At 41.5% G+C, this 71,237-nt stretch overlaps 2 protein-coding genes and 1 pseudogene across 2 annotated transcripts; 1 reads left to right on the forward strand and 2 right to left on the reverse strand.

The window, feature by feature from the left end:
• Window positions 1-1,658: 1,658 nt before the first annotated feature.
• On the reverse strand, window positions 1,659-5,333 carry LOC130707181 (uncharacterized). The gene is made up of 4 exons (XM_057540394.1): window positions 5,259-5,333; window positions 4,576-4,948; window positions 4,322-4,447; window positions 1,659-1,816 (listed from the first exon to the last, which is right to left on the reverse strand). The coding sequence occupies exons 1-4, from the start codon at window positions 5,331-5,333 to the stop codon at window positions 1,659-1,661; spliced, it is 732 nt and encodes a 243-aa protein (XP_057396377.1).
• On the forward strand, window positions 5,075-47,705 carry HSPA4 (heat shock protein family A (Hsp70) member 4). Its single transcript, XM_007188573.3, has 19 exons — window positions 5,075-5,438; window positions 16,148-16,205; window positions 18,075-18,215; window positions 20,078-20,200; window positions 25,231-25,330; window positions 25,989-26,122; window positions 28,804-29,048; window positions 33,027-33,103; window positions 34,593-34,744; window positions 35,240-35,346; window positions 35,765-35,898; window positions 37,125-37,306; window positions 38,345-38,434; window positions 40,417-40,569; window positions 41,455-41,580; window positions 42,372-42,479; window positions 43,960-44,079; window positions 45,157-45,318; window positions 45,510-47,705. Exons 1-19 carry the CDS (start codon window positions 5,332-5,334, stop codon window positions 45,711-45,713), a joined length of 2,523 nt encoding a protein of 840 aa, XP_007188635.1. The 5' UTR covers window positions 5,075-5,331; the 3' UTR covers window positions 45,714-47,705.
• Window positions 24,230-24,907, reverse strand: LOC114238646 (transmembrane protein 203-like; annotated as a pseudogene).
• Window positions 47,706-71,237: the final 23,532 nt, after the last annotated feature.

Raw genomic sequence — 71,237 nt, forward strand, 5'->3', positions numbered from 1 at the left:
ATGTCCACAAGAAAATAAATGGTCCTCCTGTGGTTGTGAAGCCATGCCTGGGCAGAATGCCACATGAAATTGTTCATAGTAACACTGTTCATAGTAACACTGATTCTTTATCAAATTACACATATTCATACTCCAGATTCCTCTTTAATCAGGAAACCTGAAAAGTGAATTATTATCGGAGGCCACAGGGCCTTTTAAAATCATTGCCCTTGAGTCTTAGAGCAAGAAGCAAAGAGCATTCTGACCTGAGACAAAGAAGCTGTATTTAGCTGAAGGGAAACCAGCACAGGATACACTGAGTCCTGATGAATTTGACACTTTAAACAAAAGATGGTACAAGAGTTTTGTAATTTGCAGACATGAGATGGCAGGATAGCTCCCTGGGGGGTCCCTCTGTACTCAGGAACAGGACAAGCCAGGGCAAAATCGGGCTGAGCAGGTGAGAGTCTGAGCAAGTGAGAGTCACGTTTCTGGTCTCAGCAGACCAGACCAAGAGGCTGGACTTTGGGGGTGGAGTTGGAATGTCAGCTGCTAGAGGTGGAAGAAGGCTGAGTCTGGGGCTGGTTGAGGAGAGGGTGGAGCTTATAGGTAAGGAGGCTATGAATCAGGTCAGGAAAATTATCAGTGATCAAGAGACCTAGATGAAGGGGTTAAAATTTCCTGATGGTATCAGTCTGTGTGGCCTGGAGAAATCTTTGCAAAGTTCACCCAGCATTTTAAGATTATAAAGAGGGAAAGGTTTGGGATACTGATGATACTGCAGGATTAATACACTGTATTAAGTGTAATCAGCCCGAATAAAGGCAAAAGAGTGAGGCTTTGGGAAAGGACCTCAGAATGAGATCATAGTGCTACTATGTAAGCAGACGGTATAATAGTGTGAGGAAGGACACTAGGATTTCAGCGAATTTGGAGTTAGGAGTGAACTGTAATGGTAGTTTCTATATCAGAAGAGTGTTAAGATTAGAAAAATGCTTGAGGGAAAAAAACAGGAGACTAAATTGTGCCCTACTACTTCTTATATTTATGCTTGTTGTACTTATAATTAAACAACGTTTAAACAGGTTTTCTTTAGACTTCTCAGAGTCTTTAAAATGACATTATTAACCTATTCATACCTCATAGAACACAGTTTGGGAAAGGCTGGTTTAACCTAATAAAAAAGGCACAACCAAATTCAACCGTCATATATACATAACAAAAACACTGAAAGTAAGGAAAGTATTCCAAAAGGTCTACAGTGAATGAGTAGTTGAATTAATTTCTCTTATTCTTTTGTTTCCCATATTTACTCTAATGAGGCTTTACAAGGAACATGAGCTTAAAGCAAGCAGTGGTGTAATTGTAGGAGGCCACTTTGAAATCGGAGTTTTAAAAGTTATACAACCTTGGACAAGCTCTTTAACCTCATTCAGGTCTGTTTTTTCATCTTCAAAATTGGAAAATAACACCCACCTAATGGGTTTGCTGTGAGGATTAAATGGATAATGATATCCAAATCACTCAGCACAATGTCTGGCACATACTGTAGGAGCTAGAGATGAAGTTATTACCATTATTATTGAGTTGTTAGAGTTTTAGAGTTTAAGAAAGGAGCGCTGGTTCAGCTAAGGGCATTGGTCCACTCACTGTGATATCAGGGAAGCCAGAAAACACCATTATCTGAGTTTGTAGCTTACTTGTGAAGCAAATGATTCCAGAACCTGCTCCAGAATATAGGACAGGATTCCACTGGACACCTGGCAGGGAAGATTATGAATTCCCAACTGACTGAGAAACTTTTGTCTCTTGGTAGGCAGGCTATGAACACTGTATACTGAAAACAAACAAACAGAAACTTTGCTAATTGCTTACAACTAAATTTAATCATTGTATCAGAGAAAGGCATCTAACAACTTCCTTCTAAAATACTCAAGATGCTCTGCTAAATGAAAAGAACTTGTGCTACACCCATGGTGCCTTTAACATTAAATATTCTGGCAACTTTACTGCTTCACAATCGATTCTTGGAAACTTGTTCCTTTAGATTCTTTGGAATTCTTAAATAACCTTTTCTGACTTCATTTATTTAAATATCCCAGAATAGCCTCTTGAGCTATAAGTTTGATGATCAAGGACACTATTTTTAGCAGGATGAGTGCTCTCTGTGACTGATGTTATACTTTATTTTGAGAAGGACAAATTGTTCAAAAGATTGATAGAACCAATGGTATTTTAAACTGAAAGCAGTGCCAAGGCAAATAAGGCAGGTAGGTATGAAGTTGGAACACAAAAAGATAGGGATGTTTTTTGCCAGTTTAGCTAAAGGCTGGGGAGGCCTCCCACAAGATGGAAGGCAGAGACAGAGTCCACAACCCAGGCATAGTGATCTTTTAGGTAGTTTAGGCACTTCAGCATAGGTCAGGCTTGTTGCCCAAAAACTGGGTTCCCCTCTTGGTGGGTGTTGAGCCAAAAGACACAACCAAGCCAAAGATCGGGAGAAGGAAGGATTTATTACTTGCAGTTAGAAAGGAGAACACCGGGGATCTTTCCCAAAGCAGTGTCTCCCTGAACAGCAAAACTGGGGAAGTTTTAAGCCAAGAGTATGTGCATATCCATGAAAGGCCTTGTGTGGTATATGCATATTCATGAAGGGGCTTGAGCTGAGGAGATCTTAACATTGAACTGGGACAAAGCTTTAGGTGATTAAAGCCACAAGGGTCAGGAAAGATCAACATCATTCCATCCTCCATCTGGGTGGGGGCCTTAGCTCCTGTAGAACTTGAAGATGTGTATCATATTATGTACATACCTTGAGGAGGAACTAAGACTCTGTTTTATTGCTGAACTACTGTTTTTTGACTGCTTTTCCTTTGTTCCTGCATTCCCTCACTTCCCTTACGATCATTAATTACTGAGACCTGTTCAACGGCAAGCATTGTGGCCAGGCTTAGATCAAAAAATGGCTTCGGCCAAATATGGCTTCTCTTATGTCAAGAAAGCCATGCCTGGTTCTCTTTCTCCGTGGACCCCCTACCCTATCTGTTTACAGACTGGCTTGTTTGCTCAGTGCTTAATAACCCAGAGTAGACAGATGGAGACAGGACTCTGTCATAGGTAAAGCCAGTAACATCTTTGGTGTTATTAACATCCTCCTAGGTGGGAGAAAAATAGGAGATAGAGGAAGGAAGGTCAAGTACAATTTTTCTTTACTTTTAAAATTGTGGTAAAATATACATAAGGAAACTTACCATTTTAACCATTTTAAAGTGTACAAATCAGTGGCATTATGTACATTCACATTGTTGTGCAACCATCACCACTATCTCTGTACCCATTAAACAGTAACTCTCCAATCCCTCCTACCAGCCAGCCCCTAGTGACCACTATTCTATTTTCTGTTTCTATGAATTTGCCTATTCTAGGGGCCTTGTGTAAATGGAATTAGTCAATATTTGTTTTTTTGTGTCTAGCTTCTTTGACTTAGCATGATGTTTTCAAGGTTCATCCATGTTGCATTGTGTTAGAATTTTGTTCCTTTTTAGGCTGCATAATATCCCATCATAGGTATATACCACATCTTAAAAACACATTCATGCATCAGTGGACATTTGGGTTGTTTCCACCTTTTGGCTATTGTGAATAATGCTGTGAATATGGGTGTACAAGCATCTGTTTGTCCTTGTTCTCTTTTTCAAAGGCTTTTTCTTCCTGCCTCCACACCTCCTATTACAGCCTCAGGGAGCACTCAGTACTTGTTTTTGAAGACAAAAACAGGTTTGATTTAGCCAAAATGTGAGAACCGTGTGGTGATTAGCAAGTTTAAAGGCACCCAACGTGGGCTTTGGGCATTGCTCCTGGAGACTGAGGTGCCTTCTTAGGCAGTAGGTGTGAAATAAAATTCGTATTTTATGGCAAGACTAGAAAAATTTAAACAAAAAATTTTCTCTGCCCTTTCCCCTCCGCTTCCCCATTATGTGTGGACCAAACTTGCCACCACGTACTGGGACCCCATTTACCTGTCTAGCTACTCTTGTACTGGATTCAGGTTTTGTGAGGTTGAAGCTTATACAATGCTGAAGTATTTACAAAGTAAATACTTAGAATAAGACATCACGTCAAATTACTGGAGACATGGAGATTCAGATTCCCTGTCTTCTGAGGTATCTTTAAGCGATTTATCAGAAATGCTCATTACAAAGAGTTGCTTCCCGATTGACAGCTGGCTTCCCCTCCACAACTGGAAGCCACCGTAACTCTCAGCAACCCCTTGCTCTCCCAGGTGCCCATGCAAGTGAGGGGTCCTGATGATTCGCTAGCTTCATTTCATCCTGCCACTTACCGGCTGGTCTGAACGTACCGAGGAGCATGTCATCTACCTCAGTGTCTCTTGCATCCAGCTCAAGACATGTGCTTAGAATGGGTTGGGGCTTGAAAGGCTTTAGTGCCGTAGGCTCCTCAGTCTGACCTAAGGACAGGAGTGGTTTAGAAATCGGTGCGACGAGGCTGAACGAAAAAAACAAGGCGGTGGGCTTGAGGGTGGAATCCTCCCCTCCGCCGCAGAGGGCGCTGTCTTTGACTTTGACAGAGACCTACCTAAGACTGCTGAAGGCCGCGTTCCAACGGCGGCCTTCTCTACCCACCAACCTACCCCAAGGAGAGGAGATGAGAGACGCCTCTGGACTTTGAAGATTAGTTTGCGCTCCCATTTCCCAACACAAGGTGTGGCGTAGGAGGTGCCACAACCGGATCTTCCTTTGAGATAAAGAAAAAAGCGGAAGTAGGACAAAAGCGCTTCCTCAGTATTTTGCATTAAACCGGCTCTCCTACTTTCTTCTGGAAGGGGAGGTGCTCCACTGCTCTTTGCCGCCGCACTTAGCGCGGCAGCGGGGTCCCTGTGCACGCTCAATGGCCAACTCCGCCTCCCAACTGTCTTTCGGCGGCCCTGCCCCTTCCCAGGTTCTTGGGCCTGGGAGTGACGTACACTTGTACGTAACTGGGGGGGGCGAGGCCTCGGGAAGAAAAGCAGCTGAGCCGGGGTCTCGCGAGAACATTCCCCCTCAGTTCTCGCGCTGCTTCTTTACTCTCGTCGCGACGAGACCTTTCGAGATCTTCTCCGCCCCCGCTACCGGCACCCAGGCTGCGGCCGCTGAGCCGGAGCCGGCCTGAGTAGTGTCCTCCGCTGTGGCCCTCCTTCCAAGAACCTAGGCGCTTGCGTGGCCCTCCGCACGTCTCCCACTAGCCCCGGTTCCCTGGCCCACGCGGCCCGCTTTACGCACGCCAGCCCCGCCGGGGTCCGTGTCTTGTCTTGCCGGCCGGACCCGGGCTCGAGCCTGAGCTGTAGCCGGCGCCATGTCGGTGGTGGGCATAGATCTGGGGTTCCAGAGCTGCTACGTCGCTGTAGCCCGCGCCGGCGGCATCGAAACGATCGCTAATGAATACAGCGACCGCTGCACGCCGTGAGTGTGGGCCAGGGAAGCCGCGTGCACTGCGGGTGGGGGGGTGGGGTGGGGAGGTAGCGCTTGCTCCGGTCTGTGACCCTCGCGGCTTGGGGAACGCGGGCCGGGCAGTCACCTCCGTTCCGAGCCGAAACTCCGGTGGGTAGTGGACCCCCACTGCGTTTTAGGTCACTAGGGGCCGCGACCTCCCGTGTGGGTCTGCGCAGGGGCGAGGCCTTTTTTGTGTGGCCCGCCGGCCGAGCGAGGGCTCCGAGTGGGTACTTGGACCAGCGGAGGCTGTGGGTAGGAGCTGGAGCGAAGGCAGGCCCGGGATGTGGGATGGACCGAGATTCTCTTTTAGAGGGCACATAATAGGCCCAGGGCGTACTGACGTCTCTTCAGCCCAGCACAGAGTTGGGAGCTTTGCACACAGCAGGAGCTTAATAAAAGTTTAATTGAACCTGTCTGGCGTCTGCCGGCAGGCGGTAAGACAGTGCAGAGGCCGGAGTCCCACGTGAGTGGGGGGTGGGGTGGCGCCCGGAAGAGAGGGAGTCGGAGCACCGGAGATCTCCAGATAGGGTTGGCACGGAAAGATATAGAAAAGGATTTAATAAAATCGATGCCTTTTGGATACCTTTGCATTCACTTTGGTTTTTCACGTCGCTTCAGTATATTGAACTGAATGTTGGGTCATTCTCTGCTGTCATTCTTTGCGCACCTATCCCTAACAGCGTTCCGCTTTCACGGTAATACATTCCAACCAGGGTGTTGGCTGCAATTGTTAATGAATGACTCAGGGGCTCACTTTGACTTTTAGAACCTATGGTAAGTTATGGAACCAGTATAGACACAGCGCTAAGAAATCATGACTCACCCAGGTCTTTCCTTGTATAGGGTAAGAGTCTTTTGTACATAGAGACACCTTTCAGTCCATTGTCTTCCTCTTGACCAGAATCTTTTTAAGAAGTTTCTGTTATTTGCTAGGATCTCATTGTGTCTCATTAAGGGCCTCTGTTTTAAGGCTCGTTTTTCACCCTACCTTTTGTTACACTTATTCAGCAATTTCTGGCCAACTCGATTGCTCCCTATACCAGACTGATCTTTGCTACCCAGAAGGCTGACAACATTTCCCTTAAACTTATCAAATTTCTATCCCTTATTTTAGACCTAACCCATGTGCTTCCCCCAAAACCCATCCCAGATCCAAAACTACAGTTTGATGTTCCTTTCTCAATTTTATTTATAGTTTTTTTTAAAAAAAATTTATTTATTTATTTATTTATGGCTGTGTTGGGTCTTCGTTTCTGTGCGAGGGCTTTCTCCAGTTGCGGCAAGTGGGGGCCACTCTTCATCGTGGTGCGCGGGCCTCTCACCATCGCGGCCTCTCTTGTTGCGGAGCACAGGCTCCAGACGCGCAGGCTCAGCAATTGTGGCTCACGGGCCTAGTTGCTCTGCGGCATGTGGGATCTTCCCAGACCAGGGCTCGAACCCGTGTCCCCTGCATTGGCAGGCAGATCCTCAACCACTGCGCCACCAGGGAAGCCCCTATTTATAGTTTTTAACTAATGAGATATAATTCACATACCATACAATTAACCCTTTTAAAGTGTACAGTTTGTTTTCAGTGTAGACACAAAATTGTGCAACCATCAACACAATTTTAAAACATTTTCATCATCCCACAAGAGAAACCCTGTACTCATTAGCAGTCACAGCCCAGTCCCCAACCCTCCCATCTTCATAGCTTTTAACAGTGGGTCTAAATTGTATTTCCAGGGAAGTGTATTGTACAATGAAGTTTTTAAATATTTAAGCATTAATTTTCTATTTGTTATTGTTTTCCTCTCTGGATGCTAGTTTGCTTCATCTGTAGAGATAGTTTTCCTCAAATTAAGAGGGCTAGAGCACTGAGTTAGGCATGTAACTTTTTGGTCTTTTCCCAGCTAGAATTGAACATACTTTAGCTCCAAAAGTAAGAGAATTCCAGATATTGGAATGAAGTGTTCCTGTCCTTTCTTTTAGACTCTTATGCCCCCTTTTCTCCTTTAGACAAATAGTAACTACAACAGTTTTACAATGAATCTCATTATTTGGAACTGAAAGAGTTGTTTCAGAAAAGAATTTAATCTTCCCAGATCACAGTTAAATTTGTCCCAAAGACTATTTGATGGGTGACCAGATACACCATGTAATTGTGATAAGAATATCTGTTTAAATACTTAAAAGTAATTTTCCTTACATGTTCCTATATTTCCCGGGAACTTAGAGGGATGCCATACATTCAAGTAGTTTTTGAACTATGATCTCGATTAGCTTAGATTTCTGTGTTGGAGTCTTTGGCTAAGTAGAACATGGGGGGCAGAAAGGTTGATTTTTTTTTTTTTTTTAAAGTAGTGATTATGGAAGAATGGATTTATATCTCAGAGGTACACAGGGAGTGTGACATAGGTTTGTTTTAGTGTGAGAGTGGAATGAGATGCAGGTTCTGGAGGGTTGGGTATGGTGAAAGTAACTCATTTAAAATTGTGGGTGCAACAGCATTTCAATTCCATTTTTGAGGAGCCAGTTGAGTCTTACCTAGAAGAAACCCTTGCTTTCCCACCAAATTTAGGCTTCCTTTTCATTTTAGCAGATAATGAGTGCTTCTAATATACCAGCTGTTGTGCTAAGCACTGAAGGTACTCTGATAAACAAGTAAGATCCTGCCATCATGGACATGGCTAGTGGAGAAAACCAGATGCTAAACAAATATGTAATTGCTGACTGTGGTAAAGGCCCAGATGGGAAAGTACGGAAAACAATGATGGGGACCTAATTTAAATTGGATATGGGGTGGTGATGGAAGGTGCTTCTTAAAGAAGTGTCATTTAAGATGAAACCCAGAGGTTGAGTAGAGTTTTACCATGGAGGTTTGTGGTGGGAGCGAGGAAGAGTTGTTCCAGGCAGAAGGAATAGCAAGTGAGGAAGAACTGAGGTATACTCGACAGACTGAGAGGATTATAGCCACTTGAAAAAATGCTGTGAATTGAATCTGCAGAGGAGTTAGGCAAGGCAGGTTAGATTATAGCAGGGCTTTGTAAATCATGTTAAAGATTTTTATCTAGGTGCTGTGGGAGGTGATCCAATTGATATTTTAAAGATGTGATTGGCTTTTTTGTGGAGAACGGATTTATTTGAGAAGGGCAAGAGAAGAAGCCGGATGATGCTTAGGGGTATATTGCAATCGTTTGGTCCACGTGGGAGTTTATGTTGCTCTCCACCAGTGTGGAAGCATGGGAGAAAAGTGTGGGCGGCTTAGAGATAAACTTTGGAGTTTTAAATTATGAGTGTCGTGTTGATATTTCATGACCATAGGCTTTGGAATAAGATGGAAAGCCTATTTTTATATTTAGTTGGATTATTACTGTAGAAAGAGTACAACCTTAAAGCTTCTTTGGAATAAAAATGTTAACGGACTGCCAAACGTTACAGGAGTTAGTTGGGCCGTGCTGTACAAAATTTATAGGGTAGAGATGAGTTACCTAAGAAGATAATTCTGTGTATGAATAGTTTATGTTATCATTTTCATGGACTTAGTTCCTCATAAAACAGTATATTAGGAATTTGAAGAGATGAAATTGTTTGTTAATAACTGCCCTTGAGAGCAAAAGCTGAAAGTAAGGTGGGTTCTGGCTAACTGGCAGATTAATATCTGATACCTTATTTGTGCAAGAAAAGTGTTCCTCTATGGAGTGAATATCTTTACACGTTGTAGATCTAAGTAGAGTGTCAGGATGACTGGATCTTTTGGGTTCAGTGAATAGGAAAGTTGATTGGTTAACTAAAGCTTCAGACTGCTAACACTTCTCATGTCTAATTGAGGTTATCAAAGTAGTTTCTTAGACTCATTTAAGAACTAAAATACAACTTTGTATATAGAATTGGTAGGTGTAATCTACAGGAACTTTATGTCATCAGGTTCTAAATTGGGTTTCCTAAATTAAAACTTTTTCTGACTTAATAAAATACTTGTTTGCTTTAACAACAACAACAAAAATAAAGTGCTAAGTAAAATTGTTTCCTCTCTAATTATTTGCTGTTTGCTGTCTATCCTTGCATAACTTTTTCTAGACTTCTACAAATATATGTGGGGGCGTGTGTGCCCATATAAACAAATAGGATCATACTGTATTTTGTAACTATTTTCTTTCACTTATATTTTAGACATCCTTCAGAGTCAGTAAATATGAATTTACCTCCTTAAGTACATAATAGTCCATATTATGGCTTTAACATGCTTTCCTCAGATGTTCAGGTTGTTTCTAAATTTTTGCAATTAGAAATAGTCTTCAACAAGTCTTTTATTTTTATGTTTACATGTTAATACTTTTATTTTTGTTGGATAGATTTCAAGATGTGAAATTGGTGAAAGGATATATATGCTTAAAATTTCAGTACCTATTGCCAGAATACTTTACAAAAATTTAAGGGATTAATTTACACCAGGAACGTAAGTGATTTCTCTGTTTCACTGGGGTTTGTGAGGATTATGAGTTAAAATTATATAAAATATTTAACATAGTGCCTGTTACATAGTAAATACTGCCCAATTATTTGCTCATATTGCTATTATTACCTTTTTGTATTTTTTATTAATTCTCTTTATTAATGGACCATATATTGGGACAGTAAAATGAAATCTATGGAAGTTTGCCTTTAGGGTTTATCAAATATGTAGCTTTTAATGTGTAAATCTTATTGACTCAGGAGTTTGTGGTTCTTAAGGAACTGCATATCTTGCTAGTATGAGTTGTTTGATCTGTTCGATATCAACTGTTTTGGGTATTTTCTAGTTCTGGGCTAAGGCAGTGACCATGGGGTACTCTGATTAACCTAATAACCATTTCCATGCCAGTTTTGCCTGCTTCTCTTATTTGATAGTCTAAATACTATTGTAGGTTCTCTGAAAAACTCATTTTCTTATATTGTATAAGAAATTAGAGTCACAGCTGTCTGAATATCCTGAGAGTGGTCCTACACACACTTATAAACATGAAACTGTACCTTTTAAGGATCTGTGCTGGTTGCAGCTGTTTATAACATCCTATCAGAATATGCATAAATGTTTGGTCAGTGGTATCTTTTACCCAGGAAAGAGAACAACGGCTATTCTCTGGTTTAAAAAGATGATTATTTCTAGGACTTAAAGATTAGAACAGAGAAGTCTTGAACTTGATTTAAATTAACTTTGTGTAATGTCAGCCTGTAATTTGGAATGGAGGAAAGGTAATATCAGTCAAGTAGCAAGTGTCTTGAGTACTGCCGTTTTTAGCAGCATTAACTTGGCCTTGTGTAAAGTATAGAGGAAGTGTAAGATAGAGTCCTGCTGTGGAGATGTAATCATTCTAGTTGGAAATATGAATGACGTAAAGCAACAGTAAATAGAATAAGAATAGAGAGTACAATTATGCGCAAGGTTATTAAATATAGACCTTAATTGTACAAGTTCAGAGGACAAGTCACATCTGTGGGGGATGGAGTGATAAGGAAAGGCAAGAGTGGGACTTGAGCAAACAGGATTAGAAAACATGAAGAAAGGATTGGGACAGTCTGCGTGAAGGTATAGAAGTAGGAATAAATCTAGAGGGTTTGGTAGGCAGTACAAAAGTATGTATGGGGACTAACCTGGTGGTCCAGTGGTAAAGAGTCTGCCTTCCAGTGCAGGGGTTGCGGGTTCGATCCCTGGTCATGGAACTAAGATCCCACGTGCAGTGGGGCAACTAAGCCCACGCGCCACAACTACTGAGCTTGGGCGCCTCAACGACAGAGCCTGCGTGCTGCAAACTACAGAGCCCACATGCTCTGGAGCCTGCATGCCACAACTAGAGAGAAACCTGCACACTGCAAGGAGAATGCAGCCAAAAAAAAAAAAAAAAGTATGTATGTGTGGGACTTGGAGTTTGATAGTCCTGATTTTGAATCCTGAACTCTAGTACTAGTTATGTTTCTGGGCACATTAACTTGCCTTTATTCAGTTCTTCATTTACAAAATTGGGTCAGTAATAGTTCTTGTCTCAGAGTATTTGGGAGAATCAAGTGTAGAATGCTTAGCACACTGCCTGGCGTATGAAGGCTCAAAAATGAAAGCTGTGGGACAAGGGAGCTTGACCTGCTTGGATGAAAGAGAGGCTTCCTGCCATAGATAGGGATTGCATGCAGGCTATGTGAAATTTTGGAATTTTCTGGTGAGTGGCAAATAGTATCAATACATATTTCCTTTAAATATCTTGTTCCCTGTCCAAATCCTGACAGAATCATTCAGCCACTGAAGATTTTTTAGAGTGTTTGTTGAGGAGAAACAAACTTAATGGGGGTATTTAGCTTCTCTTTTTAAAAGAATTACTTAATTTAGGGGGGCTTCCCTGGTGGCGCAGTGGTTGAGAATCTGCCTGCCAATGCAGGGGACACGGGTTCGAGCCCTGGTCTGGGAAGATCCCACATGCCGCGGAGCAACTGAGCCCGTGAGCCACAATTACTGAGCCTGCGTGTCTGGAGCCTGTGCTCCGCAACAAGAGAGGCCGCGATAGTGAGAGGCCCGCGCACCACGATGAAGAGTGGCCCCCACTTGCCACAACTAGAGGAAACGCACAGAAACGAAGACCCAACACAGCCATAAATAAATAAATAAATAAATAAATAAAAAGTTACTTTATTTATTAGGATTGCATAACAGTATTTACCTAAATAGTAATGGCCATCTCTGGTGGGAGGGTGTTGGTTGTGGAGTTACTGATAATCCCTATTTTCTTTTTTATACTTTTCTAATTTTCAACGATGAGCTTGCACTGGGAAGCACTGAATAGGTTCTAGCGTTGGTCCTAAAATGACGTAATCTTTTTGGGCCTTTTTCACATTTAAGTATTAGATTTCTTTAAGTAAGGTTTTAGTTTAAAAACCCCTTCAATTTGCGCTGTTTAACATATCTACCCTCATTCAGTTGTCCTTTTGAAAAGGAAATGGTAGGACTTTTTATTCCTCATGATTTTAAAGATGGCTGAGTGGGTTTTAGTGGATAGTTTGAGAAGGTGAAGCACAATTTTCATAGCAAACTAGTTGGTGTATTTTTGGTTTGTTCTGGTTTTTTTTTTTTTTTTTTTTTTTTTTTTGTGGCTGTGCCATGTGTCTTGAGGGATCTCAGTTCCCCAACCACGGATTAGACCCAGGCTATGGCAGTGAAAGCTCAGAATCCTAACCACTAGGCCACCAGGGAACTCCCTAGTTGGTATATTTTTTTGTATGAAACTCAGACCAAGGTTTCATTGGAGGTTTAGTAATAGCTAATGTTATTTATGATGTGCCAGTCTCTGATAAAAGTCCTTTAAAAGTGGATCAACAAATTTAATCCTTATAACAACCATATTAGGTAGGTGTGGTCATTTCCCCCATTTCAGAGATGAACAAATTGAATTTCAGAGCAGTTAATTAACAGGTCACACAGCTAGAAAGGTAGAGAAGGGATTCAGACAGACCCATACTGTCTAATTCTAGAGGCTGAGCTCTTTTTACTGTACATGTGTTCAACTCAATCAAATTGACCATAAAGTGGAAAAGCTAAGGATTCCTTTCTTTAATGTACTAGTTGGCTTGTTATAGAACTTTTTTTAGAATGTAAGAATTATGTAATAATATATTAATGATTTTCTATAATATGATAAGAAAAGTGTGAATTCTGCCCATACTTTGCAAGAGTTATGCCTTGTTTGAGGTGTAATTGCTATATTATGTGGTGAAAATTGATGTTCCATTAGTGACATTTGATTGCTTTGTAAGAGGTTGGGAACTGTTTGTAGTGTGTGCATATGTAGACGAATAAAAGGATGAATAATTTGAACTGAGACAAACTTTTATTTAGCTTTTCAAGATATAAGAACCATTTCCTATCTATTACTTCTAAGGCAGATGTAGATTTTAAGAGTAAGTAAAAATGTTAACTGACTTCAAAGAGAATATTACCTAGAGTAGCTCTGTACAGTAGAACATTGTGTGATGATGGAAATGTTCTACATTCACATTGCCCAAAGTCCAGTAAGTTTTAAGCCAAGTCTAATAAGTTTTAAGAGGTAGAAACAATTTTTACTTGAGAGGGATTGGGAAGGCATCACAAGTGTGTGATATCTCTGGAGAATGAGTGAGATTTAGAAGGACCAGGGCATTTCAGGTGGCAAAAGTGGTAGAGCAAAGCAGGAGGATTGGAAGACTATTTGACTTGTGTTGGGGCACTGTGTGCTTGAGATTGCACCTGGAAAATGGGGGTGGGGTTGGGATTGTGAGAGACCTTAGGTTCTACATTAAGGAATCTGGACCCTATTTGCTGGTAATGTTTTCGTTTGGAAGGTAATTAGAAGCAAGACAGATTCAGAGTTACCAAGGTAGAATAAGAAATTAACCCTTCAACGGACATACAATAAAGTTGGGAACATTAATTTTTTCATTCTTAGAGCTAGTATTGTTTTGAGGAGATGAAGGCTTGAAAACAGGGCTGCAGGAAACAATGGAAGATAAATAATGTTGGCTTTTAGTTATGTTGGGATTGAGGTATTGGTGGGATGCATCTTAGAAATTCAGATCTGGGCTTCCCTGGTGGCGCAGTGGTTGAGAATCCGCCTGCCAATGCAGGGGACACGGGTTCGAGCCCTGGTCTGGGAAGATCCCACATGCCGCGGGGCAACTAGGCCCGTGAGCCACAACTACTGAGCCTGCGCATCTGGAGCCTGTGCTCCGCAACGAGAGAGGCTGCGATAGTGAGAAGCCCGCGCACCGCGATGAAGAGTGGCCCCCGCTCTCTGCAACTAGAGAAAGCCCTCGCACAGAAACGAAGACCCAACACAGCCATAAATAAATAAATAAAATTTAAAAAAAAAAAAAAAAAAAAAGAAATTCAGATCTGGTGGCTTTTAGAAAGATGTAGGTTTGCATGCATAGGCTAGAAGGAGTGGACAGGGTGAATGGAGTAGGTAAGATTACGGTGGGCAATTTTCTAAAGGGCTGTATGGGCTGTAATAGGGGAGACATTTAAGTGGTACTTAGGAAATTTTTTTTTTTTTAAAGTGATAGGTGGTATATTTGCAGAAAGGCTGAGCTTGACACCTGTGCTCTAGAGGGGCTACCCCCCAGCGTGTTCTAGGCCCATAGAGCTTAGGGTTCATAGGAAATCTGATGAAATCCCAGGCTGTGTCATATTGATACAGGGCATAGCTGCCTGTAACTGCTCTGGGAGATTGGCTCACAGGGATTCTTGCACCATTGGTTGGAAAGGGCCACTGAGGCACAGAGAGGCTGAGCATTCTGCCAGTTTGTACAGGGCTGGTAAGTTTATCTAAGTAAAACGGTTCTACTTAATTAATAGGTCATCTAATGTGGTCAGATTTGGACCAAGGCAGTATGGCTGCAGAGCTCTTATTCTTACTCATTCCACTAAGTTCGAAGAATTAGGGGTCCAGGGAGGATAGAGAGAGGGTCATAGCTAGCTAGAGTGTAAAGTATGGAGAAATGATCTATAGTCCTGACTCCCATTGCTTTCAGATTGTATGACTGGGGACAAATTTACTTATTAATACCTTTTTGGACTCAGTTTCCTCTCCTATAAAGTGGGAATAAGATAGGGTGCTTATGAGGATTAAATGAGATAGTGCATATAGGCAATTTATGCAGTCATTATTATTAAGTAGGAGGAAGAGAAGGCTTTACTAACCTGAGGGAGAAATGGACTCTGGGAAGAGCTTTGTCTTTTGGATTTTTTGGGGGTGGCATGGGTGAATTTGATCTTATTTTAGCTTGAGAGAAATCAGCTACTGGAAAGGGAGGTGACAAATATATGCAAGGTTCCAGAGTGAAAAACAGGGGGAAGCATAGAGGCCATGGTAGCAAAAACATCAACTCCAAAATAACTGACTTTTTAAGCTTAAACAGTGTTTTAAAGTGTTTATACCTTTAAGCAAGTTTCAATTTTGCTTTCTAAAATAAGCAGCATATAGATCAAACCAGCAGGCAGTATATGAATTGATTTGGAAGAATGTGTTCAGAAGTGGGAATGAAGTTCCTTGTCAGAAATTGAGTCTTTAAAAAAAAAAAAAGAAGAGAAATTGAGTCCTTGGAAACTAGTTCTAGAAAAATAACTTTTTACGTATTCAGTATTCACAATAGGACAAGAGTTGTTTTCAGGGTTTATAGACCATTCTTTTGGTGAAGTTATGAGCTGTTCTAAACACAAAGAACATTTTATTGATGTATTGATAGGGTATACTATTTTATATTGGAATTTTGAACACCAGACTTGAAGAATTAGAGGATAGTGGAGACTGGTTAGTCCACCTCTCTCCAGTATTTCAGACAGATGGTCATATCAAACTTGTACTTCAACATCTAAGTGACGAACTCCCATTATTCTAAGAAGCAGCGCATTCCATGGACAGTTTACTCAGTAGAAAGGTCAAAATCATAGACTTACTGTGTGCAGTTAAAAATAATAGGGCTTTTCGGCTAAGACTCAAAAATCTTGCCTGCTTTTTTTTTGCTGTGCTGCGAGGCTTGTGGGATCTTAGTTCCCTAAACAGGGATCGAACCTTTCCCCCGCTGCAGTGGGAGCGTGGAGTCTTAACCACTGGACCGCCAGGGAAGTCCTTGCTTGCTTTGGTTTTGGATGTAATAATTACAGTAAGGTTTGATGCTTAAATGTTTGTTTTGTCTTCTAGGGCTTGCATTTCTTTTGGTCCTAAGAATCGTTCAATTGGAGCAGCAGCTAAAAGCCAGGTAGAATTTTGTTTTTCCCTAAAGTGACTTTTTTCTGTGGTTTGTCTATCCTTCCCATTCAGCAAGTATTTCAGTGCCCATTATGTGCCCAACACTGGGAGCCCCTGGGTGTACAATTGAGAGAGATGAACCTGATCCTTCTTATGTACTTGAGTGAGAAACAAGTAGCTTTTTAAAATAGCATGAACATATATAATCTGTTTAATGCAAAGTGCTAGGATGTATTTATCCAGATATTGTTTAAGCAAGGTTTGCTTGTTCCTGGGTATTTTATTTTTTTAATTTTTTCCTGGGTATTTTAAATGCTCGTTAAAGTGTCTTGTTCTGTTTTCATCTTACTCATATTTAAGGTCAGTGTTGATCAAGGTTTTAAAGGAAGGAAAACATACTTGTAGAAGCACACTTATCATTAGTTTACTTTTAAACCAGGAACCTGCCATATTTGCTGGTTCCTCTGTAACCAGAGCAGCAGAACCTGAAGAGTTCTATTTTCCTGAGTGTCTGAGGTTGCTATAAAATTAAGGAGTTGCATGTTAGATGTTTTAATAGTTCAATCTGGAGCAACGTATAGAATGAATAACTGTCTCTTTTTCTGGACCAGGCAGCACCTAAGATTTATAAGCCCGAGAAAATGGTGCTTGGCCAATTTAATTAAATTGGGTGTTTTATAATCTCATTTTCAGAAAGTTCAAGATGTTTTAGGAGACAGTAGATAGCAAGTACAGAGCTGTTTTGAAACGTCTTTCCTTCTAAAATTCCAGTGAATTCTTCCTGTTTTTAAACTTGCTTTCATTATTGAGAATAGTTATTGTACTAAACTGGCTGCCTAGTACTAGGTTGACATAGTTATTGTGATACTGAGTTTCTACTTGGCAGCTTACTGAAACAGGGCCTGACTTTGGAACCCTCATATTGTTTTACAAAAGAACTTCTGTTTGTGCCTTTTGACATTCCTGATGCAGAGGAGCTCTGCTGTTTTTCCTTGGGACTTGTTGCACTTACTTCTGCATTGGGAAGAGGAGCCTATAAGTCTTAAGCAGAAGTTCATTCTTAAATTTTTTGAATGTCCTTTGCCAGCATTTTTTCCCATAAATTATAATACTTTATTCTAGAGAAATTAGAAAATATAAATGTAAAAGTGTAAGGAATTTGGAAGTTAGCATACTACCATTATCCAAAAATCTTAATGTGTTAATATCTTAATGTGTAACCTTTTGTACTCTTTCTAAGCATATAAATGTTTTTCTCCCCACCCCAAGAAAGTGACATCATATCATATAGATACTTGTCTCCAGACTTCTAAAATAATCTTAACCATTGTATGGATATGCCATAATTTATTTACCCATTCCCCTGTCATTTACCCTCTAGGCTCTTTGCAGTTTTCTGCTGTGATAAATAATGCTCTGTCAGTTTATTTGCATTATCTTTGTGGGCTTAGTGTCATCTTTTTTTCCTTTATGGTAAGTTTTCTTCACTAGAATAACTGAATTGATACATACTGCCAGATTGACCCATGGAAAGTTCGAATCACAAACTACGGGTAATTTTTAAAAGATAAAAATTATTTTATGTAAATGTTTGTTAGAAGTTTAAGAACAGAGAATACTTTTATAAGGGTAATGACCTGTCTTCATGAGGAAGTAAGGCAGTCTGGGCTCTGGTCCTAGCCCTGCATGTGACCTGTACAGGTCCCTCACTCCTCACCTCACAAGCTAGCAGGCATCGTTCAGAAAGGTTTAGTGCTGAAGAAAACTAACTCAGAAGGAAAATGATTCTAATTTAACCCTGAGATTGTTGAATTTTTTTTTTCATAATTTAATTGCTATTAGTCTTTCCACTCTTTGACTCTGATACTCTTTTTCTTAGGTAATTTCCAATGCAAAGAACACAGTCCAAGGATTTAAAAGATTCCATGGCCGAGCATTCTCTGATCCATTTGTGGAGGCAGAAAAACCTAAACTTGCATATGATATTGTGCAGTTGCCCACTGGGTTAACAGGTATAAAGGTAAGGTTTTCAAGATAATACCTTAATGACTGAAATACAGTATTTTATGTTATCAGGTCATTGTACATTATACCATTCTACTTTCAAGTTGTAATGAAAATGGTTACAAATGCTTTGGAAAGTCTTTTGCTAGTAAAGACCATTGGCATTTTTTGAATAATCTGGATTTTATTTGGGAGCCATAGGTGGCACTGTTAGTAGGGGTTGGACAGATAGGTGGTAATGATGTGAAGTTAACTGCCATTGCTACTTGTCTTGTTGACTAATGCAGCAGTCTTGCTGGTATGATTTTAGTGAATGACTTCCAGAAGAGCAGGCAAAGAAATCAACGCTTTAAAGTCACTGCCAGATATGTGGTCATACTCTTGACAGTAGGATTGGAAAGGTGTTGTTCTTTTGGGGAAAAGGGAGTTTAGTCTTTGCTATCTCTGCAACATCTAGGAGAGTCTCTTTGTGAAGCATGCAGTGAACTGATCATGCAAAAAAGATTAGAGGCTGAGGGATGGGTACGGTGAACACATCTCTCTCTTGCACTCAGGTGATAAGAGGAATCCAGAAGGGTATTTGAGCTTTTCAGGCAACTGAGTTTAGAGAGAGGAAATGTGGTGTTTGAGACACCCCATTTGGAGAAATAAGGATCATGGGAACAGGTTCAAAATCCAAGAGATGATGAGAATTGTGGGGAAAAGGTAGTTAATTGTGCCGTTGTCGCTGAGAATTCACTTGAATTTGGAAGTGAAGAATTTTGATAACTGAAAAATGATCACTGGGTTTACTTATGGTATTTTCAGCAATAATTTTAGAACAGTTTGAATGGGCCTAATAATGGATAAATATGGAGTGCAGAGGAGGAAAAAAGGAAAGGGAGCTGAGGAAATGGGGGATACTTACAGTCAAGAAAGAAATAGGATGGGTATTGGCAGATTTAGTCAGAAGCGTTACAAGTGTCAAAGGAGAAAGAGACTAGGGAGAAGACCTGGGAACAAGTGGATCCAAGTATGAGCTTGGAGGAATTGATGAAGACTTAAATGAGAGAAGAAGGGGTAGCTTTGAAAGAGGCTCACTGGGAGGGTTATTCTCCCATCTTTATCATGCAATAAAGTGAGACACTGTTAAATTCTAAACCAGAATAAATTATGGTTGGGCTGGGGAGTGAGAAGGTGGTGTTCAAGTTGAGTTGGAGCAGGAACTAAAAGAAGAAAGTGACATTTTCTGGTCTGGGTTGTACTTGGGGAGTATGGGCATGTGGAATAGGACCTTACCTTACTTAGGCAGTCTTTTCAACATTTAAAGTTTGTAACTGTTGTCAAAGTTGCATACCTTTATCCCGGTGTAGGATATCTTGAAGCTTTGTTTGTCGTTTATTCTTTAATTCAACAAGTATTTATTGTGTCAAGTTTGTCCTCCGTGTTGGGGCTATGACAGTGAACAAATCTGACAAAAACCATTGCGTTAGATTGGATCCTAATTGGGACGATGATCATAAAGTCAACACAGTAAACAAAGTAAAATACACACAGTACGTCAGATGGTAAAATAGTTTCCACCACCAGATCCCTTTATGGAGGAACAGTGTGGGTCATAGTGAGCTATACCAATTTGCTTCTGCCCAGGTAATTGTCTTCAAGTTTTGTTGGTGGTCACAACGTACCATTTACATAGTGGTCCTCGTCTCCAGGTATCATGCTTGACAAGCATGTTAAAAAGCTAAAAGTGACCTTCAAGTTATTTTCGCTTCTGAAACTAGCTTTCTTAATTCCTTCCTGAGTTAATGTTCCATTGATGATTTAGAGATTATTCATTTTAGGTTTTTAGGACATGAAGAAATATTAAGTTTAGATCCTTTTGTTTTTTTATTGCAGGTGAAATACATGGAGGAAGAGCGAAATTTTACCACGGAGCAAGTGACTGCCATGCTTTTGTCCAAACTGAAGGAGACAGCAGAAAGTGTTCTTAAGAAGCCTGTCGTGGACTGTGTTGTTTCGGTGAGTTTGATCCCTACACATTATTGGGGTCTTGCATGAAGAAGCAGAAAGAAGAAAGCTGTTAATTGAAAATAAAATTGCTTTTTGTCTTAGGTGGTAATGGTTATTTTAAGACTTTATCAAACTAGTTCTCATGTTCTTGAATATTTTTTTCTGCCCCCTAGTTTTTGCTCATGATTCTGTTATTCTGTCTGTTTAAAGGCTTATCTCTAAGCCCACTTCTTCCTGGATTCTTTCTAGCACCTAGCATAGTGCCTGGCACATGGTAGCCACTTGTTTGTTGAATTAGTTGAATACTCTCAATTAGAAATACTGTTTTTTTCTTGATTTCTATCTCTGTATCTTCGCTGTTTTTGTATCCAGCGCTAAAGGCAAGGCAGCAGTAGACTTCATCTTGTCTTTTCCATTTCCCTCTTTAGACGGAAGCCTGGCTGTTTGTAGCTTTGTGCTTGTAGTATGGTGAAGTCCATAGGGACTGTTGAAATTTGGGTGGTTGTATTGGCCTTTCCAATGAATCTCCTCATTCTGCCGTTGTTATCTGATATTTTAGCTCTTTGGCCTCCTTTGCCTTTTTAAATTTTTATTTATTTTTAAAAAATTTTATTGAAGTATAGTTGATTTACAATGTTGTGTTAATTTCTTCTCTACAGCAAAGTGATTCAGTTACACATATATATGTTCTTTGCCATTATGGTTTGTCACAGGATATTGGATATAGTTCCCTGTGCTGTACAGTAGGACCTTGTTATTTATTGGCATCTTTTGTCTTAATTTTGGTGCATTGGTTGGCAAAGCAAGGACTGTTAGGTGGCTTATTTCACCTCACAGTTTTTTGACTGATGGATTCCTTGGTTCTTGGCCATCTAGTAAAGTAGTACTGACATTTGTCAGGAAGAATTGGCTTATGGCTCATAACCCACATTTTGGGGATGCAAAGAATAAGAATGCTACTTCCCTTAAAGAGCTCAGATTCAGTACAGGCACTGTATTTCTTAGATGGTTTCTGCCTTCCCCCAAATGTCTGTTGGACTTTGAGATTTGTCCCCATTTCCCCCCATCTACTGCCCTAACTTTTTTTTTTTTTTTTGGTTGCCACGGGAATTCATTATTTATTCTTTTTTCACACACACACACTGTATTTTATTTTTACAAGAGATAAATAGACTGACACCAAGCATTGTACATGGATGACCACAACAAAAGCAACAATGATTGCAATTACCAAACATGAAACACACTCATACTATGTCATAATATTGACATTCAGTACAGTAATCCTCCACTGTAACAGCTCCTTTTACTGCCCTAACTTTGATTCTGAATTTTGCTCCATGTAGAAGTAAAATTTATGTAAAATGGCAAGACTGCCTGAGTGGCTTTTCCAGCTTTGGGGATCAAGTTAAAAGGTGATGAATTAAGTTATGTGTTGGGGGTCCTCAAGAGTTTTGGTGATTTGATAGGAGAATTTACAGGACTCAGAATAAAGCCATATTCACGGCTAAGATTTATTATAGTGAAAGGATGCAAAGCAAAATCAGTAAAGTGGAAAAGTACATGGACAATGTCTGGAGGAAAGCAGATACAAGCTTCCAAGAGTCACCTTCCATTGGAGTCAGACCAGAAGTGCTTAATTCCTCCAGCAGCAAGTTGTGACAGCACGTATGAAATGTCATACACCAGCGAAGTTCTGCCTGAGCCTTGGAGTCCAGGATTTCTATTGGAGGTCATTCACATAGGCATGTTATGCCTTGCATGTACCAAAATTCCAGACTTGCAGAAGCAAATTAAGTGTAAAGCATAAACTACATTGTACAAACAGTTTAGGCACAGTGAGCCACTCTTATAATTTAGGGAAATTTTTCTGTTGATTTAGGGAACTATTTATCATTCAAATTCCTAGATGCAGAAAAGGGCCAACCTTGCCATTGGGCCTAAGGATAGTGGTCTCTGGCCTCTGTGTGAACTCTTTTCTGCACAGTCTTCTCTGCACAGTCACTGCTCTAGCTTTTGGTACTATGGTATATCTGATTGCTATATAAATAAGGCCTGGGTGGATTTTGCTTTATTTATAAATTGATTATTGTTAAAATATAAGCTTTATTTTTGGGGGAAGGTAATAGTAGCCCTCATGTTCAAATCAAATCAAATGTGTAAAAGGGTATATGGGAAGCTTTAGCATATCTGTTACCTAGTAAGTAGATTTTCCTTCCTAGAGGTTACCAGTTTTACCACTTTGTTACAGATCTTTCCAGAGGTTTTTATGTACCCAGGCAAATATGTATAGGTCCTTTTTTACTTTCATTTTTCTTTTAGTATATTTTGGACAATTTACCTTATATATGTTCCATAGCAGTAAAGAGGCGCTTCGTTCCTTTTAGTGCAGCAGAGTGTCGCAGTTTATGTGTACCATAATCTGTTTAACTAGTCTCTTTTTGTTGGACATCCAGGTTGCTTCCAGATTTTGTTTTTTTTTTTTAATTGCAAAGAATACTACAATGAGTAAACTTGAACAAGTATCATTTTGCTCTTATGTGATAAGTCTGTAGGTTATAGGCTAAATTCCTAGAAGTGCAATTGCTGGGACAAAGGATATGTGTATTTTAAACTTTAACAGCTGTTGTTTAATTGCCCTTTAGAGAATTTGTGCTGATTTACACTTATATCAGCAATGCATGAGAGGGCTTGTGTGACCACAGCCTCACCAGCACAGCTTATTGGTGTATTAAATAATTCTGATAGCTAAATAATGGTAGCAAAGTGTGTGTGATTTTAATGCTGATATTTTACTCTTTAGGTAAACTAGAACATTTTAAAATTTATGAACCATTTTGTATTTCGCTTTTTGTGAAATGTTCCTATCCTTTCCTCATTTTATTTTGAGTGTATGGTCTTTATTTTGATTTGTAGTTGTTCGAATATTAGAGAGATTAACTCTTTGCTGTTTTATGATGTGAGTTGCAAATATTTTTCCCCATTTGGTCATTAGAATTTTTTAATGAGTCAAATGTATCAACCCCCCTCCCCGCCTTTTTCTTTTCTTTTCTTCCCCAGCAAAACATTCTCTTATTTTTATCTCAGCAGATGTTCTCATTTGGCACCTGACATCAAACCAAAGACCTTAGTTCGGTGGGCTGAGACCATTTGTAAACTTAATATTTGTAAGTCTCAGTGCCTATGAGCATCAGAGCACCTGCCCTCCCTCTGATCCCTTAGGGGTGCCTAAATCTGTCTCAGGTGTGCTAACAGTGCTGGCCACAGGGTGGTGGAAAAGTCGTGGCACTGCCATCTGCTGGGATAGGAACCCAAGCTGCGCCTTGAAAGCAAGTTCTTTTCAGGTCTCCAGATAGGGTCCCAGTTATGCTTATTCAACATACTCTGTCTGCCTGGGCTGGAATGAAGAAAGGACCATTTTCCCCAGTGGCACAGGAGAGGATTCACAAGCTGGTTTACACTTTTTAGAGCTCAAGCATCTAAGGAAGTCTTGTCTTGGGGGCTGGAGCAGTGCGCTCCCAGGTCGGTGCTGCTACCCAGGGGAAACCCCAAGTCCAACTTGGCAGCCTTTGCACAATGGGTACTTTCCCAGGATCCATGAAAATATTCAGAGCTCATCTGAACATTTTACTTAAATGCAGTTTACAACTGTCAGAGGAGTTCAGGACTGTCTGGCCTGGGACTCTTATCAGGATCTCATTTTAGGATTAGTTATTCAAAGCATGAAATAAGGGGGAATACCTTTTTTTTTTTTTTGCCATACCATGTGGCATGTGGAACTTCCCCGACCAGGGATCGAGCCTGTGCCCCATGCAGTGGAAGTGCGGAGTCTTAACCTCTGGACCACCAGGGAAGTCCAAGAGGGAATACATTTTAAGGATCGAGGCTGCTCTTTGTAGCCCTGCTGAGGCAACTATTTCAGACATGATCAATACAGAGAAAAGTGGGTACTCAACAGGGCACAGCTGGCTTTCAGACCCAGACTTCTTCAGTGGTGTGGTTGAAGAGGGACTTCAGCTTGGGCATTCTGTCAATAGCTTATCCTCTGCAAGGCTGGTTGACCCAGCAGGTGCAGATCAAGAGCAGCTTCAGGAGAATGAAGACCAGAGACTTGATCAGGTCAAAGGAGAGCTCATTTTATTTTGAGTGTATGTTCTGGCATAACAACATCTTGAAAATGAACTTGAGGCTAAGAACTCTAAGGACGCAGAAAAGGCTGAGCATGGCCAGCTGCTTCTCTCCGCCCTGGAAGAGATGCACGGAGATGATAGTGGGGAAGTAGGTGCTGAGCCTGTTACCGGCGAAGAAGGGCACAGACACGTTTCACCAGGAGAGGCTGGGAGCCAGGCTGTCCACACGCAGGGTCAGTAGCACAGAGAACACCAACAGGGCCAGCCAGGTGCTAGAAGATCTTGAAGGTAGTGAAGCCCAGCCACTGTTGGCGAGAAGAGCATCACGCAGGATGAGTGAGCCAGGGACAGCCGTACGTCCCACCCACCGGGCTGCGCCTCCAGTCCCCACGGGCCTCACTGATGTCTGCTGTTGTTGCTGCCAGGCGAGCGAGAGGCAGCGAGCAGCCCTGCCCGCTGCAGCCCTTGGCCCAGGTGCGCCACTGATCTCCCGGCCCTGGCTTGGGACCCAGCACTGGCCACCAGTGGACTCCCACCTTGACCTGCCGGTTCTTTTGGGTTTTGTGTTATATTTAGAAAATCCCATCTTTTCTTTGACGGTAAAGATTCCCTTTTATTATGGTACTCATGATTTTTAAAAAACATTTAAATTTTTGATTTGAAATATATTTTGGTATTAGGTGTATAGTAAGGATACAACTTTATTATTTTTTCTGTATGGCTGTCCATTTGTCCCAAGACTACTGAATAGTCCAACTTTCTCCTACTGGTTTGAAATACTTCCTTGATCATATACAGAATAAATTGCTGTAAGTATTTGAGGGCGTTTCTGGATTTTACTGTTGTTTGACAGGTATATTTTAAATGAGGGATCTCCATAATACAGTAAACTTTCAAATTTTTTTATAGGTTCCTTGTTTCTATACTGATGCAGAAAGACGGTCAGTGATGGATGCAACACAGATTGCTGGTCTCAATTGCCTTCGATTAATGAATGAAACTACTGCAGGTAAGAGACTATTAACTGAAATTTTTGACTTGCTCCATCTTGAAGGTTGTGAAATCTTAAAACCCTAGGTTTTCTTGTTCCCTGTTTTGCTTGGAGCACTTACCACCTGTGTGTCATAGTTTTTTTGGATACTCTGTCACATTCTATGAAGAGTTCACCTGAGAAGTGCTTTTTCTGTATCCTCATAGCACTTGCTTTGGTATTTAATTGCATGCTTGTTTGGAAAGGAACGCATTTATTGTGTGTTTGGAGCATTGCTTTGGTTTAAATATTGGGTTTTTCTCCAACTTGTGGATTGGTGGAGTTACAGGGGTGGGGTATAAAGCACATCTCAGGGGGTGGAATATATGGGAATGTTGAGATGGCACAAGGATAGTAGAAACATGGGAAGAAATGTTTGGAGAAGTGGAGGAAGTGGTTTCGGGAGAAATTGCCAAAGTTGTTGGAATTGGAAATTGGAAACGTAAGGAAACCTAAGTGAATGTCGGCATTTAACTCTTTGAAGTTAGTGTTCTTCATGAATAAATCATTCAGAGCTTATAAAGATTTTGAGTCTTTCATGGATCTGTATACAGAGTCTGTTTTTTCCTTCTTAAATGAATTTTAAGTTTAGTACTTAAATGGTAACATTATGTTGAATTTTTTTCTTATTGTGTAGTTGCTCTTGCATATGGAATCTATAAACAAGATCTTCCTGCCTTAGAAGAGAAACCAAGAAATGTAGTTTTTGTAGACATGGGGCATTCTTCTTATCAAGTTTCTGTATGTGCGTTTAATAGAGGAAAACTTAAAGTAAGTATATTTTTTCCAGAAAACTGTGTTACAAGTGTATGGTAATTAGGAATTTATGAGAGACAACTTAAAATAATTGGTTAAAGAATTTTGTTTCACTAGTGGAAACTTGGTATGAACTATCTGAACTAGAAATTAGGTAGGTAGGGGTTGGGTGGAAGTTGTAAGCGCAAAATAATTTATCAAGAGTTGACATGGTATGAAGCAAAGAGCATAGACCTTGAGGAAGAAACTCTTAGAGTCCTGAGCCTATTTTTCTTATCTATAATGTGGGGAAAATAATGTTTGCCTTGCAAGCTTACTAGGAGGAATCTTTAACATGTTCATATATCTTACACTGAGGATGGAGGAAATGATAAACGTATTCTCTTAAGGTTTTGAGTGGTCTGGGAACAGGATGGAGTGACTAGAACTTGGGTGGCCGAAAGAAACCAGACTAGGAGTGATATTCTAGATGTCTGGAGATGTTAGAGCTCTGGAGAAAGCAGTTTTGTACACAGAGAAGTCTAGCAGTGTTAATGGCAGAGATGGACCAGAGGGTGATCATGGTCACAGTTGAAAAAATTTTTTAAAAATATGTATACACATTTCCTGTATTAGTCTCTTTATTAAGGTAAAATTTATATAGAGTGAAAGGTATAGATTTTAGGTGTTCAGTGAGGGTTTTTTTTTAATTTATTTTTTTAATTTGAAGTATAGTTGATTTACAGTGTTGTGTTAGTTTCAGGTATGTAGCATAGTGATTCAGTTATACATATATATTCTTTTTCAGATTCTTTTTTCCCTTACAGGTTTTTACAAAATATTGAGTATAGTTCCCTGTGCTATGCAGTAGGTCCTTGTTGGTTATCTATTTTATTTATAGTAGTGTTAATCCCATCCTCCTAATTTATCCCCCCCGCTTCCCCTTTGGTAAACCGTAAGTTTGTTTTCTATGTCTGTGAGTCACAGTCGAATTTGATGGTATATGCTAGTTCCTCAGTGGGATATAAAATCAGTTCTCTAGCTTGGTGATTTTATCTAGAATTTGCTTAAGAACCAAGGATATTTTGAGTATTTAATTATTTGGGTTCTGTATCAAGGTTCTTAGTGCCAGGTCTAAACTGGTTTTCTGCCTCCAATTTAGGGGTTGGTCGAGTGGACTACCTATCCCAAAATAAGTACTTGTTAGGTTTGGAAGGCATTTTGAGTTTCTCTTTGTTACAATCCTGTTTCTTTGAAAACTGGACTTACCTCTGCTTTATATTCTGATTTGTTTCTATGGTTTATGTTTTTGTTTTTTTTTTTAATGCAAACAAATAAATCTTTGGGATGGTTGGGAAATAAGAGGTTCACGATTTTTACAGATATGAATGATGGACCAAGTGTTTTTCTCACTGTTTTAAGCTTTACTTTTATCCATAATAGGATTATTTCTAAATTCCATTTTGTACTCTCACTTTTTGACTTTAATTTAATTATTTATTTTTAATTTTATTTATTTATTTTTGGCTGCATTGGATCTTTGTTGCTGTGCGCGGGCTTTTCTCTGGTTGTGGTGAGCGGGGGCTACTCTTCGTTGCGGTGCACGGGCTTCTCATTGTGGTGGCTTCTCTTGTTACGGAGCACGGGCTCCAGGTGCGCGGGCTTCAGTAGTTGCGCGGCATGCGGGCTTAGTTGCTCCATGGCATGTGGGAGCAACATTGGCATTGTTGCTCCCCTGCATTGGCAGGTGGATTCTTAACCACTGCGCCACCAGGGAAGCCCTCTCACCTTTTTGGACAGAAGATACTGGCCATAATTTAGCCTTGTCTTTGAGTCGAAGTGATGTGTATTAGTTTCTGCTTCATTATCAGCTGTTACTTGTCAGTTTTCCAATTATAATTAAAGCTTAATTATCAAAATGCTTATTATAAAATCAAATTTTGGAACATTTATGTATAAAGAAAAGACATTCATGATCTTATTACAGTTTGGTGTATTTCATTCTAGTCTTTTATGAAAACAAAATTGGAATTACACAGAACTGTGTCTGTTTTTTTTTCCTCTCCTATGAGTTCACTTATTAAGAAAAACTTCCTGAGGACATTTAACATTCTTTGAAGAGATTGTTTTAAGGGTGTGGTTCATCACATATTTAGCCAGTCTTCTATTATTGGGTCTGATTAGATCTAGTTTGCTTCTAATCTGCCAGAGATTTGGAAAAGGATAACCTAACCTAATTAGTCTTCTATGTTGAATAGAAACAGATAACTGTGAGTTCGGGCTTTAGCATATTTTCTGGTAGTAAATTGCATAGAACTAAATAAGCCTTTGGTATTATTCACAGTTTTGTGGTAGCAATAAGACTAGAACTGTACATGACATGTTAGTCTATTGGGCCTTGAATTATAATTGTTGCTTGGAGTCAGATTGGTGTAGTGGAGAAGGCATAGGTTTTGGAATTGAGGTTGGGTTTTGAATGCTACTTCTGCCACTTAATATCTTTGTGACCTGCATGTTATCTGATCTATCTAGGTCTTTGTATCATCTGTAAATTGGGGATTACAATGTCTCTTTCCATAGTGGTTGTAACCATGATTAAATGACACATGCACATTGCCTTGTTTCAGCCTTTTTATGACAGTTTACCAGTTAAATATATATTGTGATAAAATTTTAAATTGGTTAGTTTTTGAATTAATTATCATCTTTTTTCAAAGGTTCTGGCCACTGCATTTGACACAACACTGGGAGGCAGAAAATTTGATGAGGTGCTAGTAAATCACTTCTGTGAGGAATTTGGGAAGAAATACAAGCTAGACATAAAGTCCAAAATCCGTGCATTATTACGACTGTCTCAGGAGTGTGAGAAACTCAAGAAATTGATGAGTGCAAATGCTTCAGACCTTCCTTTGAGCATCGAATGTTTTATGAATGATGTTGATGTATCTGGAACTATGAATAGGTAATCATATTAATATTTTGATGGTAAACTGAACTGTGATGTTTCTCTACTTATATTAGCCTTAATTAGCTAATTGTTGAAATTGTATGGATGTTATATAACTTCAGTTCTATAGGTAAAAATTAGAGGCCATTCAGGATCTTGCCTTTATTTTATTTAAAAAAAAAATATTTATTTATTTTTATGTTTGGCTGCGCCTCATGGCACGTGGGATCTTAGTTCCCTGACCTGGGTTCGAACCCGCACCCCCTGCATTGGAAGTGCAGAGTCTTAACCACTGGACCGCCAGGGAAGTCCAGATATTGCCTTTGATGTGAAGGCTGGGTTTGGTTAGTCTAATAATGTAGACTATTAGGTTTAGGTTTGTTCTGGTTATTTGAATATTCCAGGAAATTGGCAGTTCCTTTACTTGTGCATGTATTACACGTGAGTTACCAGTTTCCATAAATTCAGGGCAAAGTGCTTTAATGCAAGATTAAACTGAATTTGCTTTAGTCATTGATTCAGAAATTGGTGTTTTTGAGTAGTTCAGTATCACTTGAGGACAACGGGTCTTCTTGCATTAATACTACAAGAATTCTGGGTAACTGACATTTCAGGGCTATCCTCAGAAATACCCAGAATGCTTCTGTTATCTGGTTAGGTTGCTTGGATGTTCTTCAGTATGTGAACTCTACTGGTAGAATTCAGGCAAGACTGATGGCTTGTTTGGAGAAGGGTGGCCTGAGCCATCTTCAGAAAATTGGGATGGAGTCAGAATTGCTTTTAATCTGCCAGAATTAGATTACTGTGCCTAGTAACCAGATTTGTAGTCACCTTTCTCTTCTACTTGAAAGTGATGGTTTTCATTTTTATTAAACAACTTTTTGTGTATCTATGATGTGTTGGGGGAATCATACAGTATGTGTTTGGCTTCTTTTGTGTCTGGCTTCTTTAACTTAATGTTTCCTAGGTTCATGTATTAGTACCTCATTGCTTTTTATGGCAAATAATACTACATTTGTGTGGGTATATCACATTTTATTTTTCCATTCATCAGTTGATGGACATTTGGGTTTCCACCTTTTAGCTATTGTGATGAGTGTTTCTATGAACATTCATGAACAAGTTGTTTGAGTATCTTGTTTTCAGTTCTTTTGGGTATATAGCTAGGAGGGGAATTGCTGGGTCACGTGGTAATCATATGTTTAGCTTTTTGAGGAATCACCAAGCTATTTTCAACGTGTCCAGTGCATCTCTAGTGGCAGTGCACACTTCCCTTCTAAAAGCTCGGAAGGGACTTCCCTGGTGATGCAGTGGTTAAGAATCCACCTGCCAATGCAGGGTACAGGGGTTTGAGCCCTGGTCTGGGAAGATCTCACATGCCGCGGAGCAACTAAGCCCATGCACCACAACTACTGAGCCTGCGCCCTAGAGCCTGTGAGCCACAACTGAGCCCTCATGCCACAGCTACTGAAGGCTGTGCGCCTAGAGCCCATGCTCCGCAACAAGAAAAGCCACTGCAATGAGAAGCCCACTCACTGCAGCGAAAGGGTAGCCTCCGCTCCCTGCAACTAGAGAAAGCCTGTGTGCAACAACGAAGACCCAATGCAGCCAAAGATAAAAAATAAATAATAAATAAATAAATTTATTAAAAAAATAAAAGCTCAGAAATACTTATTTCACATAAAATGAGTAAAATATAGAGTTACCATATGATTCAGCAGTTCCACTCCATACCCAAGAGAAATGAAAGCACATTTACACAAAAATTTACATATGAATGTTCATAGCAGCACTACTTATAATACCCCCAAAATGGAAACAACCCAAATGCCCATCAACTGATAAAATAAACAAAATGTGATATGTCCATACAATGGAATATTATTTGGCAATTAAAAAAAATGTTGTACAGATGCGTACTGTAGCATGGATGAACCTTGAAAAGTTTATGCTAGATGAAAGAAATCAGTTAAAATGGACTATATTTTGTCTAATTCTATTTATATGAAATGTCCAGAATGAGTGGTTGCCTAGGGCTGGAGGGTTGGTGGGGGAGTTGGGAGAATAATGTTAATGGTGATGAAAATACTCTTTTATAGGGTGATGAAAATGTTTTAAAATTGATAGTGGTGATGTTTGCACAATTCTGAATATACTAAAAACCATTGAATTGTACACTTTAAATGTGTCAATTCTATGGTATGTGAATTAAATTTCAATAAAACTTTAAAAAATGGAACAACCTCTACTGCTGCTGCTGACATCTTTCTAGAATGCTCTCTGTGCCTTCGCTTTTCATGTTTTTATTTTGGACATTTTCAAATATGCAGCAAAACTGAAAGAATTTTACAGTGAACATCCTTATCCTGCCACTTAGGGTCTACTGATAATATTAACTGTACTTGTTTTTTCCACATACCTATTGATCTATTGATCTATTCATCTATCCATCCTTCTATCTACCCATCAATTTATTTATTTATTTAGGCAAAGCTAAGAGTTTTAAAAAAATAATCATTCATTCATTCATTCATGCATTCTGCGCCAGGTCTTAGTTGCGGTATGTGGGATCTAGTTTCCCCACCAGGGATTGAACCCGGGCCCCGTGCATTGGGAGCGTGGAGTCTTAACCATTGGACCACCAAACCGTCATTTTAAACTGTTTTGGTTGCTACACATCCTCACCAAATATTGGTATTAGTGATCTTGAATTTTTGCCATTCTGGTGGGTGCATTCTATACCTCCACTATTTTTCTTTTTTTTTTTTTTGAGATGTAATTCATAAAAGTCACGCATTTAAAGTATATAATTCAGTGGGTTTTAATATATTCATGGAATTGTGCAGCCATTACCACAACCCAATTTAAGAATATTTTCATCACCTCATAAAGAAACTCTAAATGAGCTATCATTCTGTGAAGAGACATGGAGGAACCTTAAATGTATATTTCTAAGCAAAAGAAGTCAACCTGAAGAGGCTGTATGATTCCAACTATATGACATTCTAGATCTATGTGACATTCTATATGACAACTATATGACCTTCTAGAAAAGGCAAAACTATGGAGACAGTAAAAAGATCAGTGGTTAGCCAGGGTTCAGTGGAAGGGAGGGATGAATAGGTAGAGTACAGAGGATTTTTAGGGTAGTGAAACTATTCAGTATGATGCTGTAATGGTGAATACTTACACCATCTGTCAAATCATGTAGAACCCTAATTTATACTGTCATGTATCAATATTGGCTCATCAGTTGTTAGAAATGTATCTCACTAATGCAAGATGTTAACAGGGGAACTGGGTGTGGGGGTAAGAGGTGTATGGGAATTCTCTGTACTTTTTGTTTATTTCTCTGTAAACCTAAAACCAGTCTAAAAAAATAAAGTGTATTAATTAAAGAGAAAAAAATATCTGGACCCAGTAGCTGTCTTTCCCCATCTGTTCTTCCTTCCCCAAGCTCTAGGCAGTGGTTAATCTACTTTCTGTCTCTTTGGAGTTGGCAGTTCTGAACATTGCATATAAATGGGGTCAGTCATATATAACGTGTTCTTTGTGATCAGCTTATTTCACCTAGCATAATGTTTTCAAAGTTCATCCATGTTCCAGCATGTATCCGTCACTTTTATTGTTTTTGTTCTTTTTTGCTGAATACACTTGATGGATAATAGGGTTTTTCACATATTTTGCCTGTGAATAATGCTGTTGTGAACATTCATGTGCAAATTTTGTGTGGTCATATGTTTTCAATTGTCTTGGATAGATACCTAGAGTGGAATTGCTGGGTCATACGGGAGCACCATGTATAATAACATGCTGAGCAATTGCCAAACTCTTGCAAAGTGGCTACACCATTTTACATTCCCACCAGGAATGTATGTGAGATCCAGTTTCTCTCCATCCTTGCCAGTACTTATTATCTGTCTTTTTGATTATAGAGATTTATTTTACATAAAAGTGGAATGTGATTTAACCTATTATTGTTCTTTTCCATAGAGGCAAATTTCTGGAGATGTGTGATGATCTCTTAGCTAGAGTCGAGCCACCACTCCGTAGTGTTTTGGAACAGGCCAGTAAGTATTATTGTGACTGTTCATCTTGGGCTCTTTGGAAAATGTTAATTACTTTTTTTTTTCCAGTTTTACAAATTTTCATTGTATGAACTACTTCAGTGCTATATGAAACTTCTTTTTATCAATATCGTCCCCCTGGAGGACCTCCAATAGTGTCTAGGGAAATCTGATAGTTTTCCCAGGAAATGTAATTCAGATTCAAAGATGGATTTAAAGTCTCAGGTATTTCATGGTGGTAAAAATTGTCTTTAGCAGTGTTGCTGTGGTAGTCTTGTAGGTTTTTTTTGTCAGTGAATCTTTTGTTGAAAAATAAGTAAAGGGAGGATATGATAATCACATACTTAATAGGATGCTTTAATTTTATCTTGGGCTAAAAGGTGGAAGTTTGATTTAGGAATGCATTACTAATGTTCTGCAAACCTTTGACAGACCTTTTCCTAGAGTCCACTCTTGTGTTGGTTGCTATTTCATGGTGTTGAGATGTACTCTAATCTTGACACAGGCTCAGCTCTTAAATCAGAATGATTATCACAGAGGGGCATGTTCTTTCCATACTGGGTCAGCCCATTTCTTTAAATAGCCCTTCTCAACAAATTGTCAGTGTTTGTTGCACAAAATGTGACCAGGAAACCAGGTGGGTTTTGTTTTTTTTTAATTTTTATTTTTGGCTGCGTTGGGTCTTTGTTGCTGCGCGTGGGCTTTCTCTAGTTGCGGCGAGTGGGGGCTACTCTTTAGTTGCAGTGAGTGGGCTTCTCATTGTGGTGGCTTCTCTTGTTGCAGAGCATGGGCCCTAGGCATGCAGGCTTTAGTAGTTGTGGCGCACGGGCTTAGTTGCTCTGCGGCATGTGGGATCTTCCCGGACCAGGGATTGAACCCGTGTCGCCTGCATTGGCAGGCGGATTCTTAACCACTGCGCCACCAGGGAAGTCCCAACCAGGTGGTATTAAGAGGTGTTTTATGAGTGACAGCAGAGCCTTGGTGTGTACCTTCTCTCCTTCTGATATGAGGAGATTGTACCTGTGTTATAATCTGGCCTATGCTTATACTCTGGCTGGAGTGCTGGAGTGGCTAGATGTGCATCTGCATACTTTTTTTTTTCACGCCATGTCAGGGATAGTCCAATATTTTGAGGCCCTTTTATTTTCCTTATGGCCAGCTTAATTATTGATGTTTTAACATTTATTTGTGTGAGGCTGTTTCCAAGATTGTAGGACTTGTGCACTGTAGGACATTAGGTATTCCTGACTCTCACCTCTTAAGTCCCAATATTGTCGTGCCACTCTGCCCTCATTATTTTGAGCACACACCTGTGTGTTGTGTGCACGCTCACGTGTTATTGTGGAGGGGATTAGGAGTGGTGGGGTTTTGTTATGCATTTGTGAATTATTTTGTTGTGATAAGACGTTATATTGCTCTTTTTATTTCACTGTAAAATACTAGTTAAAAGATTCTTTTAATATAAACGTCTATTCTAATTGTTTTTAAATAGAGTTAAAGAAAGAAGATATTTATGCAGTGGAGATAGTTGGTGGTGCAACACGAATCCCTGCAGTGAAAGAGAAGATCAGCAAATTTTTTGGTAAAGAACTTAGTACAACACTAAATGCCGATGAAGCTGTTACTAGAGGCTGTGCATTGCAGGTGAGCTTGCTTTCTTTCACAGGTAGCCATTTATATAGGTCATTGTAAATACAGCAGTGGTTTTATGTATCCAGCTAGTCTGAGGTTAGCTCAGTGATCTTAAGGTCTAAGATTCTAAAACTTATGTTTTAAAATTGGTGTCAGAAGTGGTGTTCATAAATGGAATTGTTTGTACTATATAACATGTAATAAGATGAAATAAGTCACTAGAAACATACGTAAGCCTGAAATACCACTAGAATTTGCATATTTGTTGCATGAAGTAGTGTTATACATCAGTTAAATAAAGGTTGAGGTTAATGGAAAAGTAATAAGGAATAGCTAGATTATATGGGTGGTTTGACAAATGATAGACATTTATAAAACCACTTAGTTTAGGTACTATTAAGTTATTAATGTAAATAGATGTCTTCTGAAGTCATTCTTTATAGGTATTGTAATAATTAGTTCGTATGTCTACTTGTCAAATGGAATTTTTAAAAATTATTATTCTAGTGTGCAATCTTATCGCCTGCTTTCAAAGTCAGAGAATTTTCTATCACTGATATAGTACCATATCCAATATCTCTGAGATGGAATTCTCCAGCTGAAGAAGGGTCAAGGTAATAATGTTTTTTAATCATTTTTGTACTTAAGTGTTAAGTCTTAGAAAATACTCTCCATTTCAAGTTATACACCTCTGTAATATTTTGCTGTAGTGCATGAAAAGCAAAGTGATTATTTAGTCATTCATCAGAATAAGTTTGTGTCCTTACTAGCTTCTTTTATTTGATCCTGCTGAAATAATTGGTGCCTTTTATGTGCTGATTGGAGTATATATATATATGTTTAAAACTGACACTAGACACACACACACACACACATATACATATTTTTTTTCTTGGGAACTCTTAAAATCTGCAAACAGTGCCAGTTGAGGAGAGTAACTAGAGCTATACAGTAATTACAAACCTAGAATACATGGGTAAAAAGTGTTAGCAATGTTCTAAATTTGTGTTTTTGTCTTTTTCCTCTGTTCAGTGACTGTGAAGTCTTTTCAAAAAATCATGCTGCTCCTTTCTCTAAAGTACTCACATTTTATAGAAAGGAACCTTTCACTCTTGAGGCCTATTATAGCTCTCCTCAGGATTTACCCTATCCAGATCCTGCTATAGGTAAGTAAAGAGTTGAGAATTAAAAAAAAAAAGAAAAGAAAAATTATGTGTGCTTGGGAGAACTGGAATAGCAAAGCAAGTAGAGTATGCTGAAATTTAGGTATTTTAGATCACATGCACAAAAAAACCACTTTCAGTCGTATTACCAGGTTTAGAACCAGCAGGATGGTCATTATTTAATTGGATCTCCTATTGTGGGCTGTAGTTCTTGTTTTCTTTTTTTTTTTTAATTAAAATTTTTTTTGTTTAATTTTTATTTTTATTGATTGATTGATTGACTGATGCTCTGTGCGGCTTGCGGGAAGTTAGTTCCCTGACCAGGGATCGAACCCACGCCCTCGGCAGTGAAAGCACAGAGGCCTAACCACTGGACCGCCAGGGAATTCCCTGGGCTGTAGTTCTTGGTTAATGCACATTATTGTTATACCTTGTGCATAATGTGGTGCTAGTTACTGAAAGGAGTTGAAGAGGTTCAATTCTGACCCTAACATAGAGTTAGGTGTACACAGAAAATCATTAAGAAATTGTGATAATCAGTATCACAGGTTATGGAACCATGTTGGCTTGAGTCTTCATTGACTCTGAGAAACTTAGAATCTGGATATAATACCAGTCGAGGAGAGAGAAACTAGAGTTAACATGATAATTACAGAACTAGAATACATGGGTAAAGTATTAGGAATGTCCTGAATGGCACTTAGAAGCTTGGAAAGTTAACCTACTCTGTTTTCCTCATTTTTAAAACAGGACTAGGTGTGATAATTCATACTTTACAGAGTTTTATGAATTAAAACACATAAACAAAACCCTGGTATAGTAACTGAATCTAGAAATGACAGTTTCTTGATAAGTGACAAGCAGTATGGAATCACTGGGGTTTTCAGTAGAGGAAAGTGGGACAAATCTATTCTAGGAATTTATCTGGCAGTAGCTTATAAAGATGAATTGGAATAAGGCACTGGAGGGAAGGACATGTTTGAAGAGTTAGGAGGTACTTGAGTCCTTAATTGAGACAAGATAAATAAGAGTTTGACTATATGCGAGAGAGGAAGGAGAAATCTGATGATTTAGTAAGATTCTAAGAGTGCCCACTTTGCTTATTTGAAGTATCATGTTACTGACCTTTCACTGAGAAATGGACATAACCTGGCAGTATGGGCATGTATTTGTGTTTGAATTCATCCTCTTAGGTTATGTGTTCTCTTTTGTCTTTCTAATGTCCTTAGCTCAGTTTTCAGTTCAGAAAGTCACCCCTCAGTCTGATGGCTCCAGTTCAAAAGTGAAAGTCAAGGTTCGAGTAAATGTCCATGGCATTTTCAGTGTGTCCAGTGCATCTCTAGTGGAAGTGCACAAGTTTGAAGAAAATGAGGAACCGATGGAAACAGATCAGAATGCAAAGGAGGAAGAGGTAATCTAGACAATCTTATACCATTTTAGGCCATTCATAATGGCTCAGAGGTGACACTTGTCTAGAAATTCTAGCAAATAGACTGGGTGACAGAGCTGCTGAGAGTAGGTTTGCATGCATACCCCATCATATGTGAACTAACACAAAGTCTTTATACAGAATTTGTATAGAAATGGGACATAGTTGGCTTCCTCCTTCAGACCATGCACCTCTCAATTTGACTTATTCTTGGTTCTTTCTGATTACTGGGGAATGCTGAGTCTCAGTTGATTATTTCCACAAGTAGCATAGAATTCACACTTATTTGTTGGAATCATGCACTGGGTCTTGTACTTATTGTGTATAAAAATCAAGGCTTTATAAAACTATAAATGTTTGGGGTCTCATCCCCACAGATTTTGTTTGACTTGGTCTGGGCTAGAGCCCAGGTGTCAGTTTTAAAAGCCTCCGAGGTCATTATAATGTGCTGCAGGCATTGAAAGCCAGTGTGGTTCAAAGTCTCTACAAACTTCTCCCTTCTTTGTCATTTCTGTCAGCCTTTGTTCTTTTAACACCTTTAACAGAATTTTCAAGGTGTCCACCTCCCCTAATGTACACAGTGGTTGTACTTTTGAGGATGGAAAGGCTGATTTAAAAACTGCTAGAAAAAGTTAAGACTTTTGAGAGAAATGTATTCATGAGGAAGCTAGGAGAAACTCATGCTTTCTTCAGATTTTATTGTGTTAAATATTGCCACGCTGTGTGCTTATAAGTACTGCTATGGTTTTACGATGTAGTTCTATAGCCGCTCTTATTTATATAAGGGCAAGGCAAGAGTTATTTCCGTTGTACAGATGTAGTAACCGAGATCCAGAGAGGAAAACTTTCATGTTCTAAGTGTAACGTATGTGTTATAGCTGGAATTTGAGTCTGGGTTGTCTGATTGTTGGTAATTAGCAGGAATTGCACATCATGTGATTTTGCCAATGTGTCATGAAGGTTGCTTAGTCTTTCACTAGTATTTCCTAGTTTCAGGATTTGATGTGACCTGTTTTTCAGAAGATGCAAGTGGATCAGGAGGAACCACATGTTGAAGAGCAACAGCAGCAGACACCAGCAGAAAATAAGGCAGAGTCTGAAGAAATGGAGGTATGAATTGTGTTTTAGAGTATGATTTGCTGTCTTTTTACATAATGGTTTTGGCTGACATATGTCTTGGAAGGGAATTATATTAGAAATCTTCATTTATCCGAACAGTCTTTAAAGCAAGATTTTGTAGTATGGTTGGAAAGTATCTTTGGCAGAATGGTCTTTGAACTTTAGTCTGGATGGTTTGTGGGAAGAAAGTACTCAGAAGCCCTAGTTTTACTAGGCTAGTGATTGGTTCATGCTGGTTTCTGAATGGCTGTTACTAATAGTCATCCTACCCATAATTTATTCTTTACTAATAAACAATGAAAGATGGTTTTTTCAAATTTTGTCAACTCTCTGAAACTTGTCTTTTTGTTGAAATACACTGTTTTAAATAATAATGTTTTGAAATATATTTTGTAAATAATGTTAATATTTATCCCAAGTATTTAAATGAATATGTAGCATTTTTGGATCCTTTACAACCTGTTCTTTAACTTTCGAGTTTTCATGTTTAAATTTTGTCATCAGCATTGAAAACAGCTTTTCTTTCAAATTATTTATGACATTGCAGTGTATAATTTCACCTTCTAAGGTATTTCTGATTGTGGCATTTAAAAAAGTTTGGCAGAGCCTTTAGGAGGCTTAAGTCTGGTACCCATTTTCATGTCAGTTAACATATTTTATTCCTTTAGCTGTGCAAATAATTGTAAAAAAAAAATGGCAGAGGAAATCATCCTCATAGATGCTTCAGTGTACTGTAGGCCTTTTCCAAGGTGGAAGACCTGTTATAGCCTGGGTTGGGGGCAGCAGTGGGCAAGAGAAGTATGTATTTTTCTGTGTTTGGGAAGGTCGGGGAGGAGAAAGGAGAGAGGTGGACCCGCCTGCCTGCCCGGCCCCCCCCCCCCCCCCCCAATGCCATGGAGCTGTGGCAAGTTTCATGGGGTTTGTTATTTATGTTGCTTCCCTGAGGTGGCTCGGGAACTGACGCCTTTCATAGTATTGTTTCTAAGGGAAATAAAATACAAATGATACATAAATCAGCCCTGATTTAAGATTTGGACAGGAGATGGGGAAATGACTTTGTATTCTAGATTACTTGAAAGTTACAAATAAAAAACAACTGGAATGGATATTTTTCTAATTTGTGGATCAGCAAGAGCTTTCAAAGCATAAAAGCAATGAAAGTAATCACAAAGGAAAAGGTGGATAGATTCAACAATAAAAGCTTGCATAGACAAATAATAGAAGATTAGAAAAAAACTAGAAGAGTCAATCACTTAGGGGGAAAAAATCACAAAGATCCCAAGAGAACGCTGGATGAAATGACTAGGCAATTTGAAGAAATAAGTATGCCTTATAACTGTGTGAAAAAAGGTTATTGACCCAACGAAAATAATAGATCATGATAAATGAATTCCTTTTTTTGGCCAGGGTACAGTGGAATGGATTCTGTTACTCCTTGTGAGAATGTAAATAGGTACAGATACTCTGGAAGTCATATTACTACTGTATTTCTGATCCTTAAAAATTTCATACCCTCTCCCCACTAATTTCCTCTGCATGTTCATATGTTTAGATAAGAGTGGAAGTAAATTAGAGAATATTTAATAGTGATTATATGTTGATAGTGGGATTATGGGAGGTTGTTTTTGTGTGTATATGTATGTAAATAAGTGTATGTGTGTGTACAGATCAGTAGTGTTAAGTATAGTCACATTGTGCTACAGTCTTTTTCATTTTGCCAAACTAAAACTACCTATTAAGCAACAATTCCCCATTCCTCTATCCCTCCTCCCCCCGTCCCCTGGCAACCACCATTACTTTCTATCTCTATGGATTTGACTATTTATAGTCAAAAATATTTATATTTTTAACTTCCCAGATATTGTAAGAACACAAACTAAGTTAATAAAAAAGCAAAGCCAGCCTTTGAAACATGACTCATTTGGAAGTTTAAGAGTCTGTATAAGTGTTCTTAATGATTTCTGTTATTTTAGACTTCTCAAGCTGGATCAAAAGACAAAAAGATGGACCAGCCCCCTCAAGCCAAGAAGGCAAAAGTGAAGACCAGTACTGTGGACCTGCCAATTGAGAATCAGCTGTTATGGCAGATAGACAGAGAGATGCTCAACTTGTACATTGAAAATGAGGTGGTTATTTTAAGTCTTTTAGAACAATAAGCTAAAAAGTTAACGTGACCGTAGTGTTCAAACTCTGTGTCTAGTGACCTTCATGTGTTTTAGGTTGTATGGGGTTTGAGAACAATTTTAGATTTTGGGGTATTGGAGGACAAGTTTAATAGATCCCAAGACATAACATCAAAATTCTTTTATGGTGATATTATGTCTTTATTGTTAAAACTCTGTTATGAGATCTTTGACATTTAGGGGAGGTATCATTCATGTTTGGGTGTGTGAGTTTGGTTGTTCACTAGCGATTGGGATGTTTGAGGCCAGGGTCAGGGAAGTTGATCAGCAGGAGAAATCACATTAGCCTTAATATTTTGTTTATTAGTTCCTTTCCCTGTTGCCAGTCAATATGTAACTGTAGTTATGGTGAGCGATGCAAGGTTTGGGACCCTGGAGCACAGTTATTCAATTAATTATTGTCTGTGAGGTTTCTCATCATATGTACATTGGATCTTAGAATAGTTTTGTTTCATAGACCCTTTAGCATCTATACTATATGAATAATTTGATTTTCCTGGGTATGTAATACAAGCAGAGTATACTCACCTTGTGACATTGAACTAATAGTTTCTTAAAGTTCTCTTGTCTTAAATTCTTTTCCTTATTTTTGCTTTTGAGTTTCAACATCTTGATATTTCTTCTATTGCTCTTTTTTTCTAAGCACACCCACAGAACTCTCACTTGATCTTCATAATGTACTAAGGACTGATGCTTCCAGCTCTCTTTCCGTGGATGATTCACAGAACTAAAAGGATTTGAGGAGGAAGGCTTCTCTACCTTTATATTACTTAATAGTTAAGGGGAAATTGTCTCAGTTTTCTGAATGTCTGACTGTACTGTTCACAGGGTAAGATGATCATGCAGGATAAACTAGAGAAGGAGAGGAATGATGCTAAGAATGCAGTAGAAGAATACGTGTACGAAATGAGAGACAAGCTTAGTGGTGAATATGAGAAGTTTGTGAGTGAAGATGTAAGTATGTGCTGCAGTGTGCCTGCTTAGTGTGCGTCTTCCGGCAGGATCCTTAAATGTAGTTAACAAGGGAAGTTTGTATCTGTAGGTATACAGAAAAATGATTAAAAATGCACTTTTTTGGGGAGAAGTTTTATATCGTTTTATTTTCTATTGATAGAGTGTTTCCCAAAGGTTAGACTTTGTGCATCACTCTTTTTTTGGTGTGTCACTTTTTGATACATTTTTGCATGCTATTTTTTACCTAGTATTTTTCTTTAAATCAGCTTACTTTTCCCTGATGTTTATTTTAACTCACTTCTTAAAAAAAATTCAGTATAATTGACATATAACTTTATATTAGTGTCAGGTGTACAACATAATGATTCGATGTTCGTATACATTGTGAAATGATTACCACAATAAGTCTAGTTAAACATCCATCACTACACGTACTTAAAAAATTTTTTTTCTTGTGACGAGAACTTTTAAGATTTATTCTCTTAGTAACTTTCATATATGCACTACAGTATTATTAACTATGTAACTCACTTAGTTTTAAATGTAGTTTTTAATTCTGAAATTTTCAAACGTATCCATATGTCCCCTACAGCAGAGAAAATAGTGTAATAAACCCCCTTGTACCTATAAAACAAGATAACATTTTGTCAGTCTTGTTTTCCATATCCCCATCTCTCCACTCCCCCGTATTTTAAAGAAAATCCGTATATATCATAGTCTGTGCCTGTTTCTTCATTTGTGAATCAACTGATTTTTGACTGACTAAATTGCAATATTTCCTTCATCTTTAGGACCGTAACAATTTTACCTTAAAACTAGAAGATACTGAAAATTGGTTGTATGAGGACGGAGAAGACCAGCCAAAGCAAGTTTATGTTGATAAATTGGCTGAATTAAAAGTGAGTGACTCTTGAAAGCAGAAATGCTGTAGTTTCCATGGAGAGTATCTCAAAATTGAGAGTAATTCTCATGTTAAGTAATTGAAGGCAGGTTGAAAGTGACTGACGAGCTATACTTTTTATCACTTAGGTTCGCTATCTTTCTGTTAGAACTTTGTAATAGCAAAAGAATTTTTCTGGAAATTGAGTTTAGACCTAAACTGTTTCACTGAGTTGGAGCTTGAGTATGTTCTTGGTGTCAAGAGATTGAAAGACTAGCAAGATGCATCCCTGTCCTAAAGGTATTTGCAATGCAGTTGGAGCAGGGCTGCGTGTATACAGCTTTGATTCTCAATAGAGCAGAAGCCTCTGGTTTTGTATATAAAGAAGCTGATAGTTACACCTTAGAGTTAAAAGCACAAAGAATTATTTAAAGTTGAGGGCTTTTGTTTGGAAAAAGATGCAAACACACAAGAAGAACTTTTTGCATTTCTCTGGATTACTTCGTTTCTTGTCAAACTGGGCCATTGTGACTAACCTCTGAAATGGAATTGCTGAAGGACAGTGCCTGCAGTTTCCTTTCATTCTGGCAAGAATATTAAGAGTCTCCAGTGACATCCTTCCCATTGAGGTTTTTGATTTACTCTTTATTATGGGAGATGTCCAGCACATGAAAGTAGACAGAATAATAGCTTCAACTGTTGTCAACTTATGTCCGGTTTTGTTTCATTTCTGCTCCTTTCCACTCCCAGTTATTTTAAGCAAGTCTCTCAGGTTATATTTAATCCAAAAATATTTCAATGTGTATTTAAAAGAAAATGTAGCCTTAAGCTGTACCATTATCACGGGCATAAAAATTCCTTAATACCACCATATTTTCAGTCCGTTTTCAGGTTCCAGTTGCTTCATAAATTATTTTTTAGTTTGTTTGACTCAGGATCCAAACAGGGTCCATACATTCTGTTGATATGTCTCTTAAATCTGTGTCTGTAGTTCTCCTTCCATCATTTCTCCTCCCTTACTTAGTTGATGAAAAAACTTGATCATTCGTGCTGGAGGATTTATTCCTGGTCTGAATTTTGCTCCTTTTCAACTCTGGTGTTTAATCTTATCTGGTAAATTGATGGTTACAGCTGGAGGCTTTGTCAGATACAGGTTTAAAAAAAATTTTTGTTTTTATTTTTTCAAGTGTACTTCATATATGGTGTTGTATATATATCACTGTCTGGAGGCACCTAATTTTTGGTTGTCTCCCTAATGTATTTTGAGAACTAGGGTTCAAGTGACAAGTTGAAGTGGCTCCACTTGGAACAGTATTGAGGTATATTCTCATGTAGACTGAGGATATATTTCAATTGGCTGGGGGAAAATATTCAACTTCTTATATATAGAACATGGAGATTAAATGTATTTTAATTCATAATCAATCTTAGTAGAAAGATACTACTCTTACAGTTTAAACTCCCCTGTGAAGAATTTGTATATTCTCTCTTCTGTTAAGAATCTAGGTCAGCCTATTAAGATACGATTCCAGGAATCTGAAGAAAGACCAAAATTATTTGACGAACTAGGGAAACAAATCCAACAGTTTATGAAAGTAATCAGCTCTTTCAAAAACAAGGTATCTTTTTTTTTTTTTTTTCTCCTCTTCCCTACTGTTGTTTCGGTAGAGTTAAGTTTTGAGACATTTACGTAGCAGTTCTTTGTCTTCTTTTTAACTGTTGTTTAATGATAGTATTTTCTTTTTGGATGTTAATGTAATGTATAATATTATATATAATCTTACTAAGAACCCTGGGATTTGCTGCTTCTTTTTAATAAGGGGACTATGGAATTGAGCAGTATTATTCAGCTTCCTTTTCTTGTTATGAAATGTTTGATCATTGACTTAACTTGCTCTATTTTGGTGTTAGAACACATTAGGCAAATAATTTAGTTATGCAGATGTAGGACTGTCTCAACAATAAACTACTTTCATTTTTTTTGAGCACTATATGATATATATTCCATAAGTATATTATCTGATTAAATTTTCACAGTACCCTTATGAAGTAGGTGGTAGTATCAGCATTTATAGATAATTTCTAACTTCTTTAATCCTCACCCAAGGTTACTATTGGGGGAGCTGGGATTTGGCCTGAGGTCTGATTCCAAAGTTTGGATTGCTCTCAAACTTTGGTAAATAGTTTGGTTAACTCCACTATTATACTCCAGGTTCTTGATGTATTGTCAGTGTAAGAAACTTTAAGACAGATAAATTGAGCTTTCTAAAAAAATTACTTTTAATTAAAAAATTTTGCTTCTGAAAGGCCTCTTTTAAAAAACTGTACTCATTATTATTTTGGTTCCTAACAAGGATGCCTAAACCTCAGGTCTCATACCTAATGACATGTAATTTTTTTTTTTTTGCATTGTGGAATTATAAGATTTTGTGTAAAGCATGTGCTGTTTATACTGCTGAAGCATTTTAATTACCACCTTGTGTAATTTTGGCCTTTAAATGTATTTCCTCTGTTTTAAAAATTGGGGTTACTTTTCTGAATTTTTCGGGAATTGAATGTCTATGTAGTTTGTGAGGCTAGATGGGCTTCATTTTGGTAAAGATTGTAACTTTTTGAAAGATGGTAAAGAACTAGACAATATATGAGTAGGGACAGTATCATCCTTTGACACTTGTCTGGTTGGCTACTGGTTGCAGGAGGACCAGTATGACCATTTGGATGCTGTTGACTTGGTGAGGGTAGAAAAAAGCACGAATGAGGCCATGGAGTGGATGAATAACAAGCTGAATCTGCAGAACAAGCAGAGTCTGACCGTGGATCCAGTTGTCAAGGCAAAAGAGATTGAAGCTAAAATTAAAGTAATGTATGATTTTAAAGATTTAATAGTCTTTTCTAGTCAGTCTCATTATTTATTATTAAGAGGAGAGAATTTCATTATTGCATCTTTGCTTCTGGCTTGGGGATAGGGTCGGAGAGGGTGGACTTGGATTTTAGTATGCCATGTAAAATTTGTTACAAGAAACCACAGTTTTCTCTCTTATTGTTCTAGGAGCTGACGAGTATCTGTAGCCCTATAATTTCAAAGCCAAAACCCAAAGTGGAACCTCCAAAAGAGGAGCAAAAAAATGCAGAGCAGAATGGACCAGTGGATGGACAAGGAGACAGCCCAGGCCCTCAGGCTGCTGAGCAGGGTACAGACACAGCTCTGCCTTCGGATTCAGACAAGAAGCTTCCTGAAATGGACATTGATTGATTCCAACAATTGTTTATATTAAAACAGACTATTATAAAGCTTTAAGTTGTCAACTTTGTTCTAAATATCAACTAGAGCAATTAAATACTGGAGATTTCTTAGTTTTTAGGGGATTTGGGGGGGGGATATAGGTAATGTATGGAGCATTTTGACTTCGAAATAGTTAGATACAGAAATGAAGTGCATTGTATCTTTTTCATAACGGTACTATTTAGAAGCCCAGTTAGTCTTACTGAGCTTATGCTTCACTCCTTTTATGTTTAATCATGCTTATACAAAGAGAAGTTTGTTTTAGAAAGTTGAGCTATAGCACAAGCTATACCTAGCTATCAAGCAGACTTTTTGTTATGACATATATGGCAGGAACTCTAATTGTGCTTCACACATCTGCTGTGGAGATTGCCACAAAGGCTCCCTGCTTGGTGTGGGGATGGGGGAGGGGTCTCCCTCTGTTTCTGAGGACTAGAGAGCATGGCATGGATTAACAGAGAACAACAAAGGTATGCTCTGAGCTTCTTCACGTGTCAGTCAGCTCCGCTGGGACTCCCACCCTGTCTTCCTATCTTCCCATCTTCCCCCAGTTAAAGGAGCTCCTATTACAAATGCTGTGTGTTGCTCCTGGGAAAATAGATCCTTTCACGTGGAGCAAGTTGTTAACTGAGGATTTTAGACCTGGAGGCTCTTCCTGAGAATGTATGTTCCTGAAAGTATGTCCACTAATATCCCAAGTATCAAAGTCTAAATAATTTTCTCTTCGGAAGGTTAGAATTGGGTAGACGTACTGTTGGATATAGGCATGGTAAATTTAACTGAGGGATTGATTCTTGTTAATTATGGTGTGAAGATTTGTATCCTGGCCTGCTTATTCAGGTTAGAGATGTTCTGTGTAAATTTGAGGTATAGCTTGAAGTCTTACAAGAGTTAAAAGTTCTTTTTTGCTCATTCACAATCACTTACGTGTTGTGTTAATATCTGTCATGAATCTGCCAATTTGTATGTGTTAAACAGCGGACAGATCATACAAAAAACTAAGATGCACTGGATTGTACTGGATGAGTCTGAAATAAGTGTTAAAGAAGTGTGGTGCTGACTTTAGCAACACCTCATTCTTACTGTGCAGCCAGTGTCAGGAGCACCAAAGCATTCCCTGTGACTGCCCTTTGGGCCGTGTTGATAGGAGTGAGGCATTTTGGAAACTAAGGGAAACCTGTAGTATTAGAGGCCAGAGCTGGTACCTGCCCTAGAAACTGTTAAAATCTTTGTTGGTTACTTTTTGGACCTTTGTAATTGTTAATCTGTATAACAGAGAGCTGCTCTGTTAATTTTGGCCTATGTTGTTAGAAATAAGATTATACCTTGCATATCTAGAATAAGTTTCTGTCCATCTCTGCACTAAAAAATTTAGAGTGTTACAAGCTCTACAGTGCTATAGAGAAACATCACTTAGAGGAGGAAGGTGGAAGTGTATTTATGTCGGAGTGTAAGCATGTGTGGAAGCCTCACAGCACCAGGACTTGGCCCTGTTCTTAGAGCCTCCTCTATCCATTCTCTACTTGTCCTGCTTCAAGAGTTCCAGCTGGCCTGCTGTGAGGCCTAGAGCTACTTAGGAGTGCTGGCTGCAGGATTAAGCCAATTCTTAGGCAACTGACTCAGTTCCTAATGGCCATTTCTTCTAAAAATTTTCTTCTGTGTGTGGGGGCGGGTGTGGGTCTTGGGTTGGGGGTGAGTTTGAGGTTTAAAGTTTAAACTAGAAATAAGATGATGTGGTCTGCTTGCTCTCTGTTTAGATAGGCTTTAAGACCAATTGGATTTACATGGAGGCCAGGCCAGAGAATGGTAATCGATGACTTGTGTGCAGACAAGCATTTATCCAGGTTGCATTGTCCAAATTGGTTTGTTAAAGCTCCAGGTTACGTTCTTACACAAAGAAAAACATTCAGTAAACATGAGACAAGTTTTAGGAAAACTTAATAAAAAGGAACCTGTCTTACACTCAAAGGAATGGTTTTCTTAATTTCATAATGAAGGGTGTGTATGTGTGTATGTTTGTATGTTTTTGTGTTTTAAATAAAAACTCTTCTCTAGAGGTGAGTCCTCTAAGCTAAATTCCAAGTAGTTAACATTTGTCAGAGACCTCCATTCTGAAGAACGTTGGAGGCTTAGCACACTGGGTGGTAAGAAGTAGCTCTTTCCATACTTATTCTCCCATGCGGAGTCCTGGCCCAGTTCTCTGACTTAGAAATCCTTACCTTGCTCCTGTGACTGGGCCTTTGAGGGTTTTGATATTAGCAGGAGGTGGGTTACGGCCCTATAAAGGCCAGTGCCAGGACTGATGACTGCCCCTTCAAAGAACAGGACATGGCCCAGAATGTGCTAGTAACAGTTGTTACCAGTGACAGTTCCAACAGTGTGTGCATGCATGTGCGTCTTGGTGTGTATGTGGGGTGGTGTTGAGTGTTGAAAGGGGGTGAAGCCACCAGAAGAGACCCTAACTATACAAAGCATAGGGCCTAGATGGGGAGGGGTCTGGGGCCTTCCTCCCTGTAGTCCTGCTACTTAATAGTCCTGGTGCCAGGCCTACCAACAGGGCCTGTGCCCTGCCACCTTCAAGAAGTGTCTGGAGTAAAGTCTTTTTTTTTTTTCTGGGCCTCTGTCTTAGGGAGAAGAGTGGGCACCTGGTAATATGAGTGGGAAGCCCGCTAGCTAGTGATTATCCAGAGTGTAGCCGTTTTATAGGGCTGTTGGAATCACCTGGAAAGAGTAGCATACCTGTTTACCCAGGAGAGATACCAGCATCCCTGGTGTCACTGGGGAAGAGGGTGTTGGAGGCAAGCCAGGGCTGGTGGGAGGGTTTTGCAATGGGGCAGCTTCAGCTTAATGTGAAGGACTTCTTTTATGGCTCCCATCGGGTTGGTGAGAATTCACACAGAGGCTTTAGAGCAGTGGCCTTTGAGATGCCTATCAAACATCTTGAGGGGTTTTTGTTGGGGCACTGTCAGAGGTGGTAGGGCTGAGAGACTGGAGTCCTGGTGTGGCGCACTGGGGCTTTTAGCCTGACCTGAGAGTGACAATGTTTTAGAGATGCTCATGTGACATGTGCAGAGGGAGTGGGGCCTGGGGGAAGTTGGAGGTAGTGGAACTTTTAAAATAATCCACGTTTTAGGGGGATGGGCCAAATGAAGGGGGAAATGGTAGGTCTTGGTACGGGAGGAAGGGGGAAGATGGAAAAGTGACTTTAAAACAAAACCATGCTGTTAGAAGCAGAGGAAGTAGTTAACCTTTATGGGGTAATGACAAGGCAACTCAGGCTAGGCTTCAGGGGCCTATTGACATTTTATATTGATCTGGCTTTTGGTAGTACACTTTGTATACTTGATTGATTTCAATCATTTTTCTTTAGCTTTAACAGATCATTTCTTATGTAAAATTATAATACAGGTTATAAAACAATACGCACAGCTTCCCATGTTTGGAAAGAACATGGAATGTGTTTGCATAAATATCAAAACTGGATAGGTGTTTCAAAATGAAATGGTTTTCTCCAAGTGTGGGATTGTGAGTGATTTCTGTTTGTAAGTTTTTGCTTGTTTGTATTTTCTAAGATTTCTGTAATAAGCATTTTGGAATTTTATAATGTTAAACAAATTAAAAGTATATTTCAAAAAGAATGGCTCCAAGGTTTCAAACCTGGAATAAAAGACGTAATAGACATGTGGAGCTTCCGGTCTGCAGGGGTCAGTGCAGATGTTTGTGAGAGTCTGGATAAGATTAGGAAATTGTACAGACATGGAATCGAGAGATCCTGAAGCTACAGTTGGATGTGGAAGGAAGCTTTGGGGGTCAGGGTTTGTTCTTCCTGCTTTAGAGAGTAAAGGATGGTGTTTGGCTGTGTCAGGAAGAGGAAGCGGAAGCTTTGAAGGAAACAAGCAGCTGCCAGAGGGGAATGATCATCCATGAGGCATGTTAGGGAGGAGGGAGATTTGAGAAGTGAGAGGTGGCAGTGGCCAGTGAGGTTAGATGCTGAGAGGATGCTTTAGAAGGGGGGTAGCTGGGCTTTGTGGGCCTGCAGTGAGGCCTCAGGTGGAGGAGAGTATCTGGTCAGGAAGCTTGGCCTAGTTGAAGTGAGGGATCTACTTGGGGAGGAAGGAGGTTGGCAGCATCCTAGGCCCGCTGTCTTGTGTGCAAAAGGGGATAGTTTCCTCCGGTTACCCGGAGACCATGGCAGCATGCCTTTCCTGGGTGGTGCTCCCTTGCCTCTGGCTGGAGCAGCCCTGGGATATGACCCTCAGTGCCCTGGTCCTCTGAGCTGGATTACTGCAACTTGGAGCAGGTGCCATAACTGTAGAAATGAAGGAGGTGACCTCTTAAGCAGCAGGGTAGGAGGCAAAATGGAAAAACGGCCATGTTGTTGGGATAGGAGCAACATTTCCAGGATGGTAACGGAGGGAATACATTTCTGGGGGATCAGGGAAGGGAAGATCTCAGAGGATGTGAAAATACAGACTGCTTTCCAGATCAGTCCAATAGCCATGAGCAAGTGCCACGCTAATCCTGACCTTGTCACTCCAGTTTTGACACATGCTATAAGAGCAGGGAGGGAGAAAAGGGGAAATACTTCTAACCTGGGATTTGCCAGGTTCAAGGACAACAAGCAGAAAAAAAAAAAAGGAGCTATGTTTGGGGCCATTTCCATTAGTTGTGTCCGTATGTACATCCTTCAAAGGCCAGGTAGACTGGTAAGATTTGGAGTCCTGGATCAATGGAGGGAGAGAGAGCACTTAAAATTCTTATCACAAGTAAGCAGGCCCTTCCCTAACGCATACATTGTTTTTTACACCTGCACATTATTTATTTTAATTAATTAATTTAGTTTTGGCTGTGTTGGGTCTTCGTTGCTGTGCGCGGGCTTTCTCTAGTTGCGGTGAGCGGGGGCTACTCTTCGTTGTGGCGCACGGGCTTCTCATTGCGGTGGCTTCTCTTGTTGCGGAGCATGGGCGCCTGGGCTCTAGGCGCACGGGCTTAAGGAGCTGTGGCTCGAGGGCTCTAAGCGCAGGCTCAGTAGTTGTGGCACACGGGTTTAGTCGCTCCACAGCATGTGGGATCTTCCCGGCCCAGGGATCGAACCTGTGTTCCCTGCATTAGCAGATGGATTCTTAACCACTGCGCCACCAGGGAAGCTCCCTCCACATGCACTTTAAAATTTAAAATAGACTGGTCTACTATTTGGTCAAGACTTGGCTAAATGCTTGGGGGAGAGAAAGCTGGAAACACTTGGGAAACCACCTCAATGCCTCAGCTTCCACGATGTAAATCCCAGCAGAGCATTTCTGAGGATGAGCTGGATCAGTAGATGTTCCAGTAAAGGATGACCCAAATGATAGGGTACCTTTCAGCAATGCCTGTAGGCAGTCTTCTAGAACTCATGTGAGACTGCCATGAAGACCAGGAGGGTGGTGTGTAATAGAACTCAGAAAATTGGGAGGGCTCATGCAGTCATAAACAAAGCCCCAGGCTGGGTGAGGGGCCTTTCCTCTGTGACTGGTCCTGTCCATGTTTATTCTATATCCTTCAACTGAAGGATGGACTCTGCCTAGTTCACAACTGCCCCCTGCAGCCAGCATGAAGCACGGGATACTTGAATACACACGTGCAGTATTTTCAGTGAATAAAAAACTCAGAGCGTGAGAACTATTCTTGAAGACATATTCAACTCTCCACTTTGTGGATGAGGAAAAGGCCAAAGCAGGCGAAGCTGACAGAGCAGGTGGATAGCAGAGCCAGGAATCCGTATTCCAGCTATTTTGAAAAACATTTATCTTCTGGAAAGGTGTGTGCCTAGAGTATGGGGCTTTTGTCCCCCAAAACAATTGCTCTGCATATGACATCATCTGGCTCCCTGAAAATCCAATGGCCCTCCTCCAGTCAGTTCTGATTTGGTGTTGTGTGAACTGCAGTGTTGAAGCTGCCACTTGAGGGCAGCATCGCTCTTCCTTTGCCTGGGGTCAGCCCCAGTAAAGGCTTTACTCCTTGAGGAGTCCCAGAGTTCAGAGAATGCAGACCTCCGTCTCCTCTCCTTCAGGGTAGCTAAGAGCAAAACAAGTGTGGTTTAACAGAGGCCTCAGGCGAGAAAGCAGAGAACTTTTATGGACTTTTGCTAGTAAAGGGTCCTTATCACTCAAAGTGTGGCATCACTTGTTGTAAAAGAATATTGGGGACTTCCCTGGTGGTGCAGTGGTTAAGAGTCTGCCTGCCAATGCAGGGGACACAGGTTCGAGCCCTGGTCCAGGAAGATCCCACATGCCGCAGAGCAACTAAGCCCATGTGCCACAACTACTGAGCCTGCACTCCAGAGCCCGCAAGCCACAACTACTGAGCCCACGTGCCACAATTACTGAAGCCTGCAGGCCCTAGAGCCCATGCTCCACAACAAGAAAAGCCACTGCAATGAGAAACCCGCGCACTGCAACAAAGAGTAGCCCCGGCTCGCTGCAACTAGAGAAAGCCTGCACACAGCAGTGAAGACCCAACACAGCCTAAATAAATAAATAAATTTATAAAAAGTAAAATAAAATTAAAAAAATTAAAAAAAAAAAAAAAAGAATATTGGACTGACCCCAGATCTTGAGTAAGTACCCAGCCCAGTGCTTCTCAAATTCAGGTGGGGCTCTTGCTAAAAGGCAGATTCTGATTCGATAGGGGCTTGGGAGACTACAGTTCTAACAAGCTCCCAGGTGATGCTGATCATGGGCCATATTTTGACTTGGAAAAAAACCTCTAGGAGCCTTAGTTTCTTCATCTGTGTAATTGTGATCACACCAGTTCTGCCCATCACATGAAATGATGGATGTGGAAGACATTCTAGACAAACAAGAGGGATAAAGGCATTGCAAGCACCAGGCATGTAATGTGCCTTTTTAAGCCCTATTAGCAGTGCAAGGAGCAGCTAACCCAGGTATAAGCAGTCCCAGGGCTGTGGAGGAAACTTCTTTCTTGCCCTTGTCCTGCCAGTAGCCCAGATTCCTAAGGAACGTTGTTGATGGGCAGCCTAGGGAGCCGAGAGGCACTGACCTCCTTCTGGGGGGCATGGTCACTAGCCCCTGGGTTGGAGAGGGAGTGTTGCTTCCTGCCCCTGAGCTGCACATGCATCCATCCTACCTAGTGCCAGAGGACACTACTTGTGACTTGAGCCTATCCTGTTGACTCGGTGTGATCCCACTGGTAGCCCCAGAAGGGGGCTGCTCCTGACCTCTGTAGAGGTTAGGGTCTCCAGGTGTGCATAGAGATTCCCAGGAATCAGCTGTATGACTCTCTGAATCCTGGGCTCTGCTGCAGAGGATTAAGACCAGCTTCAGAAGAACTGGGGTAAATGTGAGCCTCCAGACACCTCCTTAGTGTATTTTGTATTTTAGTTAGTGTCCCCTCCTTGCCTCGTGGTAGATATCCCCGTGTGAGTGATATGAAAGACACAAGGTTCCCTGGTATATGAGGGTCCCCAGGCCTTCTCCTCCACCCCCATCCATTTAAAGAGGATTATCTCCTGCCATTGCCTACCCTCTGTGAGTTCTTTCTTGGCTACTTGTTTTCCAGATTTCTTTAATGCCAAATCAGGAGAACGGGTACAAGAGATTGAACTGAAACAGCAGGGGAGAGAGTGGTGGGGAGGATCCTCCCTGTGGATCAGCTCCTGGGCTCTCCTCTGAGGTAAAACAGTGGCTCAACTGTGCCTCTGAAAGCCTTGGAGAGCCTGTTAAAACCCAGGTTACTGGGCCCTACGCTCAGAGTTTTTGAGTCGGAAGGACTGCCGTGGGGTCCGAAGATCTGCATTTCTAACAAGTTCCTGGTGATGCTGATGCTTTTGTTCTGGGAATAGAGAACCTCGGTAATGGGTAAAGGGGAAATGAATGAGGCTGTTGATTGACAATCAACAGCTGAGGGTGAAGGTGGTTGTGGGCTGGAGGTGGAAAGGGAGAGACCGGAGTAGAGTCGTGGGGAGCAGGAGGCGAGGAAGATGCAGTGTTCCTCTGGAAATGGCCAAGTCAAGTTTGGAATTTCTTTGACACTACTTGTGATGGCAGGGCGATGCATCTCTTTGGACACAACATCTAGTTTACACTTGTCCCGGCGTGACAAGGGCACTAGCGTGTGGGGTTTCTCTTCTCCAGGACCAATGGCCTTCGGCCTATCTCCACGGTGCATCTTACTTCCCTGGGCCTCACAAGGTAGGTAAGTCTGTGATTTCTTACTCTGTGTGTGTCTTTCTCCTGGCTGTGCTAAGAGCTTCTCCAGGGTGGAGAAGCATTTGCTGGGTTGAGTTCCCTTCTCGAATTGGGCCCACAGGCTCCAGAGCCCAGCTTCATGTATGCACACCCCTGTCCACCCCCTCGTCAAACTGGAGGAGATATCTGTAGCTTGGAGGGGTCCTCACAGTTCAAGGGAAAAGCCTCGGCGTTCCGATGTTCTCAGGTGAGACATAATATCACACGATTTCCATTAAATCAGACTCAGCTCTTCAGCCTGCTCCATAGAGCTTTTAAGGACACTTTAAAAATAAGCCCTGAATTGGAATGAACTCATCAAGCAGCACTATCTGTTAGTGAAATTGCTTCCTGATAATTTGAGTTTACAAAATAAATGGTTCCCGACAATCTGGCATTGCTGTGATGGCGCCCACCTCTCAGAGTAGGCTGCCGGCAGTGGCCACCAGAGGACAGCACCTGGGAGCCATGGCAACAACCCCAGGAAACCTGGAGGTTGCAACAAATGGGGAGCCTGGACCTCATTTGTTGGCTCGTTGGTCCTTTCCACAAACATTCTCTGAGTAGCCCTGGGGCTCTGCCCTGTCCCAGGGATGTAAATACAACAGGGCCCAGAGCTGTCTTGCTGTAGCCCTTCCTTTGCAGGGGCCTACAAATAAACAGATAATTGACAATCAATCCCAGGGTGGGATTGGAGCTGAGAGGTAAAGGGTGAGTGGGCGGCAGCTACATAAACAAGTAAAGAGAGAGGGGTTGGTGCAGGAGCCCTAGACAGAGGAGAGAGCGTGACCAAAGGTGTGCAGAGATCGACAAACAGCTCTGGGTGGAAAGTGCGGGCAGGGCAGGGAGTGGTCAAAGATGAGGGGCTGGGGGCCAGTGGGTGGAATCACATAAAACACCCCTCCCCACAACCCTTTTTGCAGCCATTATTTTACATGGGGATTCAGGGCCTTTTGAAATTGAAGATGATATACACCACCAGAGATGGGGGTGGTGGTGAGCAAGGTCAGATTCTAGGAAAGGCCACAGGGTCTATAAAGCAACCAGGAATCCAGCCTGGTGATAGAGGAGGGAGGAGAAGCACATCCTCACCCTGCCCGCTGCAGCTTGAGGACACCTGGGTGTGTGCGTGGAGACAGCTGGCCCCCAAGCCCGCAGTGCCTCGGCCCCAGGCACCTTTGCCTGAGTGTGGCTCTCTTGAACAGGCAAGACAAAGGGGTAGGTGGTTTAGTAGGTATCTCACGTCTGGGGACTGTCTGTGGCTACAAGCACAGCTTCTGGGCCTGTGCTGATGCCTGGCACCCCTTGTAGGACGTGGCAGGTAAGTCACCCATGCAAGCAGCATCCTGGGGAAGTCCTAAGTACTTGGGGAGGGAATTCCTGGGGCTTGGATCTTTGTATATTTCATAAGAGACAAAAACGGCCTTGATTTTCTCCTGAGGGTGTTGATAAGCCCTGGTAAGTTTCTAAGCAAGGACACAGTTCGTGGGATTTGCACTGTAGAGAGGTCCCGCTGTTTGGGGGTAGGGGGGAGGAGGGGACGGACCGGCAGCAGGGAGGCTGGTGAGGGGCTGTGTGAGGCCGAGTGGCTGGCTGTGGGGTCATGGCAGAGGGCCTGTATCTCTGGGAGATAGTGATCCTACAGCTGGGTGGTTCCCTGTGGAGGAGGGTGGCCAGAGATCTGGCCAGGTTTCTGTGATTAGGCGGGGGCTCACGTGTGCTACGAGCAGAATCAGAGGGAATCAATCTGCTTTTTAGGAAACACACAGTTTCCATACGTTAAGAAAGGCACGGCACATGTTCAGAGTGGGGATCCCGTGAGCACAAGCAGGACAATCCGTTTGGGACGTGTCTTCTCTCCAGCCACCGCCTCCTCCAGCTCCTGGCCCTTCGGCGGGGGGAGTTGAGGGTGAAGGATGAGGGCTGGGGGGCTCTGCAGGAGGAGAGGCCTTGGTGAGGATGCAGGTGGCTTGGTGAAGATGGGCAGGCGGGGCTCAGGCCCCAGGGGTCTCTGGAAGTGCTCACTCAAGGACACGCTGGCCGTTTGCTGTCCTTGTTCAACCCGGCTCCTGAATTTCCAACGTTTAAAATGGGCTTGGCTGAGGTTTCTCCCCCCACTCATAATTGCAGTGATCAAGGTCATTCCCCAGCTCCCTGACAGCTGGGTGACCTCATCTGTTCTTGCAAGGGAGGGGGAAAGAGGAACGCCTGCCCTGGATCTCGGAGAAAACAGCCCAGCGTGTGGCTGTCGGGCATCACAGTTGCCGTTCCCAGTTGGAGGTCACGTGGAAGTCATCTTCCGGGACAGTCATTTGTGTCTTTTCTGTTTGGCCCTCTCTCTCTCACGTAGTGACCTACGTGACTGACTATCAGTGGCAGTTTTCGTCTCCTGGCGAAAAGGTAGATGGATGTTCCTGCCTTCTTTTCACACTGGGCTCTTGGGGAACAAGCTGGGCAGTGTTTGAGGGAGCTTCTGGGGAGGTTCTGGTGATGCCCCCTTCATGCCATTTTCGAGCCTTTTTCTTCTTATTTCATAGGCCCACTGGCGGTGATGAAAATTCCTTTCTTTTCAGCCCTATTTGTGTTAAAATGGCCCAGTTAACAAGTTCACCAAAAACATGGGACCACGTGAACACCTCGGTAGGGCCTTTCACGGGGCCTGGAGGAGGCTCATGTTAGGGGGCCTGCCTCTGCCCCATCGGCATCCCGCTGACAGTGGGGTGTTCGTTTGCGGGGCCTGCTGTAACCAAGTCCCTCACGCCAGGGACTTACACAACTGAATGATTCTCTCACAGTTCTGGGGGCCAGAAGTCTGAAATCGAGGTGTGGGCAGGGTTGATTCCTTCTGAGGCTGTGATGGAGAATCTGCCCTTGACTCTCTCCTGGCTTCTGATGGCCTCAGGCATTCCTTACCTGTGGATGGCGTTCTTCCTGTGTCTTCTCATCGTCTTCCCTCTGTGTGGGTCTGTCTCTGTGTCCAAATTTCTCATTTTCATAAGGACACCAGTCACATTGAATTAGGGTTTACCCTCATGAGCTCATTTCACCTTGATTAACACTGTGAAGACCCTATTTCCAAATAAGGTCCCATTCTGAGGTACCGGGGTTTAGGACTTCACCCTATCTTTTTGTGGGGGACGCAATCAACCCGTAACTGGCCCCTTTATGTGTGGATTTCTCTGAGACTTCAGGGCACACATGCTCAGAGACAAGGGTGGGTTGGCTGAGTTTCTGGGATTGCCCTGTGAGCAGGTCCAGGGGCTGGTCTGTCAGGAAGGGCCTCCGGGTTTGAGCAAAATGTCAAGAAGCTTTGCTATTGAGAATTCTGGGCAGGGAGTTCCACTTTCGCAGACTCCTTTTTCTGTGTCCATCCTGTATCCACTCCTCCCACTTCCTCTGTGGGCAGTTGTGTGAGGAGGCACGTGATGTAAGCAGTGCTGGTTGCAGGGCTGGCTTCCTGGAGTCCCTGCTGTGGGTGGCCCAGGGAAATTCCGGAGAACCAGGTATAACCCTAAATGCTAATCACACCCAAATGTGCAAGAACTCACCTTCCTAGTTGGCCTGTATAAATGTGCCGAGAATCAGGCTGATTTGGGTTCTGGAAGGGTGGTCTGCTGGATCAGGTTTGGGTCACCTAAAGTATAAACTCCAGAGGGCAGGGGCTGGTGACCCCTTTGACCTGTATTCTGGGGTCATCAGAGGTGAGCCCTGGGGGCCTGTCCTCTGCTGCACTTTGTGCCAGTTTGTTTCTGTATGTTGTTCCTGGGGTTTCAGAGTAATTACCAGGACACCAACTCCAAATGTAGCCTTGGCTTCAGAAACATGGGACAAAATGGCAACAACTGAATTTCAGATGTAGATCTTGCCGCATTTAACATTTATGTGTGGCAATAAAAGGGAAGGTTGGAATTGTATCTGCAGTTCTCAACCACAAGCCATAATTTTACACACTCCAACATCTGTTTTAAGATCATAGCAGAGAGTGTCGGGTAATTGGCTCCCTTTTGCCCTGGACCCGTCAGTTAAGCCCCATCAACTTTATTATACATTCTCAGGGATTTATTAGTAAACAACATTTGGGGAGCCTGATGCTGCCACACTGCAGCCAGGGAGTTCGAAGCATCTGAGCATGGGCCTGCCAATCAGTGCTTTCCTGGGTAGCCCAAGAGCTTCTAACCTGGGGAACCCCAGGACAGGAGGTGGGGAGAGAAGTTAGAAGGTACAGCTCCCTGGGAAAGAGGCAGTGCAAGCGCGGGCGGGGGTGGTGGTGGTTCCCACCGCCTGATGCACTCTGGGGTCTGGTGCATTGGAGATTTGTGTGCAGAGATATCTGATAGGGCTGGAGGCTGAGGGAAAAGGTGGAAGGCTTTGGAATTGGACAGGCCTGGCTTCAGTCCCAGCTCTACCATGCACCAGCTGGGTGACCCTGGCAAGGCACTTAAGTTTCCTCATCTGTAAAATGGAGATGATGCTATAGTCCTGCCTGCGAGGATGAGGAGGAGGAGTAACAGGGCTGCGTGTGAGGGCTCAGCACCATTCTGGGCACACAGAGAGATCCCACAAAGTGGGATATTAGTACCGGGAAGTGAAGGGAGAGGGCTAAGCCAAAGAGCTGGGAGGGGTGGGCAGCTGGCTGTCCACAGGAGCAGTTGAGGGCGCTGGGTTTGGTGGGTTCTGTATGGCTGCCTTCCTTATGGCAGGTGTGGGCCTGTGCAGGAGAGGGAGAAGGTGCTGACCACATACTACCGCCTGGGCTGGGAGAGTGGGCGGCGTCTCTGTATTGCAGGGTCTTTCCTGGCTCATCTGGGCCTCCATCCTAGCTGTCACGTTGCTCCCTAGTCTTTTGGCCAGACCCTTCATCCACCTACGGGTCCACCCACCCTGCCTCAGCTCCTACGGGAGCAGAGGTGCTGAGCAAGGCCCAGTGGTTGGGTGTAGGGGACCTGAGGTGGGGTGGTCCTCAATGTCCTTTGTTTGGGGGTGGGTTCTGGCTGAGCTTCCTCTCTGTGTCCACGTGGTGGGGCATTCCCAGGACACAGGGATGATGGGGACCTAACAGGTCTGCAGACCTGCACCCCAGGGTTTGAGGTGCTGTAGGGCAGAGGGACTGGCTGGCTTGGGGCTTCTCTTTTGACCCAATGGCCTTGACACAGCTCGTCTGGCTGACCTGCCTGGAAGAGCTGGAGCTGGGGCAATTTCTCTGGGGAGGGCATAGCCCAGGATAGCTGCTCCCAGCCTGGCCGCAGACAGGCTCAGCTTCCCTCATCATGACTGCAAGCTCCAGTCTGGCCTCCTTCGCGGCGGGCCGGGGAGTGGCAGTGATGGTGGTGACAAATCCCTGACTCAGTCTGCTCCAGAGCACTCCAGGGTGACGGGTTCCCAGCAACGAACCCATGACTGGTCACGTAGCTCACACAGCCCTGAGCCCGAAGCCGTGCCCCTGCCACCCAGCCCTGGAGCCTGCAGTTAACCTCCTGATTTGTGAAATGGGATCAGGACAGAATCTGTCTGCGGGGATTAAACAAGATTCTGTGCGGCAGTGCTTAGCACCGCACCTGGCACCTAGTTAAGTCCTAAATAAACGCTCACTCATCTTATTCCTCGGGGTACATGAATCATATAGGCATTCAGTGTGAGATAAGCCCACCTGGGTCTCCGCTGTGAAAATAATCCTCTTGGTGAGGCATAAACAATACAGACTCTGGAGTCGGGCAGGGCCCAGTTCAAATCCTGTCTCTGTCACCTGTGTGACCTTGGGAACGTTACTATCCTCTCTGAGGCTCCACTTCCTCATCCACAAAATGGGCATAAGAACATTGCCTACGTCATTGACTTGTGAGGATTAGATGAAACATGCTCAGTAAGTGTCTGGCTCAGTGAATGTTGGTTTCATTGTTATGAACGTGTTTATTCACATTAAGGGAACAGTTTTTTTTCTGAGCCCTGCTCTTCCTCCTCGCATCACCCTGGTTCAGGGCTCTGATGTACGTGGAGGTGGTGACAGAGGAGATAAACCCTGTCAGCATGTGGCACAGACAGTGAGGATGGGCTGGGGCCAAAAAATTCACCCAGCTTTTCTCCATGTTCAGCATATATCCGTATTTTTCTCACCCTAACTCTAAACTATCAAAGAAAACCTTGGATCTCATGGCACAGGACTGTGGTTGTAATTAGTTTTCAGGTACTTGCAGATCTGGGAGGGAAAAAAAAGACTGTTTTTGCCCCAGATGGGAAATGAGTGGCAGGAGAGGCCAGCTTGGCAGGGAACTCATGCCACATTGTCTGCCAGCTGGATTCTGAGGTGCCCTCATGGGCAGCTGGGGCTCTGGCCTTACCCAGGAAAGGAGCCTGCCCTTCCATCCCTCACTCACCCTGGGGCAGCTCCATGCTACCCTCCGGAAGTTTGGCTCCCCAGGGGAGTGCATGAGATCTCCGCTTTCTATCAACAATAAGGCTTTATCTTATGTGAACTCCCCAAAGGCCCCAGAACGTGCAGGGCCCCCTGGCAGATGAGGAAATGGAACTCAGTGTCAGGGCCCTGCCCCGCCACCCCCCACCCCCTGCCATCCGGTGGGAATCAGAGCCCTCACTCCACTGGCTTAGCGTGTGCTCACCATGGACTGGCTTTTCGTGCGCTTTGAATCAAAGCCTCCCTCTTTGCCGAGGAGATCTGGGTCTGGTCTCCTCTGTAGCTCCATCGGCGCCCACTGCCCTCCTCCCGCTCTGCATCCAGCCTCAGCAGCCCTCCTTTCGTTCCCTGATCACGCCCACACTTGGTTTTGCATCTGGAGTTTGTGGTGCAGTTTCTGCTGCCTGGCAGGCTGCTCCCCAGGTGCTCCCACCGTTCCCTGCTTGCTTCCTCAGGTCTCCATCCCTCCTCAGAGAGGCCGTCCTGGGTTCCTGTAAGTAAAAATGTCTCCCCCGAGTTGCTCTTTCCCGTTACCCTGTTTGTCTCCTTTATGGTCTTATCACAAGAGAAGCAGAGTGAGGGGATTGAGAGAGAGGGCTTAGAACCAGACACATCTGTGTTTGTTGTTCCTGACCCTCCACTTCTGGGCCTGTGTGACCTTGGATGAGTTATCTAATCCCTTTGTGCCTCCTGTGTAAAATGGAGATAATAATAGAACTTTCCTCATAGGATTAGATGAGTTAGTACATGTAAAATACTGAAAATAGTGCCTGTCAGTAGAGTCAGGCTTAGGGAGTGTAAGCTTTTATGATTATTATCACAGTCTGTACTTGTCTTGTTTGCTGGTATCATAGCCACTAGACTGTAAGCTCAGTGGAGGAACCACTGAGCCAGTCTTCAGACGAAGGCAGGAACCACGTCTCACCTGTTCACTGCTGTACTCCAGTGCCTGTGACACACCCAGGATGTCATGGGTGATCCATGAATGTTCACTGAATAAACCAACAGTACCAAGGCCGTCTCAGTGGATGGCAGAGTTCAGGCCCTGGAACGGGCCTCAGGTGGGAGAGGGCCTGAACTTTGTTCCCTTTGTTTACCCTACACTGACATTCCTAGGTAAAAACATTCTAAATTATTTAAACACAGCTCTTTTGGTTCAGTTTTATGCCTTCCCTCAGGAAAGTAATTTGTAAAGGAAAATAAAAGGGTGTCTTTCATTGCCGGCTGGGGCTGTGCTGTAGCAGGAGAGTGGCTCGGTCACAGTGGTGTGGGTGAGATGGGAGCAGGGGGCAGGCTTGTCCTTGCCTTCCCTTCCCTTTGTTCATCACAACGGTCATCTGTCCCAACAAAAGACCCACAGCGATGCTGGGGTGGGGAGCGTGGGGTGTTGTCTGCCTCGTCCTCGCCCCTATGGTGCTAGGATTCCCATGGGGGTCTGAAAAAGGCCTGGCCTTTTTCTGGTGTCCACTCCAGCCCAGCCTGGCGCTTGAGTCCGGGAAGAGCAGTGGGGAAGGGGAAGAACAGTGGGGAGAAGGCACTTGGGCAAGGATGGAGGGGACTTTGGGGAGTGGTCCCATGTCCAGTTGCCCTCAGGGGCATGCCCTCAGGGTGTGCTTGGTCCATGTAGGGGGACATTAGGGGAGATGTTGACGTCTGCCACCTAGGCAGGAGGAGAGACAGGCAGCTGAGCTGACCCAGCTGCCTCATCTTGGATTATTCACGTAACTTCTGGGAGCCTTAGTGTGTAAAGTGGATAGAGGAATTCCGTCTTCTTCTCCCCCTCCCCTAGGCCTCACTTCTAGGGCTGTAGTGCCACCAGGACTTGTGATTCCACAGCTCAGGAAATGTCTAGGGGGATGAGCTGGAATCTCCCTGCTGGCGGCACCCCCGAACTTTCCACACAGCCTTGGGGGACGAGCATCCTCTCTGCTCCTCCTCTGGGAGGGGACCCTCCACAGTTTCTGGGCAGGAGGGGTGACAGGGTGTATAAGGGCCTGCTTGGCCATGTCTTAGTAAGTGGGCAGAGCTGTTCTCTTTGAAATGTGTGGGCCTTTCTTCATGGTGTCCTGAGCTTTGTGGCTCAATCCAAACTCCAACCCGGGAAAATCCCATCGACATAATGTTCTCCTCTTCCCCAGGAGATCGGCCTGCTCCAGGAACAACTCCTTCCGGGGCTTGATCCTCCCTCTCTCCGGGCCTGGCTGGGCGCCTTCGTCATAGTTGGCAGCTATGAGGACTGCCTATTGCATCAGACCTTACTCTTTACTCAGCACCCACTAGGAACCAGATTGTTTCTGCCTCCTGAGCCTGAAGTCCAAGGGCCAAGGATTGAGGCGGGTCTGGTTGGGGTGAGGGGAGTGAAGCTCAGGCCTTGACCCTTCCCTGTCCCCCACCTGCTCTGAACCAGTGTCCCTGAGATTTAGGTGCTGCTGGCCCGTGTCCATGTCTCATTACAGATGGGGCTGCAGGCTTATTTGTCTGATTTATGTCTAATAGTCTCCTGGTTTATACCTTTTCTCATCAGTTTAATAATGATCCATAAACCTGTCTCCCTGGACTTAGATTTGGAAGGTCTGAGTCTCCAGGGACCATTTTGATTTTACACATTTTGTAAAGTAACTGGGGAATTTAAACTCTCTCCTGGCTGGCCCATCTTCACACACATTTCTTTGACTCTCAGCTCATCGGGAACCGCTTCCCATCATGGTCTCCCCATGTATTTTGTGTGAGGCGAACGTGATAACCACTATACTACGGAAACTCGATATCCCCATGTATCTTGTGTGAGGCGAACGTGATAACCACTATACTACGGAAACTCGATATCCCCATGTATCTTGTGATTGCCCTTTATGTCCTTGAACAGGTGGAGTCCGGGTTCGTGGTGGTGTGTCTGGGTCGTGTTCTCCTTATTTGCTCCAGGTCCATCAGCTGGGCTCTGGTAGGTCCCTTGGGCCCTCCTGACTCTGGCTAGGTCCTCCTTGTTCTGAAGGTGCTGCCGTCTCTCCCTGGAGCCTGTTTCTTGGGTATTTCAGGTTCATGCATATAGCCCTGAGCTTATGCAGAAGTGAAGAGAAGGTACATCTTTCTCTTTCGTGTTTCTTCAGTTGGAGGGAGTGTAGTGCAGCCAGACTGCTGACATGCTGCAGCACTGCAGTGTTTGTAGGAGAGGGGCTGTTGGTTTTAATTTATAGCCCTCTTCTCTCTTACACCCAGGTTGAATCATCAGGGACAGAGCTGGTCACATCATCAGGCTTGGTCTCTGGGTTAAGTTCGTCAGACTTGGTCATTTTTCTCCCAGGACAAGTCCTCTCCTGGGAGATGCTTCAATGTCTCAGCAGATGGACACCCAGGAAGCTCATTTTACTCTGTTGTCAAGCTTGCTGGTTATGAGCCCAGCCTGGCTTAGCCTGAAGTGTCTCCCCATACACATGGTTTTTCCTGGGGATTGTTTAGGGATGATGTTTTTCTCTGAAGGATGTTGAGAGGCCTACAAGATGAGGACTGCATGTGGAGTGGGGACAGACAAGGGCAGATGGAACTGCCCACGGAGGAGTAGGTGGTTCCAGTTTAGTGGACCCCAAATTTCTGAGAGAGAAGCCTATTGCTTCTTCTTTTTAAATTTAAATTTTAATTAATTAATTAATTTTGGGAAGGGCTGATGCTTTTTATTTTATTTTATTTATTTTTTACTTTATTTTTTTTATTGAGGTATAGTTGACTTACAGTACTGTGTTAATCACTGCTGTACAGTAAAATGATTCGGTTATACATATATATATACACATCTATATCTCTGTGTGTGTGTGTGTGTGTATATATATATATACACATTCCTTTCTAAAAATATTCTTTTCCATATGGATAATCACAGGATATTGAATACAGTAGGACCTTGTTGTTATCCATTCTATATATAAAAGCTTATATCTGCTAACCCCAACCTCCCACTCCATCCCTCCCCCAACCCCCTCCCCCTTGGCAACCACTAGTCTGTTCTCTATGTCTGTGATTCTCTTTCATAGATAGGTACATTTGTGTCATATTTTAGATTCCACATGTAAGTGATATTATATGGTATTTGTCTTTCTCTTTTTGACTTACTTCACTTAGAATGATAATCTCTAGCTGCATCCATGTTGCTGCAAATGACATTATTTTGTTCTTTTTATGGCTAAGTAGTATTCCATTGTATATTTGTACCACATCTTTATCCATCCATTGATGGACATTTAGGTTGTTTCCATGTCTTGGCTATTGTGAATAGTGCTGCTATGAACATAGGGGTGCATGTATCTTTTTGAGTTATAGTTTTGTCCAGATATATGCCCAGGAGTGGTGTTGCTAGATCACATGGTGTTCTGACTGGTGTGAGGTGGTAACTCATCATAGTTTTGATTTGCATTTCTCTGATAATTTGTGATGTTGAGCATCTTTCATGTGCCTGTGGCCATCTGTATGTCTTCTTTGGAGAAATGTCTATTTTGGTCTTCTACCCATTTTTGGATAAGGTTGTTTGTTTTTTGTTGTTGTTGTTGAGTTGTATGAGCTTAATATTTTGGAAATTAAGCCCTTGTCTGTTGCATCATTTGCAAATACTTTCTCCCATTCTTTTTTTTTTAATACATCTTTATTGGACTATAATTCCTTCACAATACCGTGTTAGTTTCTGTTGCACAACAAAGCGAATAAGCCATATGCATACACATGTCCCCATATCCCCTCCCCCTTGAGCCTCCCTCCCACCCTCCCTATCCCACCTCTCTAGGTCATCGCAAAACACTGAGCCGATCTCCCTGTGCTATGCTGCTGCTTCCCACCAGCCAACTATTTTACATTTGGTAGTGTATATATGTCGATGCTACTCTCATGTCTCCCCAGCTGCGCCCTCCCACCCCATGTCATCAAGTGCATTCTCTATGTCTACCTCTTTATTCTTGCCCTGCAACTAGGTTCATCAGTACCATTTTTTTTTTTTTAGATTCCATATATATGCGTTAGCATATGGTATTTGTTTTTCTCTTTCTGACTTCACTTGGTGTGACAGGTGCATCCACCTGACTACAAATAACTCAATTTTGTTTCTTTTTATGGCTGAGTAATATTCCATTGTATATATGTGCCACATCTTCTTTATCCATTCATCTGTTGATGGGCCTTTAGGTTGCTTCCATGACCTGGTTATTGTTAACTAGTGCTGCAATGAACATTGGGGTGCATGTCTCTTTTTGAATTATGGTTTTCTCAGGGTATATGCCCAGTAGTGGGATTGCTGGGTCATATGGTAATTCTATTTTTAGTTTTTTAAGGAACCTCCATACTGTTTTCCATAATGGTTATATCTATTTACATTCCCATCAACAGTGTAGGAGGGTTCCCTTTTCATGACACCCTTTCCAGCATTTATTGTTTCTAGCTTTTTTGATAATGGCCATTCTGACTGGCATGAGGTGATACCTCATTGCGGTTTTGATTTGCATTTCTCTAATAATTAGTGATGTTGAGTATCTTTTCATGTGCCTCTTGGCCATCTGTATGTCTTCCTTGGTGAAATGTCTACGTAGGTCTTCCGCCCATTTTTTAACTGGATTGTTTTTTTTTTTTGATATTGGGCTGTATGAGCTGCTTGTATATTTTGGAGATTAATCCTTTGTCGTTTCATTTGCAAATAGTTTCTCCCATTCTGAGGGTTGTCTTTTTGTCTTGTTTACAGTTTCCTTTGCTGTGCAAAAGCTTTTAAGTTTAATTAAGCCCCATTTGTTTATTTTTGTTTTTATTTCTGTTACTCTAGGAGGTGGGTCAGAAAAGATCTTGCTGTGGTTTATGTCAAAGAGTGGTTTTCCTATGTTTTCCTCTAAAAGTTTTATAGTGTCTGGTCTTACATTTAAGTCTTTAATCTATTTGGAGTTTATTTTTGCGTATGATGTTAGGGAGTGTTCTAATTTCATTCTTTTCCATGTAGCTGTCCAGTTTTCCCAGCACCACTTATTGAAGAGGCTGTCTTTTCTTCACTGCATGTTCTTGCCTCCTTTGTCGTAAATTAGGTGCCCATATGTGTGTGGGTTTATCTCCCATTCTTTAGGTTGTCTTTTTGTTTTATTTATGGTTTCCTTTGCTGTGCAAAAGCTTGTAAGTTTGATTAGGTCCCATTTGTTTATTTTTGCTTTTATTTCTACTGCCTTGGGAGACTGACCTAAGAACACATTGGTACAATTTATGTCAGGGAATGTTTTGCCTATGTTCTCTTCTAGGTGTTTTATGGTATCATGTCTTATGTTTGAGTCTTTAAGCCATTTTGAGTTTATTTTTGTGTATGGTGAGAGCGTGTGTTCTAGTGTCACTGATTCACATGTGGCTTCCAAATTTCTCAACACCACCTGCTGAAGAGACTTTTTCCCATTGTATATTCTTGCCTCCTTTGTAGAAGATTAATTAACTATAGATGTGTGGGTTTATTTCTGGGCTCTCTATTCTGTTCCATTATACATATGTCTGTTTTTGTGCCAATACCACAGTGTTTTTTTTTTTTTTAAATTATTTATTTATTAATTTATTATTTTATTTTTGGTTGCATTGGGTCTTTGTTGCTGTGCACAGGCTTTCTCTAGTTGCGGTGAGTGGGGGCTACTCTTTGTTGCGATGCACAGGCTTCTCATTGCGGTGGCTTCTCTTGTTGTGGAGCATGGGCTCTAGGTGCATGGGCTTCCGTAGTTGTGGCTCACGAGCTCTAGAGCACAGGCTCCGTAGTTGTGGTACACGGGCTTAGCTGCTCCGCGGCACGTGGGATCTTCCCGGACCAGGGCTCGAACCCGTGTCCCCTGCACTGGCAGGCAGGTTCCCAACCACTGTGCCACCAGGGAAGCCCTACCACAGTGTTTTGATTACTGTAGCTTTGTAGTATTGTTGGAAATATGGGAGGGTTATGCCTCTTGCTTTGTCTTTTTTCTTCAGGATTGCTTTGGCAATTCTGGGTCTTTTATGGCTCCAAATGAATTTTAGGATTATTTGTTTTAGTTCTGTAAAAAATGTCATGGGAATTTGATAGAGATAGCATTAAATCTGTAGATTGCGTGGTTAGTATGGTCATTTTAACAATATTAATTCTTCCAATCCAAGAGTATGGGCTATCTTGCCATTTCTTTGAATCATTTTCAGTTTCCTTTATTAATGTTTTATAGTTCTCAGCATATAATTCTTTCATCTCCTTGGTCAGGTTTATTCCTAAGTATTTTATTTTTTATTTGGTATGATTTTAAAAGGTATTGTTTTTTACATTCCCTTTCTGATATTTCATTGTTGGTGTAAAGAAATGCGACTGATTTCTGTATGTTAATCTTGTATCCTGCTACCTTGCTGAATTTCTTTATCAGTTCTAGTAGTTTTTGTGTGGAGTCTTTAGGGTTTTCATTATATAGTATCATATCATCTGCATATAATGACAATTTTACCTCTTCCCTTCCAATTTGAACACCTTTTACTTCTTTTTCTTGTCTGATTGCTGTGACTAGGACTTCCAATACTGTATTGAATAGAAGAGGTGACAGTGAGCATCCCTGACTTATTCCAGATTTTAGCAGGAAGGTTTTCAGCTTTTCACCATTGAGTATTATATTGGCTGTGGGTTCGTCATAAATAGCTTTTATGATGTTGAGATATGTTCCCTCTATACCGACTTTAGTAAGTGTTTTGTCTTGAATGGATGTTGAATTTTGTCAAATGCTTTTTCTGCATCTATTGAGATGATCATGTGGTTTTTGTCTTTTGTTTATGTGGTGTATCACATTGATTGATTTGTGTATGTTGAACCATCCTTGTGAACTTGGTCATGGTGTATGATCTTTTTTATGTATTGTTGGATTTGGTTTGCTAATACTTTGTTGAGAACTTTCACATCTATATTCATCAAGGATATTGGCCTATAATTTTCTTTTTTGGTGGTGTCTTTGTCTGGTTTTGGTATCAGGGTGTTGGTGGCTTCATAGAATGTCTTTGAGAATGTTCCCTCCTCTTCAAGTTTTGGAAGAGTTTGAGAGGGACTGGTATAAGTTCTTCTTTGTATTTGGTAGTGTTCACCTGTGAAGCCATCTAGTCCTGGACTTTTGTTTGTAGGGAGTTTTAAAATTGCAGACTCTATTTCTCTTTTAGTGATCAAATTATCTTTCTTCTTGATTCAGTTTTGGTGGGCTGTATGTTTCTAGAAACTTGTCTGTTTCTTCTAGATTGTTGAATTTGTTGGCATATAATTGTTCATAGTATTCCTTTATGTTTTTTTTGTATTTCTGCAGTATCAGTTGTTAAGTCTCCTTTTTCAGTTCTTATTTTTTTTGTTTGGGTTTTCTCTCTTTTCTTCTTGGTGAGCCTGGCTAGAGGTTTATCAATCTTGTTTATCCTTTCAAAGAACCAGCTCTTGGTTTTATTGATTTTATTTTCTCTCTCTTTCTTTTTAATCTCTATTTTATTTATTTCCTCTCTAATCTTTATTGTTTCCTCCCTTCTGCTGACTTTGTTTTGTTTGTTCTTCTTTTTCTAATTCTTTTAAGTGGTAGGTTAAACTGTTTATTTGAGATTTTTCTAATTTTTCTGGGAAAAGCCTGTATCTCTATGAACATCCTTCTAAGAACTGCTTTTGCTGCATCCCATAGATTTTGTTTGGTTATGTTTTCATTGTCATTTGGCTCAAGGTATTTTTAAATTTCCTCTTTGATTTCATCATTGACCCATTGGTTGTTTTTTTTTTTTAGTAGCATGTTGTTTAGTCTCCATGTAACCCTTTTTTTCCTCATTTCTTTTTCTGTGGTTAATTTCTAGTTTCATGCTGTTGTGGTCAGGAAAGATGCTTGAGATAATTTCTATACTCTTAAATTTGTTGAGGCTTGTTTTGTGCCCTAGTATGTGGTCATCCTAGGGAATGTTCCATGTGAACTTGAAAAGAATGTGTATCCTGGTTTTTTTGGATGTAATATCCTGAAAATATCAATAAGTCTAACTGTTCTATTGTTTCATTTAGGATCTCTGTTGCCTTATTGATTCTCTGTCTAGAAGATCTGTCCATTGATGTGAGCGGAGTGTTAAAGTCTCCTACTGTTATTGTATTCCTATCATTTTCTTCCTTTATGTCTGTTATTATTCGTTTTATGTATTTGGGTGCTCCTATATTAGGTGCATATATGTTGATGAGTGTAAAATCCTCTTCTTGTATTGAACCTTTTATCATTATATAGTGTCCTTCTTTATCTTTCTTTTTTTTTAAACTTTATTTATTTATGGCTGTGTTGGATCTTCATTTCTGTGCGAGGGCTTTCTCCAGTTGTGGCAAGTGGGGGCCACTCTTCATCGCAGTATGCGGGCCTCTCTTGCTGCGGAGCACAGGCTCTAGACACGCAGGCCCAGCAATTGTGGCTCACGGGCCTAGTTGCTCTGCGGCATGTGGGATCTTCCCAGACCAGGGCTCGAACCCATGTCCCCTGCATTGGCAGGCAGATTCTCAACCACTGTGCCACCAGGAAAGCCCCTTTATCTTTCTTTATGGACTTTGTTTTAAAGTTATTTTTTCTGATATGAATATTGCAACCCCCACTTTCTTGTCATTTCTGTTAGCATGAAATATCTTTTTCCCTCACCTCACTTTCAATCTATGCGTGTCCTTTGACCTAAAGTGGGTCTAGGCAGCATATTGTAGGCTCTTGTTTTTTAATCCAGTCTGCTACTCTGTGTCATTTGATTGGAGCATTTAGTCCATTGACATTAAAAAAAAACAATTAATTAATTAATTTTTGGCTGCTTTGGGTCTTTGTTGCTGTGTGTGGGCTTTTCTCTAGTCGTGGTGAGTGGGGGCTACTCTTCGTTGTATTGCGCGGGATTCTCATTGCGGTGGCTTCTCTTGTTGCAGAGCATGGGCTCTAGGCACATGGGCTTCAGTAGTTGTGGTGTGTGGGCTCAGTAGTTGTGGCTCTCGGGCTCTAGAGCCCAGGCTCAGTAGTTGTGACACATGGGCTTTGTTGCTCCGCGGCATGTGGGATCTTCCTCGACCAGGGATCAAACCTGTGTCCCCTGCGTTGGCAGGAGGGTTCTTAACCACTGTACCACTAGGGAAGTCCCTAGTCCGTTGACATTTAAGGTAATTATTGATAGATGTGTATTTATAACCATTTTAAACCTTGTTTTCCCATTGATTTTATATTTCTTCTTTGTACCTTTCTTTTTCTTTTTGTTTTTCCTTTTGTTGTTTGATGATTTTCTCTTGTATTATACTTATGTTCTCTTCTTTCTGGTTTTTGTGAATCTGTTGTATGTTTTTGATTTGTGGTTACTCTGTTTTTCAAGTATGCTAACTCCTTCCTATCTCTACTTACCTTAGACTGGTAGTCATATAGGCTCAAATACATTCTAGGAAAAAAAAAATCTACATTTTCTTACTCTCCTCCCCCACATTTTATGATTTTGATGTCCTCTTTTACATCTTCATGTTCATCCTTTAGCTGTTCATTATCATCACTTTCACAGAATTTTGTTGATTTTTTTTTTTAATCTGTGTGCTGGCTTATTTAATGATTTACTTTCCTATTGTGATTTTCTCTTTCCTATAGATTCTTCTTTTCTATTTAGAGAAGAACTTTCAATGTTTCTTTTAGGATAGGTTTAATATTGTATTCTTTTAGTTTTTGCTTGTCTGAAAAGTTCTTTGTTTCTCCTTCTATTCTAAATGATAATCTTGCTGGGTATCCTAGGTTGCAGATTTTCCCCTTTCAGGACTTCAAATATATTTTACCACTCCCTTCTGGACTGCAACGTTTCTGTAGAGAAATCAGCTGATAGCCTTATGGAGGTTCCCTTATAATTAACTCTTTGTTTTTCTCTTGC

Source organism: Balaenoptera acutorostrata, chromosome 2 (assembly GCF_949987535.1).
Source record: "Balaenoptera acutorostrata chromosome 2, mBalAcu1.1, whole genome shotgun sequence".
NCBI classification, from domain to species: Eukaryota; Metazoa; Chordata; class Mammalia; order Artiodactyla; family Balaenopteridae; genus Balaenoptera; species Balaenoptera acutorostrata.

Bases quoted from the DNA above. Each gene is read 5' to 3' on its own strand.
- HSPA4 (XM_007188573.3), top strand. From the start codon at position 5,332: ATGTCGGTGGTGGGCATAGATCTGGGGTTCCAGAGCTGCTACGTCGCT. The intron at 35,899-37,124 runs GTAAGTAAAGAG...TAATGTCCTTAG, and splicing joins CTATCCAGATCCTGCTATAG to CTCAGTTTTCAGTTCAGAAA. The intron at 38,435-40,416 runs GTATGAATTGTG...CTGTTATTTTAG, and splicing joins CAGAGTCTGAAGAAATGGAG to ACTTCTCAAGCTGGATCAAA.
- LOC130707181 (XM_057540394.1), bottom strand. From the start codon at position 5,333: ATGGCGCCGGCTACAGCTCAGGCTCGAGCCCGGGTCCGGCCGGCAAGA. The intron at 4,949-5,258 runs GTGCGTAAAGCG...CGTCACTCCCAG, and splicing joins CGGACCCCGGCGGGGCTGGC to GCCCAAGAACCTGGGAAGGG. The intron at 1,817-4,321 runs GTAAGTGGCAGG...GTTTGTTTTCAG, and splicing joins CGGTACGTTCAGACCAGCCG to TATACAGTGTTCATAGCCTG.